A 72,089-nucleotide genomic window follows, 5' to 3' on the forward strand; every position below is an offset into this window, starting at 1 on the left:
CTGGTGCAGGTGAAGGGGAGATTTGAAGGAGATGGCTCAAAAAGAGAAGCTAGAAACACCAAAGAGAAATTTGGCTAACTCTACAGTCATCTAAAGCTCTGGCCTCAGGAAATACCATTAGGCTAACTGTTTCCTTCCTTGGCTCATCAGTTATGGTCTCTTTGCTTTATATTGATTTCCTACCCTCTGCTCAAGGCACCATGTCATAGCCAAGGACCTATATCCATATGCAGTGTAATTTGCTAAGATTGCTGAGTCCGAGTTTCAGAATCATCTCAAGATTTGGTGCATTTGTTCTGTTGTTTGCCTCCCTTTCAATGCATATTATAAATAAAACCTATCCCAACGCAGCTGACCGTTTTCTATTCCTACTGTCCCCTCCTCCATGCAGGTAATCCTTTTCCAAGTCACAAAGCTCTTCCCTGCCTCATCCATCTCCCTGTCTTGGGCTGGTTCTGTATCTTGCACCCTACATTACCCACCTTCAATGACTTCTCCTTGACCATTAATCCCAGATGTGGAATCTTGTCAAATCTTATTTAAAATCAAAGTACTCTTTATGCAGCCACTAAATCTCCTTCATCTTTCATGACAGGGATATATCAAGGAAACTCCATCCGATTTGTTCAACATGACCTCCTCTGCCTGGTTCCCTGAAGCCTCCCTTTAATAGAGAGTGGGCTTTTCCAGGTGTTCTCCTTCCACATCTTTTAAGAATGCTTCCAAGAACTCATCTACTACATCCCTTCTATTCCTAAACAAACCAGATGTTACCCATGCTGATCTTCTATCTCCCTGCTTGTCTTAAGAGGGATCTTAAAAGAAATATGAAGGATGGATCTGGCTATTTTCAAATCCTTGGGAATTACTTCCAAATAAATGAATTTCAGTTACTGCCTCTTTACCTTGTCTGCTCTTCCCATGATTGTAAATTTCAAAAAAAAAAAAAAAGGAAAGAAAGAAAACCAAAAAGATAAATAGCCATGTGTTTTCTACTGCATTATATGATGTACTTATATTTGGTCATAGGTTTTTGAAGTTTACCTTTAGGTCAGTTATGCTCAAATGTAAATTTGAGATTTGAGGCAGCTCAATACATTCCTCTCAATATATAACATGCCTCAGTTTATCAGAGAGATGAACATAGGTAACCTAGAATAAAATATCACCTTTAACTCTTTGAGTGAGCAGATTGATTTTCTACTGTTTTAATCCTGTATTAGATACACTTTTTAAACTCAAGTCTCTGGAACAGTTGGATAATCACAAGTTTCCTTCCTCAGGGCAAAGCCTACCCCACAGAGTGAAATATATTCTCCAAGCAGCAAGTAGATCCCAAAGAGGAGAGAGATGCAGGGTGTAAGCCAAGTTCACTGCTCAAGAAAGACATTTCTCCCTAAAGAGTAGAATACATAAAGCATGGGGGAGGGGCCAAGGCAAGAATTCCTTGATATGGAGGTTCAAATGGTGGAGAATAAGGTCTCCAGCAATGTCAGGTTGAATAAGAATTAGCTGTTTGTTTTAAATTGCAGATTCCACAAGCCCAATCTTGACTTGAGATCTGTATCCAAATATATAAAAGAATTCCAAATGATCTGATGCAAGAGGTTAGTGAACCCCACTTTGATGAGATATTCTCCATAAAAGGGATTATATAGTTGAATGTTTTAGAAACACTGGATTAAAAAAATTAAATACATTTCTTTCTCGATTTATAATATTGTAAATGTTTGAGAGGAGAGCACGTGGTATTTTCCAGACTTTCTTTGACCATACCTATTAATGACTCGAGGGACGGTACTATCTTGCCTTACATAGTTTGAAAAGCATTGAGTTGAGTGCCACAACAAATGGAATAAGAGTTATAATCTGTACTGGTTAGAACACACCTGAAATTCACTTTTACACTTTAAGAGTGTAAAAAAGAGGAGCTGAAAAAAGAGGAGCAGGTTGAAAGAAGAGCAAATAGGATCTTTAGTTGTTTACTAATCATATCACCTGAACAATGGTTGAAAGAGACTTAAGAGACTCATAGACTAAAATGGAAGCTCAAATATGCATATCTAAAGTCACCCCCCTTGTCAAGACCCCACCAAAGCCACAAGGAGGAGATTCAAAGAACTGGAAAATAAAGAGGAAGACAACAATTGTGTTTGGAAGCTGGAAAGGAAACAGAAAATCATAACTGAGCTAGCAAACCAAACAGCTGAATCCCAAACCAGAGTGGTTACGTATCACAGATTCCTCAGAATGCTCAAGATGGACAGCTTCAGTTACCCTTGTAACAGGACATAGTGGTGGGAACAAAAATAAATAGAATTGGGTAAAAATCACTGGCAAAGCAGTCAGATTTTTTAGGTCTTCTAAAATCTGAGCCACTGGCAAACTGACCCTCCCCAGGCCTACAGAGGACTAGATGTTTATTCTCTGAAGAGGGTAAAACAGAAGAACTTTGGATTGGGGGTTGGCTGGCACAGATGTTGGTATAATTGAAGATGGAGTGTCCTGCTGAAAACAAGGAGATAACCAAGTTCTGTACATATCAATATTGAATGCTGAGTTCCCCAGTCCTTTCCCTTCACAGTCCCAGTGAGTCTCCTAGGATACAAATGCCCTAAGCAGGAAATTCAAAGAATATACTTCAAGCAATATGATTATCCCCAAAGAAAAGACTAAAATCAAGGCTTCCCCAGAAATAGCCAGCCAGATCACCCTACAAGGGAAGCTCAAAGTCAACAAACCCCATTCACGAATGGTTGCTACAAGATTCCCAATTCCTCATGCAGTTCCAGCACCTTACTTCTCCCCATTAAAAGCCAATATCTATTTCTCCTCCTCTTGAGATTGGATGGGATTTCGTGACTACCTCAAAAAATGGAATGTGTCACATGACTTTATATAAGAGGTCATAAATGGTGATGTGGCTTCTGCCTGGCCCTTTGTATCTCTGGATTCTTGACCTTAGACCCTTGCCAACATGCTGTGAGGAAGCCCAAACTAGCCCACATGGAGAGGCCCCCTGAAGAGGAACTGAAGCCCTCAGCCAAAAGCTAGCCTCAGTCACAAGATCCATGAGTGATCGATTCCAGCCCCCACTCTTAGAAACTTTCAGCTGAGGTCTCTGACAGTGTGAAGCAGAAAGCCCATCCTTGTTCTGCTTTGTCCACATTCCTGAACCACAGGATCCATGAACATAATAAATGGTTGTTTTAGACCACAACACTCTGGAATAAGCATTAATTAAATATTTAAAGAGTTACGCTTAACAATAATTATTTTGGAAGTCACATTCCCTAAATGTTTCAAGATCCTTAGGGGAAGCAATTTGCCATCTAGGAATTTAGAAGAATGATGTTTGTGTGTATATGAGGAGCAGGGAGATCAGATTATGATGGAAGGCAAACTGGTACAGTAAGTACTCCGTCTGTTCCAAAATTCTCTTAAGAGCTTTTATGGAATTTTAAACTATTTTCCTTTTTTTTTTTTTGATATTAAAAAAAAACCCATAGAAGATGAGACATGAACTCATTACAAGAATAAGTTTTGGGATTTCATAAAATGAGGAGAAAGTTTTGAATAGGCTGAATAGGAATTCAAAGACTACCTATAATACATTCCAGAGCTCAGCAACTTTTTTCATATTGCCTGCTGTTTAGGATTATATTCATCACTGCTGCATTCAGTTACAGGTGGGGACATTATTTTGGAAACCTCTCTTTGTATTGTCTTTGTAACCTAGATCTATTGCCCATGACGTTTTAGCTATTTAATAACTCTACTGTTCCAACAAAGCGTCCCCAAGGAGTACTTCAAACTCCCAGTGTCCACCAACCTAAGCTCTCCATAGGAGCAATGAAAAACCACAGGTGCGAGAAATCTAAGGATTCTTTCTCTGAGGGGTTCTCTTCAGTCAGTTCTGTTTTTGTCTTAAAATAGATCCTAAGCTCTAAGGAGTAGTTAATCTTAGAAATTCAGAAATGGAAGATTAACCCCCAAAGATTAAGTGATTATCTAAATATGTTAATTCCATGTGATTGTTAATTTATTACCTTCTATCCTCATGGTGAATGACAACCGACCTCGCAAACTTCGTAACAATTATTTTCATCAGATGAGAACAAAAATTTCATTGTGAGTAAGGAAAATAGATATCTTTTCTCCAAAATGAAGAACAGAAAGACAAAACCATGCTCGTGTAGCCTATAAAAGGTGTGAAACATACTCTGAAGTTATATGACTCACTCATGTGGTGTGACATTTTTCATTTGGAAAAATGTTTTCAGCTTGCACTTACTGTAAAAATAGGATTCTGATATTTATAGAAATGAAAAATCCTTATCAGCCTTTCTCCTCCTAAAGAGATTTAGGGTTACTGAATCACTGGCAAGCCCTATTAAGTCAAGAGATACTTGCTGTATGTTGGTTTTTGCTAGACTTTTTGATTGGTTCTGGAGAGACAAAGGTAAGTTATTTAGATGTGCAATGTACCTTTGAAAAGCTTACAGTCTACTGGGGAGGTAAAAACAGTTAAAATATAAGGTAGAAAGTGAGATGGACCATATGGAAGGTAGAGACATATTGAATGGGAGTGAAGAAGAGGGAGAGAAACTTTGTGATTGGTGGTGAGAAAGGATGGTGAGATAAAGGGGAAGAGAGAGAAAGGCAGGTTCATGATGGAGGTGAGCTCGAAGGACCCACAGAGGATTTGTTCAAATGAACAATGAAGATTGAATTTGAGTGGAACATCCAAACTAGATGTACATCAGTAACAGTGGGGTCCTTCTAAAAGAGGAGATTCCTAGATTCTACACCAGATTTAAAGACCCAGTTCCCAGAGGGGAGGATATGGGTTCTATGTTTTTTAAAGGCCCTTCTTGGGACTTGCACTACAGCTAGATGGGAGAATCTCTGGGCTAAAGTGCAGGGTTCGTAATGAAGAATGTTGAAGATGAAGTTGGAGAATTTGGTTAGTGCCAATTCCTAAAGGGCACTGACATCCAGAATGTATATGGGCTTTAGTCTTGTTAATGGGGTGTCAAGAGAGACCTTTGAGGAATGAAATCAGAATGGTGCTTCAAGAACAGGGATCTCCTGGTGTGTCTAGGATGGATCAGGAAGGAAGGAGACCAGAGGTATGGAGAGCAAGTAGGCACTACCTATAATTTCTCAGGACAAAGTAATGAAAGCATGAACTTTAGGAGTAGCAACAGCAGGGCTGGGAAGGAAAGCATGAGTGGGCTTCTAATCTCATTCACTCTTGTCATTTACTTGAGTTCCTGTGTCTCTTGCTTTGATGTTGCCTCCCATTGAAGATGCTCTCAGTAAGCCCTTAGATACTCCAATCCAAGTTCTTGCTTTCAGGTTAAAATACATTGTGCTTAAATGTATGAGATTGCATTTGCTGTCATTATTTTAAGGAAAAAAGTATGTTAAGGCCATTGAGTTCTCTGGACTGCAGGATGCTTAAAAATGTCTCAACTCTGGATACAATGGATTCTTTGCCAAATGAGAAAAGATGAAGGATGGTGAAGCTGTTGAATTTTTGTATGTGTCCAGCACATTGCATAATTATAAGCAGGCATATCATAATCATGTAAAAGATCTTGATTATTGATTTGAGCTCCATTTCTGGTTTCTGAAACTTTTGATTCTGTCCCTTGATTCTCTATGGAAGTCAAGGAATGTTCTGCTATATTTCCTCTCTGATAATCCTTTCTCCCCTCACCCAGCCAATTCTCATAGACTTAATGAGCCCTGATTACTCAGATCTCAGATCTCACAAAGTAGTTCCTTTAAGGAGTAAGAAGGAGTCTGCAAATTCTCGAAGGAATCACCTTGCTTTAAACACATTGTGTCTATTTGGAAAAAGCTGCAAATGTTTGGCATATTACTGGCCTTTCATATGAATTGTTGCAGTAGGTAGAAACAGGTATTCCTCGTTTCTCTGTATAAAGGGACATAAATAGAAAAGGAAAAGAGAAATGCTATGTCCTTTTATTTACTTATAAATTTTTAAGTTTTTATTTAAATTCCAGTTAGTTTACACACAGTATAATGTTAGTTTCAGGTGTACAATATAGTGATTAAACACTTCTATACAGTACCTGGGACTCATCACAAGTGCACTCCTTACTCCCCATCACCTATTTTTTTCTTTATTTTTTTAAAGATTTTATTTATTGATTCATGACAGAAACACACACACACACACACACACACACACACAGAGAGAGAGAGAGAGAGAGAGAGTGAGAGAGAGAGAGAGAGAGGCAGAGACCAGGCAGAGGGAGAAGCAGGCTCCATGCAGGGAGCCCGATGAGGGACTCGATCCCAGGTCTCCAGGATCACACCCCGGGCCAAAGGCAGCGCTAAACTGCTGGGCCACTGGGGCTGCCCCCATCACTTATTTAAACCATGCCCTCACCTGCCTCCCTTCTTGTAACCATCAGTTTATTCTCTATAAGTGAGAGTCTGTTTCTTGGTTTGCCTCTCTCTGTGTATCTCTCTCTTTTTGCCCGTTTGTTCATTTTTTTGTTTCTTAAATTCCACATGTAAGTGAAATCATGTGGTATTTGTCTTTCTCTGACTTATTTCACTTAGCATAATATTCTCTAGCTCCATCCATGTTGTTGCAAATGACAAGATTCCATTTTTTATGGCTAAGTAATATTCCATTGTATATATAGACCACATCTTCTTTATCCATTCATCTATTGATGGATACTTGGGCTGTTTCCATAATTTGGCTCTTGTGGACAATACTGCTATAGACATAGGGGTGCATGTATCCTGCCAGATTAGTATTTTTGTATTCTTTGAGTAAATACCTAGTAGTATGATTGCTGGGTAGGGTAGTTCTATTTTTAACTTTTTGAGGAAGCTCCATACTATTTTTCACAGTGGCTGCACCAATTTGCATTCCTACCAGTAGGGCAAGAGGGGTCCCCTTTCTCCATATCCTCACCAACATCTGGTGTTTCTTATGTTGTTGATTTTAGCCATTCTGAGAGGTGTGAAGTGATATCTCATTGTGGTTTTGATTTGAGAGATGCTATGTCCTTTTAAAGGGAAACATCAGAGGAGGACAAAAATTATCTGTCTCAAAAATGTATTGGTTTAATAAATTCAGTTTCAGCTTAACCCCCAAAATAAAAGGAAGAATTCAAATTAATCTTGTGAAGAACTTAAAATTATCTACTATGATCTCTGGTGCGTGTAATGGACTGAATTGTGTTTCTCCCTAAATTCACACGTTGAGGCCCTAGCCTCCAGGACCTCAGAATATGACTATATTTAGAGAAGGCACCTTAAAAAAGGCAATTAAGTTAAAATGAGGCTGTTAGAGTGTGTCCTAATCCAATCTGATTGTTGTCCTTTTAAGAAGAAACGTAGACACACAGAGATACTAGGGATGCTCAAAGAGAGGGGAATGACCATTCGAGGACATGCAAGAAGGTGGCTATCTGCAAACCAAGGAGAGAGCACAGGACCTCTATCTTGGCCTTCCAGCCACCACATCTGGGAGAAAATCCATTGGTATTGTGAGGCTGCCCAGTCAATGGTACGCTGCTATGGTAGCCCTAGCAGATAACACAGTGCCCCGTGCCCAAGGGAAACTGAAGGTTCAGGTGGGAGGCCTACCATGTCCAATGCAAGAGTGAACTCGTGGCACTTAGTATGAATGGATCTGTCACCCGAACCACTGAGTATCCAAGATCCAACTGGTGGAAACCAAGAGGAACAGGTATTTTCAGGGTCTATCTCCTTTCTATCAGATATGTTCATGCTGAAACACTAGGGATGGAAAAGACTAAAAGGAGATGTTCAGAGTCTCTATTTGAACACCTGTGTCATAGCTGAGATGAAATGGAGATTGTTGATAATGGTCATTTTTCGGGTTGTAGTAGACTGTGCCCCATGCTTGGCTTTCTTTTGGGGAAAATTCTTTTTTTTTGGTGTCTGAGCTCTTACCTCCCTTCCCACTTGACCTTGGGGAGTCTCTTCACATACATTAGCTTTAATCTCTCTGCCCCCCTTCGGTTACTGTGTGTTTCCAATGCCACTTTGTCTTATCTTTCAGAATGTCCCCTTGACCCCCAAGCCCACTTTTTCCCATGAAAGTTTCCTTCTTACTGGCTCTACAGCTATGAGCCCACCCAAGCTAGCTAATTAATGTGCACCAGTAATAGCAAGTTCCATCAGATCTAGGACACTATCATCGGAATACTCAATAGTATTTTATACACCAATAAAAAAGAATAAATGCTGACAAACTATAACACATTATCAACTGTAAGGTGCTTTAAATTTCAGGATAGTTCAAAAGTAGTAGTAGTAGTAGTAGTAGTAGTAGTAGTAGTAGTAGTAGTAGTGGTAGTAGTAGTAGTAAGCCTCTTAGAATCAATGACATGAGATACATAAGCATAAAAATACCATCACTTAAGAACAATGACCAATTTTTTTTTTAAATATCGCAAATTGTGGTAACCAGCTGAGGTCAGCTGAAATTACGCTGCTTCAAGTTTGTATTATGTTCACTTATTCCCCAAAACATGGGGGAGTGGCAGGGATGTTCAAGGTTTGCCCCCGTTTCTGTGACTTCTGGGCCACTCATGTCCCCATGCTCACTGCCCACCTGCTTTTGGGCTACCCTTTGCTTCTCATGCCCCATGCTGTTCTCTTTTCTATTTCCCAGCTGACCAGAGCTGCTTTTCCTCCATATTTTAAAAGATTTCTTGTATTTTATTTTTATGTGTATTCAATTTTACTGTAGGATCGTGGTAACAGAGGTGGTTAAGATTGCAGTACTTAAAAGTCTTTCGCCCCTTAGCACAAAGAATATCCTTTTGGCTGATACCTCCTCATGATGTCCCCCAACCATAGTTTGGTTTTCTTATCACCTCCTCCTTCCCTCTCCACTGTTCTCATCCACCCTCAAATTTCTCCTCTGTCATCAGAATAGCTTAGCTCTTGCTCTGATTTCCTGTCAGCTTCGGGGATTCCGTATCTTCTTTTTTCAATCTAAAGCAGCTGGTCAATCTATTCACCCCAGAAAGAAATAATGGTGCCCACCCCCCCACCCCCGGAGACAAAAGCAGGTACATTCTCTTGTGTTTGTTGTTTGTTTGTTTGGTATAGTAAACAGACAGTAAAATTCACAGATCTTGTATATTGAGTTTGATGAATTTTGACAACTGTATCCATCACCAAAAAGTCCCCTGTGTCCTTTCCAATGAATTAACAGCCCTCTTTCCCACAGGCAACCACTTCCTGATTCTATCACCACAGATTAATTTTGTCTACTATTGAACTTTGTGTAAATGGAATCAAACAGCATGTGCTTTTTTTGTCTGAATCTTTCGCATAACACACTTTTGCGAAGTATTCTTCTTGTCATTGCGTATTTGGTCGTTCATTCATTTTTATTGCTGAGTGTGATTCTGCTCCATGAATTAGCACTATTTGTTTTCTGCTTCTCTTGTGGATGAACTTTTGGGTGTTTTTGACTTGGAGATATCATGAATAACGCTACTATGAATATTCTCCCTCAAGTCTTTTTGCAGACTTCTGATTTGCTGTTGTGATTTTAAAACTTACAATGTAATTTCTCTACTGCCCAAGAAATACGTAAATTTCCCTAAGCTCTCATTAAAATCTACAACTAATACCACATGCAGTTTCCCAGGACAAGCTAATGAAGGCATGAACTCAGGGTGAATGCTATCCCAGAGATTTTCATGAATATCGAAACTTGTGGCTATTGTGTTTGAGACTGTTTCCAGAAGCTCTGCCCATTTCTGAGTGATACTTCCATTATTGGAGATTGCATGATCACCCTTGCTATCCTTGAGCTCTTGTTATCTAAACTCAGTCTGGATAGATTTATATACTTTTTTAGATGGTCTGACATCTCTCAATATCTCAGTCCTCATTCCTGTGTCTTTGAGGTCCGGAGGCAGTCAGATTTGGATACTGTTTTTCACAATCTGTGATGAGAAATTTCCAGACCTAAATGGAGCTTTCCAGTGACAGAATGGCTAAGCTTCTGTTTAGTACCATGCTCACTTAAGCTTACCCATCACCTTCCTATGGAGAACCTAGCAGTTCTGTTTTTGGAAAGCTCTATAGTCTGAGTTACTTTGCTTTTCCAGCTCTCAGTTTCCCCCTCTGTATTATGGAGCTATAACCGTGTCATTGAGTTGTGGTGAGGAATACATGTGACTAATGATATATAGGAACCCAGGAGTACTCAGGAATTTGGGGAGGCCTCATCTTGTCTCTGGCTAGTCTCTGCCCCTCTCAACCCCTTCTCCACCCTTCTCCCTGCTTCTCCACACTCCAGACTGCAGCATCCACGCCACCTTCCTTGACAGGGACTGACTAGTTGGGGCCAAGGGAGATACTAGTAGGGGATTGGGGGCAGGGAGGACGTAAAAACCTGGGTTCTTATTCCTCTGGAGACTTCCAAGGCTGGGGTTTACAGCGACACCACACTTTCCACTGAGCTCTACAGCTATCGCTCTGGCTGGATCCCTTCTGGCCTAGAAGTTGTAACAGCTTCTTAGTACATATAGTCCCCCAGAGCTCCCATTCTCGGTTGATTCCTTTAATTCTCATACCTTTGAGCATAGTCTTTTTGTTAAAATCTCTTGAACTACTCCTTTAAGCGTGCCATCTGTTTTCTGCCTTTTTTCAGGGCCTGCGAGGGATGGCGGTAGCCCCGATGTAGTTTGCTACTTAAGAGACTGTCTCTCAGCGCAACCTCGGAATGTCTTAGCCAGAAGAATCCACCATTTGGAACCTGGCTCTGTGCAGGCGTAAAACATTTTGTTTATGTGGTGAAAATAAGGAGAATGTCATTCTTGAAAAGAGATTTCTTTTTTTACTTTTAGCCAAACTCTTTCCTTCCCTCCCCTCTGACACACACACCTTAAAAAAAAAAAAAAAAAAAAAAAAAAGGATGCTCTGGCTCGTATTTATGAGGGAGTTAGGCATGCAGTTCTCCTTTCAAAGCTCTTCACATGGAAAGGAAACTGGCCCTGACATTTACACAGTCCAGGAGAATTCCAAATAGAATTTGGACAGATTGGGAAGTTACCATCTTGAAGTGTGCGGGGAAAACAATCCTGGTGGGAAGATGTGGTGACATATATGAGACAACCCATGGATGTCAGGAATGTGCTGCTCTGTATGTGCCTCTGCACTTCACAATCCAATGGGATCGCCAAAAATATGCATATGTTCTTTATGATATCACATGAGAAGTCCGTCCAATTAAAGCACTCCACAGTAAACGCAAGGAGTATCATTTCTGAGTCTATTTACGATTGCTTAATGTCAACAAAAGGGTCTTTTAAACGCAGCACATTCCTTAGCCTGCACTCGCAGATCATGCTAAACACATCCAAATGCACAAACTATAAAAGGAGGAAGAGGCAGTACCGGCACACCAAGCTCTTTGGTTTCTGCATCTGGCCAGCGTCCACTGGGAGAAATGTAAGTCAGAGTTTACCACATGGATTACAAATGTGCTGAATTGCAAGAATGATTATTAAATGAAAATATCCATAGCACCTGCAGCTTGTCCCAGAAAATTCCCCCAGGGTATTGTGGGTGCTTTTAAAAAAATTTTTTTTTCTGAGGAGGAAAAAAGTAAGACAGGGCGAGATGCAAATGGGAACCCCAGCTGCTTCTAGTAGCAGCTCTGTAAATGTTCCTGAAGGGCTTGCAGGGGCAGTTGGGGCGGTCCAAGCTGCTTCCATTCCCATCACGAGCCTGGTGACCGAGGGGCCACGGGAATATCATTAGTCTGTTTCCTTTGAGGTTCGGGTGATCAAGAAAATGAAAATAATAATAATGTAAATGGCAAGGACTTTAAAAAACAAAGCACATCAGTGTGGAGGGAAGCATGAGCTGGCTTCATAGTTCTGGCCCCCAGTACTGTTTATTCTGTCATAGGTCAGGGCGTCTTTTAGAAAGAGAAAATGGTGGTTATGTGGATTTTTGTTGATTTAATACATGGTCATGTGTGTGTGTGTGTGTGTGTGTGTGTGTGTGTGTGTGTGTATCACACTCTGCCCATATGTAATATTTGGCCATGTTTCAGTTAGCTTCTATGTGTGTCTGTGTGTGTGCACATGCATGTGAAAACAAAGAATAAAATTAGGAGAAATTCAGTGAAGTGGTTAATTTCTGGAATGTGAAATCAGAATACCTAAAGTCAGTTACTACTTACCCTTGTAAGTACCTGGACAAGTCACTTTACCTTTCTCAGCCTCTTCTTCCCCGTGCATAAAATAGGAATGATTATCGAACCTATACCCCTTTCACGGGTAGATATAAAGATAAAATAAGGTAATTGGTGTGAAAATCCTTTGCATATGTTACGTTGCTAACTAAATATTGGTTGTTTTTACTAGAAAGAATTCCTTGCTGCTAAAACTCGCACACCTAAGTGTAACTCTATCAAAAGTATCAGCATAAACATGGTTTACACATACCTGAACATTGGAATCTGACCAGAACACTTCACCATATATGTGACCCTTTTGGGGGTTATCTATTACTAAAGAGAATGCATGCAGTTAAGTTTCTTTATAGGACTGGAAAATCAAAGGTAAATTGATGTAATACATGTTTTTTACCTTTTTTAAAAAGTGAGCTTTCATAACACAAATGTGACAGAGATTTTTTAAAGAGGTTTAAAATGGGGGCACCTGGGTGGCTCAGTCCATTAAACATCTGCCTTCAGCTTAGGTCGTGATATCAGGGTCCTGGAATCAAGCCCCATATCAGGCTCCCTGCTTAGTTCTCTGTCCCTCCTCGCTGCTCATTCTCTCTCTCTCTCTCTCTCTCTCTCTCTCTCTCAGATAAATACATTAAAATATTTTTTTTTTAAATGAGTTTTAAAATAATAGTGTTTGTACTCTCGTCCTGCCTCCTGCCCCTCCCACTCTCTGTCAGCAAGTTCTGATTCCTGAAGGAGATATCTGGTGATCCTGAGCTGGGGTATTAGTGGAGCTGATCTGGATAATTGGTGGAAAAGAGCTGACATGAGCCTAAAAAAAGCCAAATGGACTTAGCTTATAGAAAAGCAAGAGGAGGGGCACCTGGGTGGCTCAGCGGTTTCATCTGCCTTTGCCTTTGGCTCAGGTAGTGATCCCAGGGTCCTGGGATAAAGTCCCGCATCAGGCTCACTGAAGGGAGTCTGCTTCTCTCTCTGTCTCTCACTGTGTGTCTCTCATGAATATATAAATAAAATATTTTTTAAAAAAGAAAAGAAAAGCCAGAGGAAAGGCAGAGACATGGGGAAAAGGTAAGAGCCACTGATTTTTGAGTTTGGAGCATTTTGAGTCATTTTGAGATACTGAGAAAGATATTTGGTTAAGACAGTCATGCCACAATGAGTGGAATTTTGGAAAAATAATGGCTGAAAGCAAATTTTGAAGATTATTTTCCTGTACATTTTGCACTGCCAATGCCCTTTGCCATTTTCTCAGACTTTGGGAAACAATTTAAGTTGTTTGCAATTTCTCTTGAATGCCAGTCTTAGGTCTCTTCTGAATTTAATTGTGTGTTGAGCCAGAACACTAGCCGCTTAGCTTTATGTGGGTTATGTAAAGATAATGAAAAAAGTGACCATCATAGGATCTTCAACATAGATTTTGATACTGAAGAGATAACAAGTTATATTTTCAGCTATCAAAAGATTATGGCATATTTTGCTGAGGAATATGTGGCAAAATGAGAAAAAAAAAGAAATTCACAAAACATATATGAATTTATCTGAATCTCCATAGCAAAATGTGTAATGACAGAAGCCTGAGGGAAAAGCCTCAAACTCAGGCCTATGGAGAAGTTCCTCATCCAGTACAGGCCCTCTGCATGAGGTATCAGACACCTTCTCTGCTGCTCTGCATCTTTACCTGGCTAACGGGAGTCCTGGACGCATGGTATGTTCTAACTGAGTGAAATTGTTGTGATTATCTACTCATATCCCCTAATTTAATATAGTGAACACCCAGGCACAACTTTGAAGCACTAACCCTAGGTTGAATAATTAAGGGCATCCAACCCCTCAGTTTCATGCTCTTGGGACCACCCCCAAGCTTCCCTGCAAAGTATCCTAAAAGGGAGGTACCAGAGAGGTAGGTGATGGAGTGTAGACTCCTGCTCACACTGGAACCACCTCAACAAACCTTCCTTTTTTTCTCTGCTGACCTCCAACCACTAAAGAGCATCAGGAAGCAAGCTGCTGTGGGATGCAGTGTGGGCTTTCTACTGGGAAGGCTTCCTTCACTTGAGGAATCCACTTCTAGGAAATGGCCATCCCTGTCTATCCTGCATAGGGCATACAAAATTATGTTAATAATATCCCTGCCATTAAACTGAGCTTTCATGCCTGTAATGTTCACCTCTACTTAACATGCACACATGATATTAGACAGGAGGTAAGCTTACGGCTCTTACAATGACTGCATATGATAACACATAGCATTTCCTTTCTCTTCCTTCTTACAACAGATTGGCAAAGATCTGATGTGACAGGAGTGTAATGTACCTGGAAAACCATAGCTTGAAATACCTAGATGATATGAAATCCCTTTCAAACCTTCTTCCTATTCCTAAAAACGTATTTTCTAGAAGAGCTTTGCTCATGGAATTTGGAAAGAGTACAAACATACTATATTTCCTGACTGTAATCAAACTGGAAACATCATATAAACATGTAGCTCTTATATTTTAGTTTTTCTGCTATGAATTGCAATCCTCCATCTCTGAATTATGTGCTGCTAACCAAAATGAGAACCGTGGGAAGAAAATGCATGGCTCTGTTCAATTCTGAGTGTTTAAGTATTGGCAGGAGTTAGGATCGACAGGGTCACAGGAAATCATGAAAAATCATTCTGTCTAGCTGCCTCGCCTTCTGCATCCACTCCCTATTATGCATGCATCTTTAATTATCAAAGTTCCCTGGAAATTTCCTCTGGCTTTTAAAGGAATCAGGAGACTACTCCTGCATTTGATGATCCAGTCTAGCATCCAACATTACTCACTGAAAAATACATGTTTTTCTTATATCCAACCTAATTTCTAAATATAGAATCCTGCTTCTGGCTACAATGTAGTAGCTTGTGGCAGACTTTTCTTCCTGCCAAGAACAGCTAGGGGCTTGATTTTTAAGTGTCCAAAGGCATGAGGGAGCTTGCCTTGAGGGGCCAGATACTGCAGAGAAGAGAGGTTCAGTGAGGTGAGCATACTGGTTTCCTACCCAGGGCACTGGGAAAGTTTTGGTGTGGAGTAAGAGATTGAGAAGCCAGTCAGAGAACCACTTTTAATGGGCAGGGAAGTGGTAGAGCTTTAGGAAATATTAATAGCTAGAGAGCAAAAGAACGTTGGATTTTTGAGGCTACTAAAACTTGAGGGTCAAGATCCCGAAGAGAAGAAAGGTGCAGAGAATGACACCAGGCAATTGGCAATTAAGCAGCATAGGACAAGAGGCTAAAAGGCTAAGCAGAAAGCAGCTGAAAAACAGAGTGGAGCTTTTGGTGGTTGTGTGATGCCAAGAAATAGAAAAAGGGAATCTCAAACTTTGAAATGAAGAGATGACCATTGCAGGCACTTCAGACTCTCAGACGGCACTGCTGGAGGATTATACTCTCTATAGATGGAGGCTAACCAGAAGTAGATTAAGACTTCCAATAATTCAGTGTAGTCTGAATTCAATACAATATTTGATTGGATTGAGATAATCTGTCCCCACCTGTCTTCCAGAAGAGAGGTTGAATCCTCTCTGAAAGAAAATGACATTATCCAATGCATCTACAGAATTTTAAGCACAATATCTGACATTCAATTAAAATGATCACATATGCTGAAGACAGAATTGAGAAGTAAATAGACCAGAGAAACAGGTGACCCAGATATTGGAATTGTTAGATATGAGTTTAAAAATAATTGTGATTAATATGTTCAAGAAGATAGATGGGAATATGGAGAATTTCATCATAGAATTGGAATCTATATAAAATAATATGGAAATTCTAGAACTGAAAATTCTAATATCTGATATTAAGAAATTAATAGATGGATTAATAGAAAATTAGCACTGAAAGGAGATCAGTAAGCTTAAAGACAGGTGATAAAAATATTTAGTGTGAAGCATGGAGACAAAAAAAGACAAGAATTGTAGAAAAGAATGTAAGAGACAAATCTGGTGAAAAGTCAATTGCAGTGTTTCTTTTTAAAAATTTTTTTTAATTTTTAAAAATTTTTAAAAGACTTTATTTATTTATTCATGAGAGACACATAGAGAGAGGCAGAGACATAGGCAGAGAAGCAGACTTTCTGCAGGGACCCTGATGTGGGACTCAATCCCAGGACCCCAGAATCACACCCTGAGCTGAAAGCAGATGCTTAAGCACTAAGCCACTCAGGCATCCCAACTTCTGTGTTTCTAAACTTCTGCACTATTGCCATTTATTGAATCAAGTAATTATTTTTTTGTAGGGGTATATTTGCCATGGAGCAAATAAATATCATCCCCATCATCCCCAGTTGAGAGCTATAAGTCTAATATAAGTATGATGTCACAGGGAGAATGGGGCAGAGGCAATATTTGAAGAGAAATGGACAAGAATTGACTCAAAAAATGTTATAAATCTAACATCTATGCATATCATAGTAAAACTACCAGAAACCAAAAATAAAGCAGAAATCATTCAAATAGAGTTAAAAAGATCCATTACTCTTGAAACAGTTCCTTTAAGATAATTCATTTCTCACTAGACGGAAACTACGCAACAACAGAATGATATGTCTGAAGTGCTGGGTAAAAAAAAAAATGCCAACTCAGAATTCTATAGCCGGCAAAAATATTCCAAAATGAAGAAGGAATAAAGACACTCTTGACAAGAGGCAACAGATCTCATTCTCAGCAGGAAATGACCTACAGAAAACCCTAAAGGGAAATCAAGGAAGAAACGAAGGAGAATGGAAAAGTTGACTATGTGGGTAAATCTAAAGAAATGTTGATTCTAAAAAACAATAACAGCTTTATGGGATTTAAAAGATATGGAGAAATAAAATATATAGTAACAGTAACACAAAATGAGGGGAAAAATCAGAGAGGGTGACAGAACATGAGAGACTCCTAACTCTGGGAAACGAACAGAGGTGGAAGGGGAGGTAGGCAGGGGGATGGGTGACTGGGTGATGGGCACTGAGGGGGGGACTTGATGGGATGAGCAGTGGGTGATATGCTATATATTGGAAAATCAAACTCCAATGAAAAAATATAAAAAAAGGGGAGTTTGTATAAAAAAAAGACATAACACAGCAATTACAAGACTGCTCTCATTAGAAAGACCTGCTTGCAAGGTTGACTCCATAGGCTTCTGGGAACTTAAATTTTGGGAAGGTCACCACCATTCTCTGGACTGAGAAGAGTGGTTCACTATACCTAAACTCTTTGTACAAAATGGTTCATGCTGAATATTTCCTTTCTTCCTAAAAGTCTGGAATGTTGTTAATTGTCTATATGACCAGTACCCAATCTGTACCTTGGGTTCTGAGTCTCTGATGAGCTTACCCGGTGGATAAGCATTTGACATGAGTTGCCACAACTTGTTGCTTGGGAATTAAACATGTATTGTGTGATTGCCCTAGAAGGGGACTCTTGGAATTTTGTGCCTGTTTTCCTCAAACTACCACATGCCCCTTTTCCCTTTACTGATTTTATCTTTGCATTCAACTCAATCAAATCTGTGAGTATAACTATATACTTAGTCCTGTGAGTCCTTCTAGTGAAACACTGACACCAAGGATGATCTTGGGAACCCCAGTTACAGGTTCTATTAATCTTCAAGTTTCAGGATTTCCAGGGCTCTTTCAATGTCAGAGAAATGGTGAAAGTACAAAATCATATTAGTTTCTAACAAATCAAGAATGTATGTTACTGAAGATAACTACTAAAACAAGAATAAATGTTTACTTAATGAGATAATAGGGTAGGACTTGGAATAATAACAAACATTTGATTAAGCTAAAGGAAGGTAAAAAAGAAAAAAGGAACATAATTAATGGGGAAGATGGAAAACAAATATTAATATGGCAAATATAAACTTTAAAATGTTAGCAATTATATTCAATGTAAGTATATATATATCGTATATGAAAGATGTATCTGTCTAAATTTTATAAAAAGTCCAACTCTAGTCTGCTTAAAAGAGAAGCACCTGAAATATAAGGAAACAAATGACTGGAAATAAAAGCATGGAAAAACCAGTAGTATCCTGGCACCATCTCATAAGAACTTAGGAGAACTGATTGTTAACTATTCAGGATTTTTACAAGTCAGTTTTTAAAACTTTAATTGCTTGAGATTGTTCATTGTGGGGCATTCACTCCCTGTAAATCTGCAAATGTCACAAATTGGGGCTTTTTGATTTTCATAGAGCCCACTCACTGGTGCCTCAATGATACAAACCTCAATTAAAGCAAAGCTAATGTGGTTATGCTAATAGTCCTCTCTAAGGCAGGAGACATTATAAAGAAATTCACTTATTAATTATAAAATAATTAAGCCACTAGGAAGGTATAGCAATTTCAAATTTGTAGACACCTAATAACAGATCTTCAAAAAATAAAAGGCAAAAATTAACAATTTAAAGGAGTCATATGCAGATTCACAATCATGATGGAAGACATCAAAACATCATTCTCAGTAAACTCTAAATGTATTGGATCTTTGATAGGATTTCCTATCTCTGTGACCCTTATGGCATGGAATGGAAGTATTGGAATTTCTCATTTATGATCTTCACATTTTAAGTCTGAAGAAAAGGTATCCCAAATAGAGGCCATCACCCCACTCATCTTAAACTATTCGGCAAAAGAAATTTTGAATATTTGATATGAATAATGACTATTCGTGCATGTCTTCATCATTAGTCAACATTTATTGAAAACCACTTTGTGCATTCCCTGATTCAGTTGTTGATTGTACCAAGAGGAACAAGGTACTGTTCTTATTCTCAAGAATTTAACCTAACTTGAAATGTAGACATATAAACAAGTAATTGCAGAATAAAGCAATAAATACTTGGTTATCAGTTGGGCTACTTCTCATTGCAATAATAAAATAATAAAAATGATAAAAACCCTGACACATACTGTTTAATGTTATTCTTGAACTTGTGAATTCCTATAATCATAGAAAGTTAGATGGACAGAACCTTTGAAATCAACTAACTACAGTGCTTTAATTTTAACATTAAAATATAACACAACACAAATACATTAAAGTTCAGAGTGGTGAAGTGATTTATTTACGTTTATGTAGCAAATTAATTGTCATACCTGAGATTAAAACACCCTATTTTTTTTTATCCAGGACTATTCTTCTTATACTACGTTGCACACTTTAGTTCCCTTTAGAGCCCATTCTGTCTTGAGGTGAAGCATGCAGTTTCTTCTGGCAAACAAATAATCAAGCTGATGATTATGGAAACTTTATATGGATTTTTATTCATTCTGAAATCTTTACATTCACAATCAAATGCAATTAAGACTCCTCAAGACAAATAATAATGTTGATTCACTTATTTATTCCACTATCAAATGTTTATTAATATGCTTATGGGTAAGATACTGTACTAAGAACTGAGGATGCTGATTTTTGGCTTGCTGATAAATTCATTTTAAGAATTACTTCACAGAGGGAGATCCCTGGGTGGCTCAGTGGTTTAGCACCTGCCTTTGGCCCAGGGTGTGATCCTGGAGTCCCGATCGAGTTTCGCATCAGGCTCCCTGCATGGAGCCTGCTTCTCCCTCTGCTGTGTCTGTGCCTCTCTCTCTCTCTCTCTCATAAATAAATAAAATCTTTTTTTTTTTTAAAGAATTACTTCACAGAGTGTATTATCAGGGAGGGGAGCGATGAATGAACACATATCTAAATATTTATAATAGTGATAAATGATGCTATAAATGTATGTACAAAGTAAGTGTATATAAGAGGAAACAAGACTTATTTTGAATAATCTTTTATGGTCAGAAGGCTTATAAAATATGGTAAATACATTACAAACTTTATGGGAATAAATGTATAAGAGAAATGTATATGAGTCTGGATGTATGTATGAGAAGGTGACTGTAGCAGTGACACAAGAACTAGACTCAATAGTATTAACATAAAAGTAGTCACCAGGTCACTAGAAGATGGTAGAAATACAAAAGTAGTCACTAACCCTTTGGTAAGACCAGAGTGAGAGTACCAGCATAGATTAGGTAGAAGCTAATGATAATAGAATGATAATAGAGATCTACCAACACAATCTTAGGACTAGCTCAGAAGAATGGACTATGGGACTGTGAGCATACTTCTTGTCTAGTACCTTTTGGAAGTAAATAGTGACCGGTGGTCTTTTAAAATATTATATCATGCAACCCTGTTATTCTGACCAATAGTGGTGACAATTAAAGATCAGTCCTCTAGTCAGAAGTAACCATCTATTAATATACTATTCAATACGGTAGCCACCAGCCACATGTGGCTAATGAGCACTAGAAATGTGACGAATCTGAGATATCTTCCAAGTATAAAATACACATAGGGCTTCAAAGACTTAATATGGGAAAAATAGCTGAATAAATTTTTATTTAGTATGTGTTAAAATGTTATAATTTGGATATATTGATTGGATAAAATGTTATTACAATTATTTTACTTTTTGTGTTACATTCTTTTTTTTTAATGTGTTACATTCTTATTTGTTATTATTTTAGAGCATTCGCTTTATTTTTTATTAAATTTTAAATTTTAATTCCATTATAGTTAACATAGTGTTATATTAGTTTCAGGTGTACAATATAGTAATTCAGCAATCTATACATGACTCAGTGCTCATCATGTTAACTGTACTCTTAATCCCCATCATCTATTTCATGCATCCCCCTGCCTACCTTCCCTCTGGTAACTCTCAATTTATTCTCTATAGTTAAGAGCCTATTTCTTCATTTTTCTTTCTCTCTCTCTTTCCTTTGCTCATTTGGTTGATTTCTTAAATTCCATATATGAATGAAATTGAATGGTATTTGTCTTTCTCTGACTGACTTATACTTTCTAGTTCTACCCATGTTGTTGCAAATGGCAAGATTTCAATCTTTGTTATGGCTGAGTAAGATCTCGTGTGTGTGTGTGTGTGTGTGTGTGTGTGTGTGTGTGTATACCCCATTTATTTGTTGATGGACACTTGGGCTACTTCCATAATTTGACTATTGTAAATAATGCTGCAATAAATATAGGTGTGCACGAATCCCTTTGAATTAGTGTCATTATATTTTTTTGGGTAAATACCCAGTAGTGTGATTATGGAGTCCTAGGGTAGTTCTATTTTTAACTTTTTGAGGAACCTCTATCCTGTTTTCAACAATGGCCACACCAGTTTGCATTCCCATGTTACATTCTTGATGTAGCTAATAGAAAATTTAAAATTTCATACACTTCTTATATTTGATGCTGGCATTATATTTCTGTTGGACAACACTACTTCTCTATCAAGTGGACCGTATCCTGTGCAATGACTTTGCCCGATAGAGGATCCCCATGTTGACTGATGATCAGTAGCCAACTCTTTCTCTTGGGGAGTTTTGAAACATACACACACAGAGAAACACAAAAGAACAGTAGGGAAGAGAAGCATGCAGAGAAAAGGAAGTTGGGTCAGAAGAACTGTGGGGCCTCAGCGTAGAGAACAGTGGATGGCCATCCCAGAGGACAGGTTGAGAGAATCATCGGAATTGTTCTTAAACTGTGAGTACCATTGTGTTTTCAAGAGTCCATTGTGTGGATTCTATATTTTATTTCTTTCCTACAGTCTTATTATAAGTCCTGTCATTTGAGGTCCCTTAGTGTTTTTCTGTCCTTGTACTTCAGAATAAATTAACCCTTAAGCTGAGGAATAGAAACAACCAGAGAAGTTGGTATTTGCCTAGAAAGGAGGAGGAGAGAAGACTTTTAAGAGCAGCGGAACCTCATTCATCTCACAGAGCATGCCACCTGTGCCTGCAAGGGTACAAGCAGAGGCATGTTTGTGCTTGGTGTAAGTGCAGAGTGCATTGTTATCATTATTGTTTTGATGATTTTTTGCATTTTTAAAATAAGCTAACACAGGTGCAGCACCACATACAGCACTCACTAGAGAATTCTTTTTCCTTTGAGAAAGACAGTGAGTAGGACTCAAGGTGGCTAGAAAGGGGGTTAAATTGGAAATGAGTAAATTTTTAGCATAAAAGTAATCTAGTTAACACCATCACAAAACAAGCATCTTTCTAAGGAACTGTATTCTCTACCCTTGTATACAAATCCTCTTATAGCTGAACCCCTAACAGCTATGTGCAATCTTTCCTCCACATTGGTTGTTCTCAAGGTGTGGTCCATGGTACAGCAACAGTTGCATCAGCCAGAAACCTGTTAAAAATGAAAATTCTTGTGACCTCATTTCAGACCCACTGAATTAGAAAGTCTGGAAGCCCAGGAGTCAGTTTTAACCAACCCTGCAGGTGACCGGTGTACACTCAACCTGCAGAGCGACTGCCCTGTACCTTTACTGATACAGTTTCTCCAGCTTGAGATGCTCTGTTTGCTTGTCCCTCCATATTCAATCTCGGAAGCTAGCTGCTCACTCTGCTTTCTCTGGGAAATTATCCTAAACTTCCTGAGGCCAGAGGAAGTTTGTGTTGTCTTGCTGAAATGTCAGCACACCTGAGCTAATTCATATCCAATTTTAACTTGTTCTCTAAGTGGTTTCATGTGTGTGAAACAGTGAGCTTGAACACCCTTTGGGGGTAGGATTTTTGCAACTTCTCTTCCACTGCTCTGTAAGTACCCAGTAGGTATGTTTTCTGCACTGAATTGAAATCATGTAAAACTCTTTTGTCTGCATGGAAAATAGTGTTAATCCCCTTGAAGGTCAGAAGTAACATCCAAAGACTGCTGTTTTTATCTTCTTCCTGCCTGAGATGAGGATGTCTAGGACCTAGGTGAATGGATTTTCAAAGCCTCTCTCCCTTCACTTAAAAACTTCCTCCTCCATTGAAAAACATGCCCAGGAAGCCAGCTTTTTTCCTCCTCTTAAAACACCAGGGTGTTATTGCAGCTTCAGAAGTGTTCCTGAATTTTTAAGAGCGCCTCTGAGAATAGGAGATAAGGCTTAAAAGTCCTCAATAATTTGCCTGCTCCCTTTAAGACCTTCAGAAACTCTTTGGGTCCATTAAAATGTTTTCCTTTAATTTTTAATTTTTGTTTTACGATAAGGCTAATGAAAGCAACACCTGTTTGGAATGATATAGTTGGTGTTGGATCAACATTTCCATTGGTTTATAATCCAGCTGTGAAAACTCAATTTGAACTAAAACTGGGGTGTATAATATCCAAACCCAGGGGGATTCAAAAGAAACACTAATATACCAGTGTGCATATTAGGGGGCAAAACAAATAGAGGCAAAGTGGTTTCAGGTGCTCTTTAGCACTTGCGTAGTGTGCAAACAGTTTTTACGACCAAGGTTTGTAGGCCTTCAGCTCCTCATGTAGGTAGGATGCCTTTGGGTATTTAAAAGGAATGAAAACAGGCCAGTTAGTCTATGTAAAATACTAGCTACTGTGCACGCGTGCTAATGAGGCTTCTCTCATCAGAGGGGTCTTAAGAAGTAAAATGGCTACTCTCATATTTCTCTGGATTTAAGACCCCCTGGAGGCAACCTGATGTGACAGATGACAGTATGTCTTGAAGACCAGTGGGCTGCTTCTGTCCTCCCTCTTCTATTGGGAGGCCAAAGCAGAGATTTATTAGCATGTCATGTAAAGAAACTAGAACTTGGGTTCAGGGTGGAAATAACACTGCAGACTAGAACTTGCCCTACAGTGGTTCTCAAACACTTTTTAATTCCTAGAGAGAGACCAATATATAAAGCAGATAAAAGTGGAGCTGTTCAGATTGAATTAGGGGGAGAGCCTGGAGCCCCCAGCAGCTCAGCTCCGAGACATTCAGAAGCCTGGAAGAGGCTTGGTGGGACCTCTAAGGTGTGAGCATAGTGAGAAAGTTTACTGTCCTGTCAATGACAGAGCAGGTAACTCAACTCTTAAGCTTTGTTGTGATACACTGTTTTGGAGCAAAAATTTGGCCAGTTGATAAAGGAAGTAGACTAAGTGTTTAGCAGGCTTTGTTCACAGATACCTTCAAGAAACTCTAAAGCTCCAAAGAACTGGTGTAGAAGGGATTCTGGCTTCAGCGGACCCTGAGAAGCTTCTTATGTGGTGCCTATTTTTAGTTCCCAGGATGTTTCCTTAGGGAGTGGAGGTGGGAATTCCTGCCAAGTACATTGTTTGTTTGTTTTGAGGGGGCTGGGGAATCAAAAAAAATGATGGATTTTAGATGATTTTGCTATTAACACCATTGAGAGAGTCTAGGGCAAAATAGAATGTGAGGACAAAGGAGAGAGAGTCACTTTTCCTGGAACCATTCAGAGAAGTTGTATGGATTGCATATGGGTAAACCTTTATGTCTTCAATGCCCTTCCTCTCTTCATCTTTCTCACAACCAGATGTTCATGTTACCCATGTCTCTCCTATATTTCCTGTCATTCTGGAGAAATACCTGCTTAATCTAAAGGAAACCATAGGTGCTTCAAGCTGGGCAAGATGTTAAAGATTATGCTATCAGCCTTCTTTCTTTTCTTTTTTTTTTTTTTAAAGATTTTATTTATTTATTTATGAGAGACACAGAGAGAAAGGCAGAGACATAGGCAGAGAAAGAAGCAGGCTCCCTTGCAAGGAGCCCAATGCAGGACTCAATCCCAGACCCTGGGATCAGATCCTGAGCCAAAGGCAGATGCTCAACCACTGAGCCACCCATGCATCCCAGCCTTCTGATGGAGGAGTGGAAAAGTCCAATTTTGGAATGTTCTGGGGTCCCAGGCTAGGCTCTTCTGAATAATGGTGGACATGCTTAGTTATTCCCCCTGCAGTGGATGAGGATGTTGTCACCCTGAGATTGGTCATTTCCCCCTGGTGTCTCTTGTTTTCTCTCTGGGATTATGGAGAGCCAGAGGATCTCCCACTCTGAGACTCCACTGGGGGGCAAGTGGCTGGCCATTTCCTAAAGAACTTGCAGCAGGCAGTAAGCAAGGGTCCCATGCGAACTTTCATCTCAGATACATGAGACTTTTCCACTTTCTAGTAATCTCCCACCTGACATTAAACCCTTCTCTTGAAGGTGGTAATAATTGAAAAAAAAATAACTATAAGTCCAGTTACTCTTGGACATTTTGTTTAATTATAAATAAAAATTGGTGTCAAAGTTACATATTTGCGATGGTTGGATTTTAAGTATCAGCAGATTGAACACTGGAGCCAGTGACACTGTGTCACACTCCTCTAATCCTTCTATGCCACAGTCTCCACTGCCTGCAGGTGACTTTGGCCAGGTGTTTTCCTCACTCCTCTTCCCACTTTTCACCTTGACAGTATGCTAGCCCGCTGCAGTAGTGACTGTCATGGTAGAACGAAAATTTGCATCCAAACCTAAGGGAGTTGTAATTGGAACCCTGGTAAGTCCCAAAAAAGATGTAAGAAAGCATTGCAAAAATGTGGAAATAATATCTTGGTACCCAAAGTACATTGCCTAGACTGTTTTTGTAGTCAGGGGTAGCAAAAACACTCTCTGTCAGGTGATGTGTACTGATTTTTTGAGTTTCAGAAAAATATGGTTCATATAGGTAAGCAAGGAGTGGAAGACCCTCAGATGATTATGGCATAGTTTGAGGTTATGTGTGTTTGAGGTTATGAAACTAGGAAGAATTAGGAAAGACGATGAGGGCAATGAATGGCTTTTGTTTGCAATTTGACAACCCGGTGATGGCTGGAGAACACTCTGGAGGCCCAAAGAGCCATCTGTCATGTGAGCTCAACAGCAAGCTAACCCCACCTGATGGGATAGGGCTAGAGGCAACAGAGGGCTGCCAAGCCTCCTGCCCCCACCCCCGCCCCCGTGGAGGAAGCATGCATTGTCTCTCAAGGGGTTAGGAGCCCCTTCTTTCCACTGGGCTTCCCCACATTTATCTCACACAACTCACCAACCTGGAATTTGACCTGTGCAGCCCTAATCCGTTTTCCATGTGATTCTTCTGAGATATGGCTTCCACACAGCATTCCCAAAGCCAATCATGCTATCCTGTGACTCTAACAAAGAAACCCCAGTGATGAAATCAAATAGTAGGTGCTTAAGAAAGCAGCTGGTGGAATGAACTGAATTCATGATAATCAGCCCAAATCCTTCATTTTATTAATTCTGAAATCAAGATATCCAAGTCGGAATGGTGAACCCTGGTTTCCAGAGTAGCTTAGTGGCAGAACAATCCTGGAACCGAGATCTCCTGCTTGTTCTTTGCTGAGACTGAACTCATCCTACAAGCATCCCACAAGCAGATGATTCTTGTTCAAAGACATATTCCTGGGGAGTTTCTGTGAAAAATGTCAGGAAGGGACTTCTTCTGAGCCATTTCCTCAGGATGAGCTCTAAGCTATTAAGCCAAAGCTCTAAGCTATTTAGCCATCTGATATCCATACTGACCACACTAGAGTTTGGTGATGATACAGAGGAAATTTTGTCTCCTTGGCTGTCCTTTTGTATTTACCAAGAGTTGGGGCTGAGGGTGGGGTTCCACCTGGAGGAAACAGTAAGCAATTTAGGAGTCCGTTGATTTGACAGAGTTTTATCAGTTATCACCTGTGACTAAATGTGAAATGTTCAACGGGTAAAAATGAAAGGACACGGTAACCAAATGGATCAAGGAAAGAGAGAAGTATAGTATGGGTCCCAGACTAGGCATTGAGTTGTTTTGCCTGGACCTTGAGTAACACACGTAAAATTGATGAATGAACAAAATAAGATCTCAGGATTACGTACTCTACTCTGTGCTTGAGACTCCCATTGTTATAGTTATATCTGAAATAAAGGAGAAAATTATGAGGATTACAGACTGAGTTAGGAGAATCTTCCTCATCCTAAAAACACAAGAGGTGGAGCTTAATCCTACCTCCACCCCCATCTCACACCAAAGTGTGAGCTGATTTAGTGGTGAGTCACTTCCAAAGAATAGAGTTGGATAACAGAAAGCAGAAACTTCACAGTGGCCAAGCCACTACATTAACCAAGTGATCAAAATTAATATCGTCAGCGTTGACATGTGGATCTCATGTAGCCCCTGATATGCAGTGGTGAAGACAGTACCTCGGTGGTATAATTTCCCAAAACTCATAAACCCAGTCTAACCATGTGAAAAACTCAGATTGTGAGGCATTCTATGGGCTACTGACCAGTACTCCTCAAGATAGTGAAAGTCATGAAAAACAAAGAAAGAGCAGAGGATACTGGGGAGATATGAGATCTAAATGCAACGTGGTACCCTGAATTGGGTCTTGAGACTTAAAAAGGACATTAGTGGAGAAGCTGATAAAATCCAAACAAATTCTGAAAGTTAGTTGATAGTAATGTGTCAATGTGGGTTTCTGAGTTTTGGTAAATGTACCATGGTAATATAAGGGGTTAATATGGGGAACTGGACTATTCGTGCAACTTTTCTGTAATCTAAAATTATTCCAAAACACAATGTTATTAAAAATAAAACAATGGGTGTGCCCAGGTGGCTCGATCGGTTGGGTTCCAACTCTTGATTTCACCCCAGGTCATGATCTCAGGGTCGTGAGATCAAGCCTCCCATTGGACTCTGTGCTGGGCGTGGAGACCATTTGGGGTTCTCTCTCTCTCTCTCTCCCTCTGCCCCTCTCCCCACCTTCTTAAAAAAGATTAAAAAATAAAAATTATAATAAAAATAAAACAACAAGGCTCTAACCAACCAATAATTTCCTTTGGCCCTCTCTCCTTTCACAGTTGAGTGTACCAAAATACCACATTCACTGCTCACATTTACTATCTCTCCCAATTCATTCTCAAGCCCACTTCTTTCTGGTTTCTGTTCTCTAGGACTTCACTTGTGGTATGGTTGACACAAGTGATTACTCTCTCCTTGAAACTCTATCTTCCTTTGGTTAGTGATTTCCTAGGGTCTCATGGGAGACCCTGTTTGCTCCTATTCTACTTGCTCCCTGGATGATCGTACCTTTCCTGTGTCTTCACTTTTCACCTACTGTATATAGAAACACTTTTTTGAGTGTTCCACAGGCACTTGTTCAAAATGTCTCCAAACTAAATTTCTTTATCTCATTCCCCTTTCTTAAAAAAACTCCCCTTTTCCCTACCTTAAAACAAACAAACAAACAAACAAACAAACAACTCCCTCTACTCCCTACCTCCCTACCAATAGTGCCTGAAGGGCACTATCTAGTTGTCCATGCCAGAAACTTGAGCGTTTACTCAAGTCATTTCGTCCCTCATTCCCCTTAACCTTAACCCCTTTAAAGTTATCTTAGCTCTGTCCTATCCTCTCAGTCTCCACTTTGCCACCTTACTCCAGGCTCCCATCCATCCATCCATCCATCCATCCTCATTACCCCTATGGTCCCGTGACTGGATTCTCTTCCTTGACTTCTGCATCTTTTCAATCCAGCCTCCATCCTTTCTGACAAATTTTTATATATATATATAAAAAAAACAAAGTCTAAACACATGATACCCCTTCTTAAAACCTCAGTGACTTCCCATCACTTTGAAAACCTATGCATACTTCTTTACATGGTGTTTAAGGGCTTTCATCATCTCACTCCCCATGCCTCTTCAGCTTTGTCTTCTGCTCCACTGCCTGTTTCCTACATTCCAGCACAGCAAACTCCTTGTACTTCTCCAATTCTTGGACACATCATACCTCTCCCTCTCTTTTGACTTCTGCTCACCTAGAGGGTCCTTCCTTTGCTCACAGACCAGTATGCGTTTTTTGACTAAACTTCTTCCTGCCTTCTCCTCTGGTAAACTGAGGCACAGAGAGAGTCAGTGATATGCTCAGGCTTCACTGATGAGCAGTGGTCTTCTCATTGAAAACCTTGAGGAAGTGGGAGGTTTTCATTGTTGGTTGGTTGGTTTGGTAATGAATTCCCAGAGAAGTAAAAGAAGTTGGAGCATATGGTCTGCTGGTGACCAGAAATCTTTATAAAGGGAGGAAGGGAAAATGGGATAAATAAGTGGACCCTTTATAAGTTTGAGACATGTGAGATTAAGAGAAAAAAGGCATAGTGCTTTCCAAAATGGCAGGCTAGTCCCCAAATTTAAAACATTAATTTATAATGATAATCCCCAGAGAAAAGCATCTACTTTGGCAAGGGATTCCCAAGTTGGAATGGCTGATGGATGGCCAGAGGGCGACTGCTGAGATGAGGTATGATGCTGTCCACGGAGAAGAGGGCGGACATCGGTGAATTATGGGCTCTAATTCCACCTGGGACTGCAAGTAAATAACAAAGTGCCAGAGCGAGGCTCCAGATGGTTTGTGTAGTGAGTGTGACCAGAACTCCAGCGAGGAATTGGAGCCTGGTAATTCAAACCGGGCCTGCCTTTTTATGTTGTAGCAATTCACAAACTTGCCAGAGAGTGTCTATTGGGTGTGCTGGTGGCCCCTTTACAAAAACAGGCTTCCTCAGAAAGGGCTGATACCAAAATTTGTAGGCCATGTCAGATGCTGGCTAAAGCCCACTGCTTCCTGGAAGGTGATTATCGACACATTTCTGGAAACCTCGGGTTCCAATCTATAAGCTTGTATACATGTCAGCCCATGCCATCTACTGAGCAGTGAACGTTCTAGGCTGGAGGGGGCAACCACTGGGAAAAGGAAGTGAAGTAACAATCCTTTTTAACCCCCTTGTTTTATCATGTCACATCTTATAACCTCCCTGTCATGTCTGCCTTGATTAGATAGTAATGAGGACTTTTTTTTACCCCCCACAGAACTGTGTGAAAAATATGGAGGGCCTCCAGAAGCCATACCATCCGTGGACCACAGGTGCAGTTACCCAGATGAAAAGGTAAGCAAACTTCTTCACTTCCTCCCCGCCCCCCCCCCCCCAATCTGTAACTCCCAAGAGGCTCCAACACCTGTGGCAAGGGGGCAGGATTCCTGCTCCACCATCGCCTGGAGGAGAGGAAGTCTGCAGGGCAATGGTTAACTGCCTGGAGGAGGAGATGGAGCAGGAGGCCGCAGAGCCTTCTGCCTGCAGGGAGGGAACCCAAGTAGCAGACTGCCTCCTGGGGACTGCAGGCATGATGAACCACTTAGAGACAAAGTCCCAGGTTGACATCATTGAGACTCAGACATACAGTTGTCTGAGGACAAAGCGCAAGTTCTTCAAGTTGGAGAAACATAGTTTTTTAGTTTATTCTGTCGTTCACAAGCCACTTGAAGCATCTATTGCCTAGAGGATCCAAAAAAGGAATATAACATATTCCCTGCCCTTAAGAATTATTGAATCAACACACAGTCAGAGAATATTCTATTCACTGCGTGCTGATGTAGGCACTCAAAGAAGAAAGTTCTGTCTCTCATAAAGAGCTCACAAACTAACCTGAGAGACAGATTTTTAAAAATTATCTCGATAGAGGTCATTTTAGGAACACAGTCAATATTCCATGGAGGAATATTCCATACTCAGAGAACTGGAGGAACCAAGGAGGGTTTTCTAGAGGAGGTAGTGTTTCTATCGGGGCTTAGGCTATTTGAGAGGTGGAGGAGGTTGTCTAAGAACAGGGAAATGCATGTTCAACAATTGAGAGGTGAGACAGGACCTGGGCTATGCATGGCTTTGCAACACTGAAGCAGAGGACGTGGTAAAGAGCTAGTAGAAGAAGCTGGTGGGGTCATCTGAGGTCCATGCGCCGCATGGGGCTCTATGCTGCAGATTCCCAGGAGCCCTGGGTAATTCCATGTGAGGGTATGATATATTCAGAGATGTGTTTTGAGTCACTGTCAGTTAAGTGGAGGATGAATGAGGGATGCAAGACCCAAAACCCAGAGGGGCACCAGAGAATGAAGGTAATATGCCTGGTGTTTCCTTAGCTTGTGTTCTAGACTTCTGATCTCTGGCAATTACACAGAAACACAGAATACATAATTTTCAACAACTGCCATGAGTGGTTTAAAAGTAAAATGGCTTGTCCATCCTTGTAGATTTCCCAGGCTGCTTTCAGCAGGATGGGAGACCCATCTGCTTCCTTGGCTTGAAGGGAAGGCAGCAACGCAGGATAAACCTTCCTGTCTTATCCTACAGGCTGTTGGTGGCCTGCTCCTTGGGTCCTGGGATAGGAGATGGCCCAGTCACCAAGGGTCTTTCCGTGGCAGGGAGGCAGAGGACTTGGGGCGGGCTGCTCCTGTGCTGGCATGGGCTCTTATTTTTCTCGTGCAGAATTGCTGGGGAAGTGGTTGAAATCAGAAGCAAAATGCCACATTGCACGCCCACTGAAGTCTGGGCTCAAGGGAAAGGAAAATGATTGCCAGAGTGTTAGCTGTTCCTAATCCACTCCTGGACCTTAAGCTGTCTTGAACAGAGTTGCCAAACAGCTTGGTAAAGACTGGCCTTTGGGTGGGTGTGGGCAGGGAAGGGGAGGGGAGGAAGGGGAGCGTTGGCTCTCCATCTCAGTTACTTGTTCAGAAGCAGCTCCCTTCCTGAGAGGCTGGTGTTGCTGGTCTGCAGCAGGGTGAGTTTATGACTTTGTGTGAGAACTTGCTTTCGGATATGCTGGTTTGACTGTATATGCAAGTATAGGGTTGTTTAAATTGACTTGGAGCTTTTAATCTTCCATTTGTTATTTTCATTGGGGATTTCTTGGTAAGATCAAAACTAACGCTTAAGCCTTGGAAGGGAATTATATCATGAAAGAATGATACTATCTTTCTGTGAATTTCTGGATAGGGTTCGGGTTTTCCCATGGAAGAGTCTGTGAGGGGATGATGATAATTCAGACATCGGGTGGTGATGAAGAACCATGGAAGAGCAATGCCCTGGGCTCAGTAGACTGGGGTTTGGGTCCCAGTTCTAATTCATGAGTGCTACCTTGTGTAAGTCCCTTCACTGCCTCAGGCCTTGTTCATCCCAGGTGAAATGAGTGTTGATTCTTGGACTCAGACTTCACAGCAAAGCAGAATGAGGTCTGGAGAACTGACCAACGTTTATGCAAGGTCTCAGAGTGGGTAGATGTCAGAGCTATGAGCAAACTCATGTACATGCATGCATTCCATTATACTTTGTGTAATGAAAGCGTTTAGTCCCACTGAGGCATGCATGCACACTCTGCCATGGAGCAGGTCACCCTGGTTTCTCCTCTCATGTGGGTGCTGACCAGAGCCCAGGTTGTAGCTGAATAAGACAGCAGAGGCCTTCTAGGTTTTCCACTGGGTACTGATTTCATGGGATGATGTCAGGAGAAGGCACAGGGCAGAGAAGAGGGGACGGTAAGGGAGGATCTTCTTCTGCCTTTGAGGAACGAGTGAAGAGCTGATTCCTAGAATGTGTCTGCATGCTTCTTTCGTTCACTTTTGAAACACAAAGAGCTCTGTCTGAGACCCTGGCAGGACAGCAAGTCTTTTCATGATGACCACAGTGATCTAAGATGATCTACGACTTGTTGTCTCATAAAACCCAAGCGCAAAGTCAACTCAGTACATTCTCACTGACACTGTGGTCTCCAGCCAAGGAAGGTCTGGAAGGATGGCATCGACCACTCTGGAGACACCTCCTGGGGGTGGGGGGTGTGAGGAGGGCCGAAGCCCCACCCCTCTCAGTGGTTGCTGTGTTCACGAACATTTTCTGTGGGAAAGGAAAGGAACAGAAATTGGTGCATTTAGGGCAAAAACTGAACATAAGAACATTCTGGCTGTTACTTCATGTGAAAAAGAATCAAGTCTTCAGAAGTAAAATCTGCATACTGCTTGACTCTACTATTTTTAGTTTTTAAGTAATATATGTAGGGAGCTTATTAACAATAACAACAAACAGTTATACAGTAATCTGTTTTAATTTATTAATTGAGTCAAGCATTATCACTCCTGTTTAAAAGGGGACATTGAGGCAGTTAGAGGTTAAATTTGCTGACCAGGTTCACACAGTCAATAAGTGTCAGAGCTGACATCCAAACCAAGGTCTGGACTTTGAAGCCCCGTACCAGACTGCTTCTCTGAAAAGCAGAAGTCAAATAACATTCTAAATCTTATAATACAAAACAGCAGTTCCTTGTTACCACCCTTCCCCACTCCTGACTTCTATCCTTCAGAAACAGCCACTTGTATTCCTTGCTGTTGTTTTCTCTGGAATTTTCTCCCATATCTCTCAGTATCAGGTTTATGCTGACTTTTTCCTCAAGGTTCCAATTTTAGATATTATTTATCTATTGCCTTAGTTCTTTGAAAGATGAGGATTTCACCCTCTCCGTACCAGCCTCCTGCCCCTGCCCTGAACACGTGTACATCTCATCTCCCCATTCCACCTTTGTATTTAAGCCACCATTTTTATTCAAACCAATATTCAGTATTTAATGGTATAGAAGTATGTAAATGTTAATAAAAGATGAGCTATACAGTATATGATTATTCATTATGTTTCTCTACAACTTTCTGTAGTCAATAATTCCTTCTTTTGTTTCGTTCTGGTATCTGCATAACCTCCACAGCTCTTCCGACAGGGCTACCAAGCACTTCTCAATATGAACAAATACTTCAGCCTTTGTTTTTTCTTAGAGTTATTCCTTCTAGCACCATCTGTCCTGTCCTTCTCTGCCAGTCAGGATTGTTTATGCTCCAGGGCCGATGCATCACTGGTATCCTAGGATTTGTCTTGATCATCATCCTGGGAATTTCCTTCATCTGTCTCCTAAGCTGGATCCCTGGTTTCCTGGACCTCATGTCTTCCTCTTTCTTAGCTTATGGCTTTATGTTGGGAGGAAATACATCTTCCAGTAGCATCCTAAGAAAAAATACGAGGCAGAAAAATGTTATAAGACCTGGCATGTCTGAAAATATTTTTATTCTGCTCTCGTATTTTATCGTAGTATTGAGAAAATAGATTTTCTAGATTGGATATAGTTTCCTGTTAGAATTTTAAGGCATTTCTCTACTTTCAACTGGCTCCCATTGCTACTTTTTGAAAAGTATGAGGCAATACTTTATTCCTAATTCTTTGTGTGGGAAAAATTCTTTGTATGATTTTTCTCTTCGAGAACTTTGAGGGCTTCTCTTTATCCGGAATTTTATGACGATATGCCTTGATGCATCTTCTTTTTAATTCAACATGCTGGGCAGGCAATAGTCCCTTTTGATCTGGAAAGCCATATCTCTTGGCTCAAGAATATCATATATATGTGGTTTCTGTTTTAGACAGTATGTTTTTTTACAGTTTGTTTCTCTGATCCTTCCTTCCGGTTAGCTCATCAGTCAAACGTCAGTCTTCATGAGTTTATCTTTAATTTTCTAGCTTATTGCTTTCCTTTTCCATCCATTTTTGTGTTATACTTTCCAGATTTCTTTAAATTTAATCATCCATATATTCTATTGAATTTTAAATACTAATTTTCAGTGCTGTAAGATTTTGAGTTTCTGAGAGAGTTCTTCACTATTTAACTAGTACTTACTCTTTTCTTCATAGATTTAATATCTCTTCTTATATCTGAGAGTATTCAGCCTTTTAAAAAAATGTTTCCTGATTCCTCAGTTGTGTCTGCTTCCTCTGAGTAGCTCCCTCTCCCCCCTTTTTGGTTTAGACTCCTATTAGAAACTTATTGCAAATGTCATAGTGTGAGTGAATGGCACAGAGATTTTTTTTTTTTAATTCCAGTATAGTTAACCTACAGTCAGAGATTGGTTTTCAAGTTAGAGTCCCTAAAAACCTGGTCTGAACCTGTGTATATATGTTTGGTAGCTATGATTAAGGTGAGGACAAGAGTGTTTGTTAAACCTCAGACTTTGCTTTGGGATAAATGGGTGAGGACCTGGCTGTTTCATTGGGTCCACAGGATCAGTAGGTTTCTTTTCACTTGGGGCTTATCAACTTCCCCTGAGAGAATTCTCTGTCCCCCTGTGTGGGGAGGATAAGTCTGGCTCCTGGTGTTCTGACCACCTGGCAGGGAAAGATGGTGGGTTTTACTATTTCACCTGCAGATGTTTACTTACACTCTTATATTTCTCCTTTGGTGCCTCACTCCTGCCTTTATTTTTTTTTTTTAACTTGGACATCTATAATTTTGTATATTTACATCTTATTTTATTTTTTATTTTTATTACTTTTTTAGTCATTTGGCATAGGGTTTTCTTTTTTATTTTATTTATTTATTTAAATTTCACTTTGCCAACATATAATATAAAACCCAGTGCTCATGTCAACACGTGCCCTCCTTAATGCTGTCACCCCGTTACCCCACCCTCCTGCCCACCTCCCCTTCTGCAACCCTGTTTGTTTCCCAGAGTTAGGAGTCTCTCATGGTTTATCATCCTCTCTAATTTTTCCCCACTCAGTTTCCCCCCTTCCATTATGATCCCTTTCACTATTTATTATATTCCACATATGAGTGAAACCATATGATAATTGTCTTTCTCTGATTAACTTATGTCACTCAGCATAATACTCTCCAGTTTCATCCATATTGATGTAAATGGTAGACACTCATCCTTTCTGATGGCTGAGTAATATTCCATTGTGTATATATACCATGTATTCTTTATCCATTCATCTGTTGAAGTACATCATGGTTCCTTCCACAGTTTGGCTATTGTGGACATTGCAGGTGTCCCATTATTTCACTATGTGTGTATCTTTGGGGTAACTGAGTATAATTCCTGGGTTGTAGGGTAGCTCTATTTTTAACTTCTTGAGAAACCTTCACACTGTTTTCCAGAGTGGCTATACCAGCTTCCATTCCCAAAAGTGCAAGAGGGTTCCCCTTTCTCTGCATCCTTGCCAATATTTGTTGTTTCCTGTCTTGTTAATTTTAGCCATTCTCACTGGTGTAAAGTGGTATCTCATTATGGTTTTGATTTGTATTTCCCTGATGACAAATGATGTGGAGCATTTTTTCATATGCTTGTTGGCCATGTGGTAGGTTTTCTTTGGCAAAATGTCTGTTTATGTCTTCTGCCCATTTCTTGACTGGATTGTTTGTTTTTTTGGATGTTGAGTTTGATAAGTTCTTTATATATCTTAGGTACTAGCCCTCTATCTGATATATCATTTGCAAATATCTTGTGCCATTCTGTAGGTTGCCTTTTAGTTTTGTGACAGTTTCCTTTGCTGTGCAGAAGCTTTTCATCTTAATGAAGTCCTAATAGTTCCATCTTTGCTTTTGTTTCCCTTGCCTTTGTAGGCGTGTCCTGCAAGAAGTTGCTATAGCCAAGGTCAAAATGGTTGCTCCTGTGTTCTCCTCTAGGATTTTGGTGGATTCCTCTCTCACATTTAGATCTTTCAACTATTTTTAGTTTATCTTTGTGTCTTGTGTGAGGGAATGATCCAGTTTCATTCTTCTGCATGTGGCTGTCCAATTTTCCCAGCACCATTTATTGAAGAGACTGTCTTTTTTCCATTAGATATTCTTTCCTGCTTTGTCAAAGATGAGTTGACCATAGAGTTGAGGGTCCATTTCTGGGTTCTCTATTCTATTCCATTGTGTCTTTTGTTTTGTTTTGTTTGTTTTGTTTTGTTTGGTTTTGTGCCAATACCACACTGTCTTGTTGTAATGCAGCTTAAAATCAGGCATTGTGATGCCCTCCTGCTTTGGTTTTCTTTTTCAACATTCCTCTGGCTATTCAGGGTCTTTTCTGGTTACATGTAAATCTTAGGATTATTTGTTCCAACTCTGAAGAAAGTCCATGGTATTTTGATAGGGATTGTACTGAATGTGTACATTGCTCTTCACCTTTGCCTTTAACTGGACCTGGGGACCTCAAGACCAAAGTATCTCCAGAGTGGAAACCTGTTTTATACCTGGTGAGAAGAAAGGTTATTGTTTGGTTGTGTGGGCTGGGGAGGATTCTGGGGTCTACCAACCAATCCTCCTGTTTTCAGGCTCAACCCACCCTGCAGCCTTTGGGGATACTTGACACCCTCCCATCTCTGTATCTTTCCAGAGTTGCACTAACTGAATCAGTCAGCATCCTTTGGCTCCATAGACCCTTGACTTGCCATCAAACTTTAGTTACCACTTGCTTATCTGTTTCCTATTTCCTAAATTCTGTTGACTATCTCTTGTTTGCTATAATCCCCTTTCACTTGCTTTGTCATTTGGGGTTCACATCTTTTGTGATGTTGGAGGAAGGAGCAAAGATAAGTACCTATTTGGTTTTTAGCAAACCTCTTCATCCACATGCTACTGATTTTCTACATCTGAAAGACTGGAAATATCAGCTCTGAATCCCTTGCAGGATCATTTCTATGGTTCACCAAAGGGTCTCCTGCACATATACATTAGAAAACAATTCCTGATGTTCAGGGCTTTGGGGATATAAAAGATGCATTGGACCCACTTTCTGCCTTCAGCAGAGGAATAACAGACCACTCCTGCAGATCAGAAGATATACCACATTGGCAGGAAAGGTGAAATTTCTGGTGCTGGGAGGTGATATGGAGCCACAGAGTATGTAAATTTGGAGTTGTGCCCTGAAGTTAGGGCTGGGGTCTGTAGGTGAAGAGGTGGATAGAACATTCTAAGTGGTAGGAGGATTCAGTAAATGTAAAGAGAGAGAATTCACAAAGCCGTAGGGAAGAAGTAGGGCAGAGCTCTTGTGAGCCTGCTTGGGAAGATGAGACAAGAAAAAACATTAGAAACAGATGGTAAAGAAGCTCTCTTGCCAGAAGAGGAAGTGTACCCGGAAGTCTAGAGGCATGATCTCCTTCAGTTTTGTAAGGAGGTAAAAGGGTACTTACATTTTCTCCTGGCTTCAACTCTCGAGGTTGAAAAATGCCAGTAATGTTCATCCAAAGGCTGGAGTCAAGAGGAAGCAGCTGCTTCAGCTGCTGTAGTTTCCTGCTGGGCTTTGTGGATAGACGAGGGTGGATTCATTGTCATGGGGACATCCCAGGAGAGATGACATGTGTCAGCAAAATCTGATGTGTGATTGTGAACATTTGCTGAAGGTGAACTGAAGGGCCCCCATTGAGGGCCCTTGACAGATGGAGGAAGGGGAGCCTAGCAAAGTGAAGGAAGATCAATGGGCAGTATAAAGTTGGTCAGAAAGGTTCAGGTGTTCTGTGCTCTCACCGACATGTGGGTATGGTGGTGGTTTGGCAATATATATCTTAAAAGGTTTATTATTTTTCATCCTCTTACACTATGACTATGAACAAGTTGCTTTCTTTACAGAGGTTTGGTGAAAAATCAAGGAGCAAACTTCTGGTTGCACATGGTAAATTGGATAACTGATCCCTCCCCAAACTCAGCCTGAAACCCTAGGACTCAGCTGCTCAACCTCTCAGATTTCACCACATCAGTGTCAGGAGTCTGCTTAGAATCATAAAAGTAAATATTCTGCATACTTTGGCAGAGGGTGTAATTAATGCTTGTATTAGTGGCAAAAGGAGAGAGAAATGTGTTCTTTTTTTGTTAAAGGCAACCCAAGAATGTTTGTGAGGTAAAGCAAGCTTGGTGAAGAGTCATATGTTGAATGTCTAATTTTCTAGGATGTTCAGATTCTCCTGGATTTCCAAATAACTGCTTGTAATGGCAGACATTAATGCTCTTCCTTCCTTCCCGAATTAGTTTTTGAAGAATGGAAGTGAGGTCAGCTCTGTTCTTTGCGATCACAAACATCCCTATACCATAGTTCACATAGAAAGAGCTCAGTTTAAAAATGATAACAGTCTGAATACTTTTTTATATAACCGTGTTTTAGAATTTAATTTAATTTAAAAGAATGGAAAATTGCCCAGACAAGTAAAAAAAAAAAAAGTCATAGTAAATAATGCAGTATTAGATTCTAATACAAAGTATAAAATAAATTTCTAGGTTTATACTGATATAAATTAATGATTGAACAAAACAAATGGGGGAGAGTAGACAAATATCCCATGTAGAATTCCAAATAATTTATGTAGACAGTCTGCCCTCAAGGAGGTGTAAATAGTGACTTCCTTTCAAAGATTACAGTATGAAAAAGGGAGAAGATAACTTTACAGTGGAGAAACCTGACTAACAGTACTTCAGCCAGGCGATCTGGGCTAATGTTCTGCATGGATCCAGTAGCCTACTTTTACCATAAATACACGATTAAAAAAAAATAAGGATTAGCAGCAGCAACAGAAATTGGCTAGTTAGCCCGCAAAATTCTGTTTTGTATACTAGCTTTATAAGAGAGTGTAGGGTTCAAGAATCTATTATAAATAGTTGCCTTGGGCATTTTTAAATTCCTCATATACTGTAGTGTGGGAATTTGCAGCAAAGTCAATTAAATGGTCAATGGGTGTTTCTTTAATTGGTTAAGCATAGTTCCCAACAATTTCATTGGTAGAAATAGTAGTTATCTTCTAAATGATATATCTTTCTAAAATAGTAGTTATCTTCTAAATGATATATCTTTCTAAAACACATAGTGTTGCTTTTCATTGAGAATAAGACTCAAATTGTTGCCATGGCAATCACAAATCCTTTAAAATCTGGCCTGAAAAAAAAAATTAAGTCTGGTCTGAGTGACCTTGACAATCTCATTCTCTATATGTGACTCTACAATATTTACTGATCCCTCCAAAATTCTTGAACTTTCTTGCCTTCACACTTCTGTTTATTTGCATTTTCTCAGCCCAAATGTTTTTTTTTTTTCTCCCTTGTCTGATAAAAATCCTCCAAAACTAGATTCAAAGCCAGTCTCCTCTATGGAGCTAACCATTTGTTTCCACCTAGCATTAACTCTACCCTGTATTTGGCACAGGTAACTGTGTAGTTCTAATGTAGGACTTTAGAACGCTATGGGTTCTAGTTTAGGTGGGTATATTCTCTTCCCCATTTCTTGAGGACACACCTTTTTCCCTTATGCCTTTTTGAATCTTCTGTTGGCCTTATTAGGGACTCATAGTAAGGAAGTACTCAAGAAATATTCATTTAATTCAGTAAGTACTCAAGAAATAGTCATATAATTTAGTGGTTCTAGAATTGGGGTGCACAGCAGAAGAATATGGAATACTTTTTCAAAAATGGCAATGCATAGACCCTACCCAGAATAATTCAATTAGAACTTCTAGGAGTAGAGCCCAGGCATCAATATGCTAACAAGCTTCCTCAGGGATTCTAATGTGCATCCATGTAATTGACGTGGGCAGGAGGATCTCAGAAGTGAGAGTGGCACTAAGGGAGGTTAGCTCTCACAGCCCTCCCTGAATTCACAGTTCTGCCCTTGATCACCAACATCTCTGAAGACTCATCACTGCACCTGGAAAAGCTTTTGGCTTCACTATGACTTTGAAGTGAACTTTAACTTCTAAAGAAATCTGTGATGACACAAAAGGCAGGTAAGATATATAGTTGAAAGATCAGCCCCCACATGTGGAAATGGTTTGTTACACTCTGGAATGTACCTGTGAAAAAATGGAGCTTTGAAAATGTTAGTAGCAGATGCTTCTGTTCATCCCCATGCAATTTACTGATTATGATGTGCAATCACTTCCTCTCACATTCCAAGTCACTTGTCTCCTGGAGGTGTTTCCCTTAATCAGGACTGCAGTGCTAACATGTGGATTGGCCAGACTACCCTCTCTATGCAGGGATGCTTTGTGGACGTGTGCCGCAGGCTCTCATGAGTTGCTCCCTGTCCTATGGTTACAAGTGTGATGGCTAAAGTGAGAGCTAGTCTCTCTGAGATGCCGGGATGCTTAGTTCCTACAAAGCAAAGCTGCTGGCTCTCGGGTCAGTGTTTCTCCAACTTGAGCATGCATCTGAATCACATGGAGGGCTTGTTAAAACACACGTTACTGGACCCCACTCCCAGAGTTTCTGATTCAGTAGGTTGGGGATAAAACCTGGAGAATTTGCATTCCTAAGTTCCTAGGTGATTTTAAGGCTGGCCATGCGTTGAGAACCAGTGTTCTAGGTAGAAGAGCAGAAAGGTAATGATAAAGGAAGTAGAAAAAAACAGAACTGATTTGGTTTTTAAAGGGGTGTGCATTCAGGTTATGAATGCATATAAAGGCTGAGAAGAGAGAGGAATGGCTGTGATTCTTACTGTTTTAAGGATTATTCTGTGGCTAACCTATGTTACCTTCTAGCAACGAGGACTAAGGAGTAAATGTGTACAAGATTTTCAACCACAGGCTGCTCTGAGTTATGAGTTTGTGGATGAAGTTACGCCATGAGATGAGAATTTAGAGGGAGGTTATGTCTCCGCCACAGATTTTTTTTTTTTTTAAATCACAAGTGTGAAGCTTCATCACTGTATAAAACAGACTTTTCTAATAAGAAAACCAACTTTGCTGACCACAGCCCTTCCCAGACACACAAAGCTCACAGCCTTTGCCTGAACCCCTAGTAGGGCAAGCCCTTGGCTGCATCCAGAAGGTGCACACTGCAATAGGAAGAGAGGACAGAGGAAAAATAAAGGGGGGTAGGTGGTTCTCTTACTTACAGCTTACATTTGTCTGTACTGTTTCTATCAAGTAATAACTCTCTTCTGGGGTATTGAATGGGTGCTGAAAAAGCCCACAGACAAAAGATGAATCAGCCCTATGTTTTCTCAGTGTCCCAGCATAACTCACCGCCTGCTGCGAAAGCAGGAAGTCCTGTGTTAGGCTGTGACTGGGAAGAAAAAAAATAAGTCCAAAGAGATGACCCCATCCGTCAAGAAGCTACAGAGTACTTTGTGAATTCGGGAAAGACAGAGCTGACAAACCAAATGCAGAGTAGGGGGGAGAGAGAAGCAGGGTGTTGGGGAACCAGATTCATGTACAGTGTAAACAGCTAAGCTGATGCCAACCAGATAAGGAGGCAAATCTTTAGATTTCTGATAACAAAAGAGCAGAACTTTAGGCTTGATCAAGGTTGTGTTGGGTCTTCAAATAGCCTTTTCAGCTTTTCTTCCAAAGCTAGTCTCCATAAATACCTATGCTACCCTTTCTTACCCAGTAGCATGTAGAGTGTTCCCTGATATATAAGATGGGTTGGAAGGGGCTGCAAGCTCTAACACCAGTCAAGGGATTTGGGAGAATAGTTTCTACACTTTGGCCACTGGGGGGAAACATGTTTATTGGGCAGGGAGGAGAAAAGTAGAGCCTCTAAGGGGTGCGGGAGCCCTTAGGAATTTCAGCTAAATCTCTCAATTGTATGGGAGCCTCTCACTCTCCTGGAGTTTAGTGCATGTCCTCAGAGTCAGGATCAGTGCAGAGGTCCCCATCAGCTACTTCTCTTTCCCCTCTCTGCAGGTGAAAACATCCCTGTGCAACATCCCCTCCTTATTTAGGAGATCCTCCACATCTGTCTGTTTTTTGCCCAGCAAAGGGTATAGGATCTTTTTAAATGATATTTTTTAAATACTAGGGTGCTCTTTTGAGGACCCATTAGGGGAGATATTTAGATATTCTTTCCATTGGCACCTTATGATCTAAATTCTTGCCTGTTAAATGCAAAAAACCAAAAAATTCCTAAAGAATTATTTCTTTAAAAGGACCCAACTTAAATACATCTGTGGAAACTAAGCATAATTTATTTTTAAATTAGGTTAAAAATGTTTGCAGTGTATGCCCAAACTTTTCCAGATGTTAAAACAAGTAAACACTATTAGATCAAATTTAATTTGGTTTGGTGTTTTAATCAACTTTTACCTTGATTTTCTTTTTTTTATTTTTTTCTTATAACAAGATTTACTCATGTGTCGGAGGTGGTCTTAAAAGTGTTAATTTTAGCTTTTCTTTACAACACAAATACATGCACCAAGGCATTTTCTTATTATAAACTGAGTTAGATAAACTTTCAGCGTAGCTTTGCTTCATTAAACCAGGAAGTTTATACACCCTAACAAAAAAAATATGTATTTCCATTTGATGTTGGCATCAATGGTGGTACTGTGTATAATGTTGTTAGTACTGGTAGCTGGAATTCTCCATGGGGGACTGATGAAAGACAGATGACAATAAAAAGGGCATCAGAAACCCAAAATAAAATGTGAGATGTGGCTTTAGAAGCAAGGGCACTGTTTCCTAAGGCAGAAATTATTTCTTGGGATGTGGCCTTGAGGACTCAGGGGGAACTGAGATTGGGGTTTCCTGTGCAACATGGCAGTCAGTGGACAACACTGGACAGCTAGGGAGAGGAAAGGGCGTTCCCATCTTCTGGATTTGCAAAGAGGAGAGATGATGTATGGAATGTGTGGTACTCTATGTTATTTTTCAAGAGCAGTCTTCTGAATTGCTTTGAATGTCATGAAATGTGCTGATGAAGCTCCCGTTTGGGGGGATTGAATGACACAAATTATAGTTTAGCCGAGTAAAATTAGAGGGGTGGGCCAAGGTGGGAGTTGACATTTGATCCTTATGAAAGCAAGCCTAATTTGAGGAAGATTCTTCAGGATTATCTGTGTTCATAAAGGCACATGAATGTATGTGTCTAAGAATGTATTTTAATCATGCATATCTATGTGTGATAAAATAATAAAAGGTAACATAAAGGACTCTCACCTTTCTTTTCATGCTAAAGATAATTTCCTCTGCAAGTTCTATTCCTGGTGTTGTTGCACAGATGTGGATAATAGATGAGAAGAAGTAAAAGCAACCAAACCAATTTAAAGAAGTTGCTTTGGAAAGTAACAAAGAGGACTTTCAAGAGAAGATAGATTATAAAGGTGTGAGGAGGTGGGCAAGAGTGACAAGGTGCAACTCAGGACAAATTCTGGAAAACTTTTGGGGGTGTATTTTGAAAGAGGGAGAAAGACTAGGACATGTCATCATTTTTGGATGAAAAGGACTTTGGGGTATAGACAGCAAGGGGAGGAATAAATAATTCTGTAGTGTGCTATGAACAGGTTTTGGAAAGCCTTACTCAGTGTTCCAGGGAACCCCCAATAATCAAGCACTATTCTTTGGTATTCTCATAAACCCCTTTCTTTCCATGTTTTCTTTATGGCACAGTTGAGTGGTCTTCATTTTTAAAATCTCTTTCCTTGGATTCTCAGAACCTCTACTAGATTGCACATTCCTAAAATTCTGTAAAAAACTCCTCATCCCCATTAACTAGGATTGCATTTGGCTACATGTGCTAGATTATCACCTTCCATAGGTTTATTTTTTTCTCACATAGCAAGTAGTCTGGAGATTGTTAGTTTGGGGACAGTGCAACTTCCCAAGGAAATATCCCTGTCTTTCCCACCCTGTGGTATTTTTTCAAAATGGCTGTTTCATTTCCAGGCATCAGAAGTGTGTTCTAGGTGGAAGCAAGGTAAAGGAGTAAGGACAGAAGGCATATACCAGTTGCATTTATCTCTCTAATAGGAAAAACAAACTTTCCATATCTGATAGACTGCCCCTTAAATTCCAACCACAATTGTGTCTCCTTGGACAATCCCTAGTTGCAAGTGAGCCTGAGAGACAAAGCATTTTGTCCCCACTTCCCCAAACAAAATTGGGATTCTGCAAAAAGGGGGAGGAGGATAATAAATATTCAGTGGGCTATTAGTAATGTCTCCTGTATATCCAGATTGTTAGGTAAGGCTGGATATACAGACAGAGGTTGGTGGAAACATTGACCAAGTTCTTCCCACATCCACTTAAAAAAATAAATATCTAGTCTGTGATTCTCACTGTTAGACTTTTCATGTCTTTCAAAGTGTACTAGATGATATTGCTAATTTTATATGCCCTGTGTTAATTAGATCAGGGTGGAGAAGGCTGCTTTCCTCACCAAATGAGACCTTTGTGCCAAACCAAGAAAGTAAGGCCTCCTGTTTTGTCAGAGCAAATAAACTTTCTTATTGCTCATAACCTAGAGTACGTACCCTTATGGATACGGTATCTGTTTGTAGTAGAAGAGATCACTCTCATGGCAGAGAAGTGGGGAAGGGGATTAGGGTTGGAAACTCCTTCAGCTTTTCTAGTCATACTAAGTAACTACTTTGCTAACATGGAGGCGCATACAATTTTCCTCTCAGTTTCCTTTGATATGGTGGGCCTTTGCAAACCTACTTATACTTTTTTTAAACAAAGATTTTATTTATTTATTTGGGGGGGGTGGAGAGAAAGTACACAGTGGGGCGTGGTGAGCAGAGAGAGAGGGAGAAGAAGACTCCTTGCCGGACAGGGAGCCCAATGCTGGGCTTGATCCCAGGACCGTGGGACCATGATTGGAGCTGAAGGCAGACGCCTAACTGACTGAACCACCCAGGAACCCGTATACTTTTTAACCTGAGTAAAAAAATGTCATATTTTTTCTTTGTGAGAAGTGGATCCTAGTCTAATTGTCAGGCCTCTGCTGTGATCAACAACAATCACTTAGAAAAGCCAGATAAAATACACGCATCATATTTTAAAGACATTGGAAAGCTATGGAAACAATGAGAACTAGATGGACTGAATTTTCAGGCAGTAGATGACCATTCGGATAGAGCTGAAGATCAGCAGTTGATTCATTCCCCCCAGGGAGGATGTATCAATCTTGGTACCGGCTATAAATTAAGGATCACAGCACTGTTGCTGGGGCAAAGGAAAACCGGAAAAGCTGTTCATGGTCTCATGAGGCTAAAGTGAACAGCGTTGATGTCTTGAGAGGCTTCAGGTATATGGTTATTTCCCCCCATAACACACTTGATGAATTTAAGGCCATCTGTGAAGTTAAAAAGAGAGAGAGCACAGGGGAGGGGGTAGTGAGAGAGAGAGAGAATCCTCAAGCAGACTCTCTGCTGAGCACAAAGCCTTACACAGGGCTCAATCTCAGGACCCTGAGATCATGGCCTGAGCTTAAATCAAGAGTTAGATGCTTAACCCACTGAGCCACATAGGCACCGCCCCTGCAAACCAAAAAAATTCTTAAAACATTTGGGTGTTAGAAACTAATGCAGTCCCTAGTTCTTAAAAGCCAAGAGCTACCACAGGGAGTTAGCTAGAAAAAGAAACCAGCAAGAGGAGTGGTAAATTAACACTGGCACTAACAGGCACTTTCTCCTTGGGGACTTTCATCAAATCCCAAGAAAAAGATTTGAAATCCAGGCCTAGAGAAAGACTTGAAATCCAGGCTTGGTTCCTGACAGAAGGCTGTCACAGAGGTCAGAAAAGCAACAAAGGTTTTCGTGATCATCTGCTATGGGAGTATCAAAACTGAGAGCCTTTTCCACAAGATTCATCACCCCTCGGTATATTTATGAAATTTTGAAGCACAGATTGGGGAAGGAAGCTACAGATTAACCTTTTATCTTCCAGACTGGAGGACAAAAAGGATTAGAAGGCCATTATAATTAAGATTGTGGTATCAATATAAGCAAAGACACATTCAATAATGGAACAGAATAGAGAACAGACTGGTGTGTGTGTGGCCATCTGATGTATGACCCATTTTATTGCTCTACCCAAGATTCTTTTTTTTTTTTTTTAAGATTTATTTATGATAGAGAGAGAGAGAGAGAGAGAGAGAGAGAGAGAGAGGCAGAGACACAGGAGGAGGGAGAAGCAGGCTCCGTGCCAGGAGCCTGACATGGGACTCGATCCCGGGACTCCAGGATCGCGCCCTGGGCCAAAGGCAGGCGCTAAACTGCTGAGCTACCTAGGGATCCCTCTACCCAAGATTCTAAACATTATCTGTTAGATCAAGCTTGAAAATCATGTTGTTCAAGAATCCTACATACTTGCTTTTTTTGATTAGTTTCTGAGAGAAGTATGTTAAAATCACCCTTTCTAGTAGATTTTAATAAGATTTACTTTATAATTAAGTCATAGTGAGTTTTATGTATTGCGGACATGTTGGGAGAGGAATGCTGTAGATGTCCATTCCTTTATCTCTCTTTGTTATATCCCAGTAGATTTTCTCCACTCTAACTTCCAAGGAATTACTCTTTCTTCAGAATATTATGTCTAGCTTTTTCTAATTTTTTATTTCAGTTCTAATTTTCTCATGGTTTTTAATGCCTACCTTTAATCTTCCGTAGCTTTTAATTCTTCCATCATGTTGGCTTCTCCTTCAGCTCTTTGAGAATTTTAAACATCCAGTATTTATTTTAAAGTCTTTTCCAAATACCTCAATCATCTCTATATTGTCAGGAGTAAATAGTCCCATCTGTTCCTGCTCTTGACTTCCTTTCTTGGCACTGGAATCCTCTTTCCTTCATTTTTCCTCCCTTCCCATCTACTGTTGGAATGACCAAGTTTTCTTTATTTTACCTTGTCTCGTGCTCCCTTGGGTTGGAAGTTTTATTTTACATTTTTATTTTTGAGATGGTTACACTTAAAATTTTAACATACCGCGATTAATGCGAAATGTCATTCAGAGCAGATCTGCATCACTTCAAAACTACGTGGGAACACTTAAGCCATGTTGGAAGCTTAAGTGGTAGCGAAATTTCCCTCATGTCGTAAACAACTAGAAACCTGGATAACATATATGAAAATAACTGTTTTCAGAACTGTATTACATTCCCGGAGAGAAAGAAGAAAAGCAAAATGAAAGTAATGAGCATCCTGACTTTCTCCCTGGAGACATTTTATGTCCTGAAGAACAGGAGGGAGAACCCAAGCAGAACACGGTGATGTTGCTGAACTGTGAAGACACAGCTTGGAGTAGTGGAAGCTGGTGGAGCTGGAATTTGATGCACAGAATACAGCAAAGGACAAAAACCACAGATGGAAAAGAGTTGCAGAAATATGCACAGAGGTTCTCTCTTGAATATTTTCTTGAGTACCAAGCTGCATAGAGTAACAAGCCATGAGGACAAAGAGCAACTATTGGAGAGTTGTCAGTTGAATTAATGCCAGAGATCAACAGATAGATTGGAGAGAATTCAAATTCCAGCCAGTCAGAGTGGAGAGGCCGGGTGGATAACCCAATTCCTCAGTATATTTTTTGTTTCACGAATGATGACTTTTAATAAAGCATCCTACACTTGCAGCTCTCAAAATCATAGTGGTTCTCTCCTTTGTTCTTGTAAACTGTTAATAAAATGGTAGTCATTGCTGAAAGGGCCAACTTCAAATACAACTCCTGTGATTTCTATTGCCATCTATATGTGATGGATCCCGAGTCTTCTATTCCTTCCACCTAGATTCAAAGATCTATTGGACATCTCTGCTCAGAAACTTCTCAAAGGAATGGAGCTTATCAAATTATGCAAGAATGAGTTAAATGAACTATTGTACTATAGTATATAATTTACTAATTCTTTCACGTGTTTATGTTTTATCTCTCTAACTACACTGAAAATCATTGAGGTCAAGTATCTGAGTTGTATCCTGGCTATATTGCTTCCTGTATTACCTCGAGCAATGCTTGTTTTCTCACGTATAAACTAAGGATAAACACTTCTCAGACTTGTTTAAGGACCAAAATTGATCAATGAGCTAGAGTACGTTCAGTGCTTTGTAAACTGTAAAGGATTATGAAACTGTAGGATGTTATTACATTCCAGCATTCTCCAACAGCACAACCACCCCTCTACTTTCCCTACACCCATGAGAGCACTAGGCATAAAGAAGGTGCTCAATAAATGTGTGGATACATGATAATGAGTCATTTAGAAGTTGTATGAGGGGCGCTTGGGTGGCTCAGTCAGTTAAGTGTCTGCCTTGGGCTCAGGTTGTGATCCTTGGGTCCTGAGATGGAGCCCTGCATCAGGATCCCTGCCCATCTGGAAGCCTGATTCTCCCTCTGCCTCTGCCTCTGCCTGCTGTCTTCCCTGATTCTGTGCTCTCTCTCTCTGACAATAAATAAATAAAATCTTAAAAAAGAGAAATTGCATGATAAGATGGGGGATACTCTCTCAGAGTTGGTGGATCCAATTCTAACTCGGGGGAGGGGGTTCCCCTACACATAACACCAAGCAATTATCAGGCACCAGAAAGCTATCTGAGACTTCAACTCAATTCTGACACTACCTGGAGAGAGCATCAGATTCCACAGGTTAAGGGTTCAATCCTATGAGAATGCCATCCATCCCCAATTCAGATGCCAACACAAGCCCCAGATCATTACCTATGATTCTGACCCACTAGCTACAGACTGAAACTTCCAATGACCTCCTCCTTAGGTTTGATTAACTTGCTAGAGAGAATCACAGAACTCAGGGAAACACTTATGTTTACCAGTTTATTAAGGATATGAATCAATAGCCAAATGGAAGAGATGCATAGAGTAAGGTATGGGAAAAGAGTGCTCCATATCCTCTCAGGGTGCACCACTCTCCCTAACCTTCACCTGTTCACCAATCAGGAAGCTCCTGAACCCAGTCCTTTGGGGTTTTATGGCAGCTTCATTACATAGTCACGACTGGCCTTCAACCCCCACTCTTCTCCCCTCCCCAGAGGCCAGGAGGTGAGTCTAAAAATTCCAACCCTCTAAGTACATGGTTGGGCCTCCTGGCAAACAGCCCCTTTTCCTCCACCCTTGACTGGGGTACAAAAGTCACCTTAAATAACATAATAAAAAACACCTTCAAAGTTCTTATCACTGGAAATTCCAAGGATTGTAGGAACTGCAAGCCAGGCAAAGACCAAATACATGTGAGAAATATACTCTGATCATCTGAATGGCCCAATATATATTTCTTATAAGTCACAATATCGCAGACACTAAACCAAGACTAAGAGAGACTAGCTCCACTGTCATCTGTACCACTAACTTCCTGTGTGAGCTCAGGCCATCGCCTCACTTTTTGGCACGTATTTTTTAACCCAGATAATCTCTAAGAATTCTTTCTGTTCTGCTAGCTTTGAAATAGAGTTAATGTACCAGAATTAGTCAAAGGACTATAGATCTCTACGGTTCCACATACTGCCTGTATTGCCAGATCAATATTCTCTTTCTGTGTGTTCTACTTTCTCTACACTCTGAGGTGAGAAACTGGAGTGTGATAGTGGATACTCCATTGAAATCTCCACAACAGAAGGAAAACAAATGTGCAATGCCCTTTGGCCCCTCGTGACTGGCAGTGCTAAGTCCTGGTCTCTCCATCTCTATTCCTTACAGTGGACAACTGAGGAAGCACAGCCAGTTGGCCGCTCTGTAAGCTGGTCAACACATTTCTTGACTTTGGAAGATGCTTTCCTCTTTCTTCTCCCAACAGGGAGGGGTTGGGACCTGTTTCTGCCCCAGGTGTGGGACGCTCACCATGTCCACTCTTGTGCAGTCTCTCCTCAAGACTCATATTTAGCTCCATCCAGTCTTGGCTTTGCCCACCTAGATGGCCATTGACCAACTTTCTGTTTGACTTCTGTTTGTACTCAAGGTGGAAATGAGGGTGCCACAGGCAAAGGGTCTTCCGGTTCTGGGGCTGTTTCCAAAAATAAAGTTACTGTGATACTTTATTCAGCAGGCACAGGACAGAGCAGTCACAGTATTCAGTGGCCTTCCACCTCCTGGCAGCCTCTAGCCAGTAGACTGCAGGGCCCCTGAAGGCCATGTGATGAAATGTAGTTCTCAGGGTCTTCTCCAACATTTATACACTCACCATAAAATAAACTGCCTCAGGATGCCACTTTCCTCCAGCACCTCCCAGGGCTTTCAGAGGCACTGGTGACATACAGATGGCTCTTGAACTTTCCTCTCTCAACTGCTGTTGCCTAGCAGCTCTGGTTTGGAACTTTTCCCATGTGCTTCAAAAGTGTCCTTCTCTGCTCTGCTTTTAAATTCAAAAGCCATATAAATTTGCAAAACACTTTCTTTTTTTTCATTTAGAGGCAAAAAAATTTCATGTGTATAACCCCTCCCTTTTTTATGTCCACCATTTATTTCCCTCCTCCCTCTCAAATATTACCTGTGATCAGGGATCCAGAAGCCTTCAAAGAAGGAATGGAAAGAGAGGAAACAAAGTTGATAGGAAAACAAAAAAAAAGATCACTGCATTTAGATATTGGCCTTAAGATACCAGCCTCCCAAGAAACTTGGGTTCTGGGCTACTAGGTGCCCTGTACTGACATTGACCCAATGGGTCTGCACCCAAACTTAGGGTCCCACAATAATCTAAACCTGGCAGCAGCTTTCGTGCCATTTGTCATGAGAAAAACCAGAATTCTCTTTGGAAATTTAGACCTAGAAATTTGAAACACATATATTTCTAATGTTGATGGCAGGCTGGGGGTGGTTTAGGCAGAGGGTGTGTGTGTGGAGGGGGGAGCGGTAGTGACAGGTGTGCAGAGAGATAGAAATTAACTGGAGCCTCCTGAAATAGAGTTCATGTACCAGAATTAGTCAAAGGACTGGGTGGTCTGATGTGGCTGACATCCTGCAATAGTGGAAAGAGATGATGAAGAATTAGTTTTTGCAGGGGCACACTACTCAGTTGTTGGTTACTTTTATGCATTGTGTTCTTCATTGGAAAGGAAAATTATAACCAGAAGGTGAGCCCTTTAGGAGAATGAGATAGATCTATTGTTTCTCTGTATCCTCTTAAGCTAGACAGAGGAAGTATACTTAGACTTTAGCATATGACACTCCTAATTCACTTGATGAAAAAATATTCTGATCAAAGCTAAAAGAGATTTCCTATTATAATCTTGCTGTTTTCCCAAACTAGAGATTAAGGTCCCAAACTCAGAGACTAATGACTTAATAGGCAGCTGTTTCTTCCCTGCCTGAATTTGATATATAGAGTTATTTTGTTGTTGTTTTTGTTGTTGTGTTAACCTACAACTTCTTGTAAAAAAAATCTTGAAAATATTTCTAAATTATGTTATCAAACTAACTCCATATGAAGTAGAAAACTTAAGTAGGAGTAGCATTGTAATCAACATAAAATGTTTTTAGCAAACTACACACCACATAAAAGGAAAGTGGCTGTAGGCCCCAGGTTTTTTCTAGTGAATTATTTCAAACTGTCAAGGATCGACTTTTAATATCCTATCTAAACCGTTCCAAAGGATAAAAATGAAGTTCTTTATAACTTTTAAAGCCAGAAAACCTCAATACTAAAATAAAAAAAAGAAGAAGCTAGAGATCAACCTTACTTGTGAATATTGACTCACAAATACCAAATATAATATTAGCTAATTAAATTTAGGTACATGTGAAAAGAACTACATGTTACCACCAAGTTGAGTTTATTCCTGAAATAAAAGGATATTTCCATTTAAGAAATCAATTGATATAATACAATTTGTTATTAGGTGAAAGAAGTAAAGCCATGTGGTCATTTCTTGGGATGTTGAAAAGGCATTGTTACAGTAGCTATTTCTATAGCAATAAAAAAGTCTTCTAGAAAACTGAATAGTAGACAATCCTTAACACAATTTTTTAAAATCTGAAAACAACAAGAATTATTATATTTTACAGTGAAAGCTCAAATAATACTTTGTAAATGCATAGTGACTACTCTGCCTTAATTACTAAGGCTTTTAAATTATAGCCAGCAAGGGAATCAAGTGCTTTCGTCTATGTACTTTATCAGTGTTTTTGTTGTTATTTTAATTTCTTTCCTTGTTCATGAAAACTCTATTTGTTTTTCTTGAAAACTCTATTTGAGTTGAATTTGATGTTACTGTACTAAATGTAATAGATTAATTTGGGAAAGAATGGAAATTTTCATGATACTGTCTTCCTAAGGGTGAACTTGCTCTATCTTTCCATTTATTCAGGAAGATTCATAATTTTTCCTATAAATACCTTAAACATGTACTGTTGTTAGATTTATTCCTAATTAAGTACTTTTTAATTTCATTGCTATTTTATTTTTTAAGATTTTATTTATTTATTCATGAGAGACACAGAGAAAGAGAGAGGCAGAGACACAGGCAGAGGGAGAAGCAGGCTCCATGCAGGGAGCCTGATGTGGGGCTCGATCCCTGGACTCCAGGATCATGCTCTGGGCTGAAGGTGGCGCTAAACTGCTGAGCCACCTGGGCTGCCCTTTCATTGCTATTTTAAATGAGATATTTTAAATGAAATATTCCTATTACATTTTAATTAGACATTGTTAATTCATAAGATTGTATTAGTCTTCTAGGGCTGCCATAACAAAATACCACATCTGAGGTGGCTTAAACAACAGAAATTTATTTTCTCATAGTTTTGGAGGTAGAAGTCCAATATTAAATGCGTTGTCATGACTGGTTTCCTCTGAGGCCTCTCTCCTTGGTTGTAGATGGCCATCCTGCACTGTGTCCTCAAGTGGTCTTTGCTCTGTGCATGCGTACCCTGGTATTCTCTTTGTTGTGTGTTCTAATCTCCTCTTCCTATTAGGACACCAGTCATATTGGAGAAGGACCCATTGTAACAGCATCATTTTAACTTAATCATATCTTTAAAGGCTTTATCTCCAAATACAGTCACATCCTGGGTCCCTGGAGGTTAGGGCTTTCAGTGTAGGAATATTGAGGGAATGCAATTTAGTTACAACAGTACTTTCTAGAAGCAGAGGAAAAGCTTTACACCTAACAACCGTCATACAAACATGGGATCCCACTGCAGCAAAGACCATTATTTATTTCTGAATGTTCATCTTTCTTATTAAAACTAATAGTTTACATATATTGGCATTTCAAAATGGACCACCACATCGTCTGAAAATAACATTTCCTCTCGTCCTTTCCACTTATTATTCCTTACACAAAAGCTTTTCTAGCTTTATTGCATTGGCTATACTCTCCAGGGCAATGATGAATAGAACCAGTGGATGTGACCATCCTCATCTCTTCTTTGACTTTACAAGGGCACTGCCAAAAAGTATCACATTTAGTGTGTTCCCTGTAGTTTGGAATAGATACTATTTACCAAACTAATATAGTTACCTTTTTAAACCCTGGTTTAACTAGCCTAACTGACTAGGCTATTGAACAGGCTGGACTCAGGATGTCACTGGCAGAAATAGATTTCCCTCTTTCTCCCCTCATCACTTTTGATTAACTTAGCCCTGTTGAATAGGTCTTTCTTACCTGGGATGAAAGCATGTTTAGATTCCCAAGTTTTGCCAGTTGTCTCAGGTCATAAAATGTTCTCCAGCTACTTTAAGTTTATAAATAGTCAAGTCCAGTTAATAATAAAACTTCAGACTTTAATCCAACTTAAAATCCCCTTGCTGCACATGGGGTGCATCTCAGGCTGTAAGCTCCACAGTGAGAGAAAGAGGCACCATGGCTGCTTCCTCACTGTTTCTCCACTGTTCCTTTTCTCAGGCTCACCACTTGGTGTTTTCGTATTTCCAGGATTCGTCTAGGGTGGGAGGAAGGTAGGAAGTCTTCCTTGACTGTCATTGCTCATCTCTGGATATGATGAATGTTGAAAAGCTGACTTTCCTTTCCTGGAGTGCTTCTGTGACTCTTTGAAGTGATGCTTTCAGTGGGTTTCTTGCATTTAGCTCCTTTCACTCAGGCAAAGCCTTCACCACCCAATCTTTTATGATTCCATGCTCAGGCTGTGGGTTTCCACTAGTCCACTACTCACTAGGGATATGCTCATCTCTTCCATCAGCCCTTTGAGACAGCATTCATTTTAGGATGGCCCATGCTTGGCTCCCTTCTGTGGGACTTTAAGCTGACCCATGAGATATACACACTTCTGTTCTCACCAAACTGGGGGCGCAGGAGCTCAGCCCATGAAGCACTGTCTCTGTTACCCCGAAGCACCTCAAGAAACAGCTCCTTGCTTTTAGACTTCTGAAGGCAAGTGCCCATGATAGGTACTAATCCTAAGTCCTCAAATCAAAGGACACATTCAGATTTTCCAGGTGCTCTTTTGAAGGTCCTCTCATTTGGTTTGTGGTGGAAATGAATACCTTCCTCTCCCCAATGCATGCACATCAGATTACCTAGTACGAGGGTCTGACTTTTCATCCTTCCCAATAGGACAGAAAAGGAATTTGATCATCCCTTCTCCCAAGTCCATCAGTGGTGAACTGAGCAACTTGCTTTAGAATATAAAGATACTTAAAACTTTTTGCCTTGTTCTAAGTTTCTGGAGCCTCAAACCGGAGACAACAGGAATGATTTGATGTCACGTTCTGTTATGCCAACATTTTTTGTTTAACAAGAATGAATATTAAACTTTAAATGATTATCTTTATTTAGTGAGATGAATATGTAATTTTTCGCTTTAACTATTTAATGAGATCATTTATAACAGTGGATTTTCTAATACTAGACCATCCTTGTAATCCTGGGAAAGACTCCACATGTTCATATGTTGTTTATGCATATTGCTGCATTTAACTTGTTAATATTTAATCAAGAACAGTTATGATTGTATTTATCAGTTAGATCGGTCTATAATTGCATTTTCTTATACTTTTCTTATCAGATTTTTGTGCCATGGTTGTGCTAGTCTCAAAAAAGATCTTGGAAAATATCTTTCTATATTCTAAAACAATTTTTTAACAGTTATTCTTTTCTTGAATATTTCACAGTCTTACAAAATAGCCTCAGCTTGATGTCTCTATTTCTGACTACTGACTCAATTTCTTATCAGTTTCTTTGGTAGTTATCAGTCTGTTGAAATATTTATTGTGCCTTTGGTAAATTATTTTCATTCATATTTTTTCCAGAAAGTTGTCCATTTCGTCTAAATTCTCAAATTAATGTCACAAAGTTATTCCCAGAAATTTCTGAGATTACTGATATCTCCCCTGAATCTGTACAAATGTTCTATTTTTTGTTCTTAATATTGTTTACTTTTCCCTTCTTTTTATTATTCCATTTTGTTAGAAATGTGCCATTTTCTAAAAATAAATGCATTTTGTTTTCATTATTTCTATTATAGTGAATTTACTATTTGTTAAATCTTCTCTTAAATTTTTAAGTTCTAGTTTCTTTGAGTTTTCTGCCCTTTTATAGCTTCTTTTATTTGAGTACCTACAATTTTTACTTTAAAAAAAATCATTTGAATGTATAAATTTCCTTCTAAGTACACCTTCACTGCAAACCACAAACTTTGATATGATGTGCTTTTTAGTTAGTTAGTTCAAAATATTTCATTATTTACACCATTACTTTCCCCTCAAATCCAAGAGTTATTTAGGAGTGTATTTTCAATTTTAGCATATATAAATTTAAAATTATTTTTAAAATGTCAGTTTCACATTTAACAAAATTTTGCTTAGGGAGTGGATCCATTATGATTCAAGTTTTTATTGTATGATGAGGTTTTGGCTCAATATGTGGTTGATCTTTATAAATATTTCAAGTGTACATAAACATAATATCTACTCTTTATTTGTTGCTGAAGAGGATACTGCACATACCTATCAGATCACGTTTTTAATTTTTTTGTTCCCATTTTCTATGTTCTCACTAATTTTATATCTAATTGATTTGTCTGGATCAGAAAAGAGGTATAGTAAAACAACCAGTTTGAATGGGTGATGGCTATTAAGGAGGGCACTTGTGATGAGCACTGGGTATTACATGTAAGTGATGAATCACTAAATTCTACTCCTGAAACCAATACAACAGTATATATAGCATATGTTATCTAACTAGAATTTTTTTTATTTTTATTTTTTAAGATTTTATTTATTTGTGAGAGAGAGAGAAACAGAGGCACAGGCAGAAGGAGAGAAGCAGGCTCCCTGCAAGGAGGTCGATGTGGGACTTGATCCCAGATCCTTGGATCACGCCCTGAGCTAAAGGCAGGCACTCAACTGCTGAGCCACCTAGGCATCTCCTAACTAGAATTTAAATAAAAACTTGAAACAAAATAGAAAATAAAATAGCCATTTTGAACAGTTTGGACAGGTTGGCATTGATGTGCCTTAACACGAGCTTCTTTGGGTTTATGATTCTTGATTTTCATTTAGCATCTTGTTTCTGCAAATTTCTGTCTTTCATCAAGTTTGTATGTTATACTGTTTGATACTATCTAGGAGATCCCCAGGGCCTTGTTCTTTTTAAATGTTTTCCACTCTGTTCTTCATCTTGGATAATTTCTATTGCTCTTTCTTCAAGTTTACCTACAATTTTTTTTTTTTTTGCCATGTCTGTTCAGTCATTAAGGATACCTAGTGATTTTTAAAAAAAAATTATTAAATGGTATTTTTCAGATCTAGAATTTCGTCCTTTTTTGTTCCTATTTATATTCTATGATTTTTTATTTCTCTGCTGAGTTTATTATTCATGAAAAGTCTGCTCTTTTACTTCACTGAGCATACTTATAATGACTTTAAAATCCTTGTTTGTTAGTTCCAACATCTGGTTTATCTCAGTATAGGACTTGATTGATTTTTTTGAGAATGTATTCCTTTTTTTTCTTTGTATGTTAGGTTTTAAACATGATGCTTCTATTTGAGTGGCATGCAACTTTGGGATAATGTGAAAATCACACATATTTATAGCTTCTATCTTGGGCTCCCCTCAGGCTCTGCATTCCTGAGGGAGACGGTACAAGGAAGCTCACAGCCTGTTATTGTTTCTCCTCTAGGTAGACGTAATCAAACTCATGTCAATTAGATATGCTTATGATGTGACTCTACTGTGTGTGTATAGTTGAAACTTTTAAAAACCATTGTGTGTTGCTATTATCATTGAAGATTACACAGCACTTTGTAGCATTTATGTCACAACCACCCTTCAGGTAAAATATGTTTCCCAAATGTCAAAAAGTTGGCTTCAAAAGAGCCCAAGAGACTGTCTTTAAAATTATGGTGTTCATATACAAAGGCAGATTTGCTTTCGATTTTTGGAAATTCAGCTTATGACATTCAACTTCTAAATGTCAGTTATGCATCAGAGAGGTGAAGCCAAAATCATTTTGACTTGCAGAGAATACTGCCAAACACTCACTGTCTTCTCTCACTGAATAGGAGAAAATAATATACTCATATGAATTTGCTGCTTTTGTGACTTATCTACAGGATTTATTTGGAAAACTTCAATATTGTATGTTGAGGTGACAATTTTTGGCAGAAGACACTATCTCTACATGAAAAAATTCTGTTGTCTTTCCTAGTAATTTCTCCTTTATGCTGAAGTTGGTATATTAGAGTCACTTATTTCCTTAGAAAAATAGTGATATTTGTTTGAGCTGGATGATGATTACAGAGAATCCATTGTATTAATTATCTATATTTTTGTTTATGTTTGAAAATTTCCATAATATGAAGGTAAAAAAGATTACTACTCTGTGGTTAAGAAATGAAAGCCCCTGTTAAAAATTCCAATGAATTTTTATAGGGAGATTATTCTTAGTATAATGGTTCAGAACATAGCATTTTAGGCATAAATATGCGCTTTGGAGACTGACTGCCAAATATGGATTCTGACTTTGTGGAAATTAATTAACCTTTATGTGCCTTGGTTTCCCCTTTCTCTTCCTCTTCACCTTCCCTTCCCTTTAATTTTCTTTTCCTCTCCTCTCCTTCTAATAAAAGTGCTAAATAAAGAGCCCTCGAGAGGCAGTGGGTAAAACACTGGATATGACATAATGCCTGAGTTCAACCATGATTCTAGTTTTGTCAGTCTTAACGTGTGAACTTTGCAGCCATGGGCCAGTTTCCCATCTGTATAATGAAAGGCTTAGATTGAATGATGTTTGAATCCATTCTCTGGAATACAGATGTTGAGTCTGCATGTGGTCAACTAATAGACAACCTTCTTCCATATCTGGATTCAAAATGAAGCAAAAGAATGAAGAAAACAAATGAAACAAAAGAATCAGTGGCTATAGAAACAAAACATTGCCTGTAAACCTAATAGAGACTAAGTGGAAAGATACGGTTTGGTGTGAGATGTGAGAATCCTTTGGGTTTGCTAATGATTTACCCATCCAGTCACAGGCCATGCTAGATTGGGGCATCCTCTCTCTTTCTTTGAAGAGCAGCAGAGAACAAGTGCCATTTGATTGCATTTGAGCCAAAAAAGGATGAGCAGCAGTATATGTGGGTCAGTCAGAAAGTCTTTAGGACACAGAGGAACACACCCTCTTCCCTTCCTGTTTCTGCTATTGAAGTTTGGGGGTTTTGAAGCTATTTTCTACTCTGAGGTTTTTCACAATAATATCTTCTGATTATCCTTTTAATAACTTCGAATCTGTGGTAATATCTCTTCTTTCACTTCTGATAGTGAGTGCATTTCTCTCTTTTAGATCAATCTTCGAGTTTTTTTCAATTTTATCAATCTTTTCAGAAGACTCCATTTCTTGATTTGTTGATTTTTCCCCTTGCTACTTTCTGTTTCATTGATTTCTGCTCTTATTTCATTTTTTTTTATACTTTTTGGGCAGATTGAGTTTATGTTTTTCTAGCTTCCTGAGGTGAAATTTTAGATTGCTAATTGTTAAGATTTTCTTCTTCTCTAATCTATGCATTAAAGTTATACATCTTCCTCAGCACTACCATTGGTACCTCCCATCAATTTGAATATATTATATTTTCAACATTTTGTGTCAAAATATTTCCTAATATTTTGAGGGGATTTCTTACTCAACACATGGACTATTTAGAATTGTGTTAATTATTTCCCAAACATTTGTGTGTTTTCTACATTTTTTAATGGTTATTCATTTCTAATTTAATTTCAGTGTTAGAGAGCATACTGTGTATTTCCTGGTGAGGCTCACATAGTTTGGAGAATGTCCATTATATAGCCCTTAAGTTCAGGGTTCTATTAATGTAATTTAGGTATATTGAATAATTATGGGGAAAATTCAAATCTTCCATATTCTCAGTTATTTTTGTGGACATATTCTGTTATTTACTCAGAGAAGTATGTTTACATCTGAAATTGATGGCGAATTTTCTTTAATTCTGGCAATTTTTCTTATATTTTTTAAAGCCATATATTAAATATATATTTGAAATAGACTCTCTTAAATTTACTCTTTTTATCATTATGACAAAAACATTTATAGCTTTGTTAATGCTTCTTGGTTTTAAATCATTTTAGTCATTCCAGCTTTCTCTTGGCTAGTGTCTGCAAAGAACAACTTTTTCCATTCTTTTGTGTTCAACCTATGTATATTCTTATATATAAAGTATATCTCCTATAAATAGTATATGGCTGGGTCTTTGAGATTTTTTTAAAGATTTTATTTATTTATTTATTTACTTACTTACTTACTTATGAGAGACACAGAAAGAGAGAGAGAGAGAGAGAGAGAGAGAGAGAGAAAGGCAGAGACAGGCAGAGGGAGAAGCAGGCTCCATGCAGGTAGCCTGATGTGGGACTCTATCCCGGGTCTCCAGGACCAGGCCCTGGACTGAAGGTGGCGCTAAACTGCTGAGCCACCTAGGCTGCCCATCTGAGATTTTTATTTAGTATGACAATATTGCCATTAAATTGAACTATTTCATAGATTTTCTTTTAATGTGATTACCAATATATTTGGGCTTATGTCTATCACCTTGCTATTTTCTTTTTCCATCTCTTCTTTGTTCCTGTTTTGCTGCCTTATATTCTACTTTATTTATTTATACTTTATTTAGTTAACATTTTCTTTATTTTATTGTATTATTTTAATATCAACTTTTGAGTTTATAACTTGCATCCTTAACTTAATATGTTATAATTTAAATTAGCTCTTTATTGCTTCATCATCAACAGAAAAACTTTGCAACAGTGTAACTCCATTTACCTTTTTCTTTGCTTTTGTCCTATGATGGTTATATATTGTACTTATACGTATAATTTTAAAACCACAAGATGTTGTTAATAATGTGGCAGTATTAAGGGTTGAGAGTCCTTTATACCCACAGATGTACCCCTTCAGGAGTTTCTCATAGCTTCTTTACATTCTTTGTTGCCTTGTGGGATCATTTTCCCTCTGCTGTAAAAACTTTCTTTAATGTCTTATATTTTAGGTCTGCTGGAAGAAAATTTTGTCAACTTCAATTTGTCTGAAAATATCTGATTTCTCATTTATTTTTGAAGGATTGTTCCTGCTAACCTGAATCCTAGGTTGGCAGCCTTTTAGCCCTTTAAATATGTTATTTCACTATCTGCTAATTTCCATAGTTTTTGCCTAAAGTCTACGGTAATTTGCATCATTGCTCCTTGAAGGTAATTGGTTTTTTTATCCTCCCTTCTGGTGGTTTTATATTTTTTTCTAGATCTTTGGCTTGCAACAGTTGCTTCTCTGGATTAATATCCTGCAGGAGTTATATAAAATAATTGGCCTTTTCCTTTTTGCTCTATCCACATCTACTTTCACACATTCCAGTTACATGCATGCTAGAACATTTGGTTATGTTTTACACATCTCTCAAGCTCAATTTTGTTTCTCTTTTTAATTAATTTTTCTCTATATTTTAAATAATTTTATTAAGTTATTGTAGAAAATTATATTTCATATAAAATATTAAATGTGATATTAAATTAAAATCAAAATTTTAATAATTTCTATTGACCTGTATTTGAGTTTATTAATTCTATCTTCTCAGTTGGGTATGCTTTGAAGCTCAGCCAATGAGATCCCATGTTCCAAGTTTACAATGTCTATTTTTGTTCTTTTTATAGATTTTAATTCATGATCTATTGAAATTCTATGATTTTCTTTTGTCAGTCTTCTAATTTATTTAGCACATCTATAGCAATTATTTTTCAAATCTATCCCTGTTAATTCCAACAAGTGAGTCAGCTGTGGGTCAGCTTCTATTGTCTATTTTTTCCCTTGATAATCAGTCTCATTTTTACCTATCACATTGTTATCCTCCTTATATCTCAAGTTTTAATTACATTTTGGACATGTATATGAAAGAAATATCAAGACTGAGTTAATGCTATTTAGTCTTAGAGAAGACTTACCCATTCTTTGTTAAGAAGACAGAGTGAGGAACTGATCATCTTTATTCAATTAATAATTGAACTGAGTCATGGCTGGGTTGGAGTTTTAATTAGAATCAATTCATTTCTCATTTCAAATTTCATGAGTGTTAGACCTGTCAGAGTTTATTTTAGATGTTTCCCAGGATTTGGGAGTCTAAATTTCAAGAGACAATAGGAAATCTTATTCTGCTTTTTCAGCTCAGTGCTTCAGGCTACCTCATTAGCCTAGCACCTAGTCTCATGGGAGAAAGTGGCCCTATGTTTGAAACTTCTCCAGATTCAAATTCACCTTTCCAGCCCATGCAGACATGAGGAGTTCTGCTGGTTTCTCTCTTTATTTAGTAGAGTTCTTCTGCCTATTAAGCATGATTTTCACCCTGTGATAAGACTCAGTAAGTTCCCCTCAGGTGGAAAACATCTTCCAATCTCTTCTTACCTAGGAAGCCCTCACTGGAATTTAATTTTTGTAAACCTCTTTGCTTTCATAGCTGTCTTGTGTCTTTTAAGAATATCGTCTTTGTCATTCGTCCAATTTTTCTTGCTTTTATGAGGTAAGCAATGATCTATCACTACTTTCTACATCCTAACCTTAAAGTGCAGACCCCCTATGTTGCATTTTAAGCACCTCCAAGAATGGAAATCATACAACGATCTTGGAAAATTTGCAGGTGTGGTAGGCAAAATAATGTTACTCCAAATCCCAAACACTACCCATATCCTTGCAACCTATGTATAAATTACCTTACATAGCAAAGGGGGTTTTGCAGATGTAATTTAGTACCTTGAGATAGGAACAATATATTCCTAAACATGGAAGAGGAGGTTAGAGTAATGGGACATGAGAAATAATCAACCCACTATTGCTGGCTTTGAAAATGAGGGAAAACGGCCATGAGTTGAGAAATGCAGGTGGCCTCTGAAAGCTGAGAAAAACAAAGCAATGAAATCTTCCCTAGATCCTTCAGGAAGGAACACAGCCCTCCTAACACCTTGATTGTATCCCAGTGAGACCTTGTTGGACTTCTAACCTATAGAATTATAAGATAATAATTTTATTGTTCTATGCCACTAAGTTTTTATAATTTGCTAAGGCAGCCATAGGATTCTATTACAGTAAGGTAGGAACCCAGACCCCAGTGTCAGTTTCCCTGGTCTGCCTAACCCTGAACTTCTTTTATAAGAGTGAGAAGTCATCTTTCAAATTTTTTGAACCACTGGCATTTTAGGGTTCTTTACGATGAGCAACCAAAGACAATCCTAACTAAACAGTGATCTCCTTTTTAACCCAACCCCCTTGTATTACTGATTCCATAGTCATACTTTGAGACTTACCATCACCATTAAAATTCTTTCAAAAATTTTTATTCTCCATATGCTATCTTGTATTATTTCAATGTTATCTCCTCAACTTATAGCACTTCACCTGTTATTAAATTGTAATGTGACCTCCAAACTACTGATTAATTTACTTCCTCCCATCCATAGATGTCTCTTTTCTTTACTTCCCTTTTTATAATTAACGGTTAACTTCCACATACAAATTCCTTAATCATTTTCACAATATCCTATTTTGGGGGGCATTTTTGTCATTCCTTCTGGTAAAACCTCTACTACTGCTGAGTCCAAACTTTTGTCTTTGATCTGGGACTCCAGAACACAGCTGGAGAAAAAAAATCACAACTTAACAGAGTGTTGGATGTGTGTGTGTATGTGTGTGTGTGTGTGTGTGTGTGTGTGTGTGTGTGTGTGTCTGTTTGTTCATTACTGTGGTCAAGATCTGCATGTATATCTACCACCTTGGCATCTCCATGTTGGTATCTCCAAATCCTCATATTCACCATGCCCTAAATTGAATTTGAAATCTTTAGCCCACACACCTGCTCCTCTGCTACTCTTTCCTATATCAGTAAATGGTACAACCATCCACTTAGTTGTTTATCTAGAAACCTAGGAGTTACCTTGACACCTCCCTTTTCCTGTATAACTAATCAATGTACCAAATGCTGTTGATTCTACTTTCTAATTATCTTCTATATGCATCCATGTATCTCCCTCTGTGGTACAAACCCTTTAGCTAAGCTTCTTTCATCTTTTACCCATGCTTCTGTATAGTCTAATTCAAGTCTACTCTTATCTCTCTCAACCACAACCACTGCTTACCCAGAACCGTGGCTGTTTTCTCTGACTTCATATTACTACTACTACTACCACTAAAAGATGCAGAAAATCAGACATAATAATAAAATAAAAGCCATATATATGTACTCAGATGTACACATGTGTATTACTTTGGAATGGTTCAGAAAAAAAAAAAAAAACACAGGCATCATGACATTTTGTCTCTAAATACTTAAGCACACATGTCCAGAAAAGTAAGAATATGCTTCTACATAACCATAACACTATTTCTATACCTAGGAAAATTAAAAATAATGCCCTACTATAATTTAGTAACAAAACTATAGTAAAATTTCCCATATCATCTCTAAAAATTTCTTGTATTACCATTCCTTATAAAGTCAGGAACAAATCAAGGGATCATTCTTTGCATGTGATTGTTGAGTCTTTTAACATTTTTTTAAAATATCCTCTCCCATCCCCACCCCCAATTATGCCTTTTTGGTAATATTGAATTTCTAAGGAAAATAGGCTGGTTGTGTAGTGTAATGTTCCATGTTCTAGACTTGCCCATTTCCTCATGTTGATTAGGGGATTTCTGTAATGCAAATCTGACCTGCAACTCTCCCGCTTCAGTGGTTCCCAGTTGCTCTTAAGACAAAGTTCACAATACTTGGTGAAGTCTGCAGAACCCACAGTGACCTGGCTAGGCCTCCCTGCCCCCACACCCCTCCTCTTTCCCCACTCTCTTCCTGTTTATTATTGTTTAAGCTCTCTGGCCTCCTCTCTTTTTTGCAAATACTCTTATCTCCTTCCACTCTCAGGATAGTGGGCATAATTTCTGTCTGGGAAGCTCTTTTACCCCCATTTTGCCTTCTTGGATTCTATTCATACTTCACATCCCAAAATGAGCATACTTCATAAGACAAATCCATTTTGACCTAACAAACTGGGATATACCACCCTTTGTAAATGTTCTCAGAGTTCTCAAAAGTTTCCCTCCATGACACTTAGCATAGTTTCATCTAATTAGTTTTTACTAATGATTTCACATCTACCTCCTCACCGGACTGTAAATTTTGAGGGGCCATTCTACAAGGATAGGGACCATTCCTATCTTGTTACCTTTGTATCCCCAACACTCATTACAGAGTTTAGCTCCTAGTAGCTGATCAAAAATTTCAGCAGGTTTCTTACTTTATGCCTAAATGACTGTCTATAAAATGTGAATAATAATAATGCCTGCCCTACAGGCTTTTAAGCAATAAATAAATAAGCAATAAATAAGATAAATCCAATAATGCCTTTAACATAAAACCTGGAAAATAGAAAGAGGTCAGGAAATAGAAATTCACAGTAATGAATTTAGTAATTTTGAAAAAATTCCATTTTTTGGAGTTACTAATGGTTGACTATGTGGAGACCATGTGCCATTTGTACATGAACAATTTGTAATTTAATAGAATGTTCACAATCTCTTAAAGTGGTTGTTCAACTAAAGTGTATATTTCAATTTCTCTTGTTTGATGGGCTCAGCTGTCACACAATGGTTCTTTAGTCAGTATTTCAGAAGAAATACCTGTAATTTGTGTTAGGAGAATAAGAGACAAGAAAGTAGGAGATATTTTGCATTGCATAGTTTAATTAACTTATGTATTTATTTGATAGCCAGGAGTATTATATGCATGGCAATTCATCAATGATTACAGTCATTGATAATTTTGACATGCAAATGATTTATCTTGTGGAGAAAAAGAACACATTTCAAACTTAATTTTGGACTGTGTCAAAATCTATTAAACTTGAGTGCACAGGGACAAAGTAGTGACTTTTGAAGATAGATGTGCTCGACTGCATACAGTTGCTTCTCTCTTCTCTCAATTTCTCTCTCCTCAGATGGGAGAATTTTGTAGGTAGCCGGATGCTGTTGCTTGGTACTTGGGTGAAGAATCCCAAACACATGGAATAGTTAAAAACCAGCTCCCATTAATGATTTCATTGCTTCCACTCTATTTGTAATGTAAATCCTTCAGAGGTGCTTTCTATTCTTAGAAGAAAAGTCACACGCTGGAGGGAGCGTCACCTTCGCAATCAGCACCCCTTTTAGCTCCTAATGTGGAACATATGGTGGTTGAAGAGGTTACAGAGTTACAGAAATGTCATTACAGAATTTCTCTATGTTCACATGTATCATCTGTCACGTAATTGTTTGTTTTACAGCCCATACCTATAATGGGCTAAGTGGGGACTATTTATATCAGTTAACAATGAGTGCCTTTAATTAGTATTTCATGCAACTGGAACATGTTAAGAAAGCTGACACAAATCTGGCTGGGTTGGGAGATTCCATGTGAATTTCATTATGGAATTGCTACAATACTACAGTTGCACAGGTACCAAGGTTTCTACCCTGGAAGTTCAACATGTGTGAAAATGACAAACCATCACATTGGGACTCACTCAGCTGACCGGCGTGTGGAACTTGTCCACTCTGTACCCAAACCCCAAATTCCTCATGCTAGCCCATGCAGGGGCTGGTGCGGGCATGCAGAGAACGTGTTACAGACCCTGTGCAAACCTTGGGAAAGAACGCCGGAAAAAGAAAGAATGAGCAAAGCCTCTGTGGTACAAGTGCTTAGTGCTAAGTGAGAGGTTAGCAGTTGGATAAAGTATTTTTGTTAACCATTTGCAAATGGCTTCATTTTCCCCATTCTCATTTTGAGACACTTTTATTGAGTCAAAGACACCTCATCAACATCCTAGATGCATTAAAGCAAAGCTGGTTTTGGTAGACAATGAAGACATAGTTACATGTCTAGACCTATAAGAAAGCATCTCCAGTTAAAATATTGAAGAAGATAGCCATGTCAGCAAGCCATCCTTTAATTCCTTTGAAAAAGAATCCCCACCTTACAACTACAATAGAGACTGCCGGGCCATTCTAAACAAACTCTGAACAACTCCACGTGACGTGCCCTCTCTCCCTTTCAGGATTTTGTGAGGTATGCACAGTATATTCAATCTGTCATCTTGGTTTACAGAATCAGACAACATTTTCACATGTTGATCTCAACTTCAGAAAGAATGCTAATTGTTTTGTCAAACGAAAATGAATTTTTAAACAGTGAAGTTTATATATATATATATATATATATATATATATATATATATATATATGACTTACACCTCGGTGGAAAAATGATCCTGTTTTTTTGACAACGTGGTCAGTGTTACAGAACTTAGTCATAGACTTTACAATGTTTCCTGTGAAATCTTTAAAATATTGTTCAGTGATAATTTATGAAAGTTTTCTGGTGGGTTTATCTTGCCATCTGAGACTGCTCATGCAGGCCAGAGTGTCTGCTTGGTAAATATACCAGACTACCAAACATCTCCATCACAGAAAAACCTGGAATCTGAACCCCTGGAAAATTAGTAGCAGGTCTCTGCTTCAGGTTACCTATGTTAACCCAAAATGCACAGATTAGGACAGTGGTTGCTAGTGAACTTGCATCGCCCTGCCAGACAACAAACTCCAGGGAGGGCTTATTCATCACTGTCCTCCTCAATGTCATTCCCTGGGACAGTGAGGGGGCAAACAACTGGTGCACATATTCTCACCATGTCTTTGGCCATGACTGTCTTCTTGAAAGTATTTTGCTATGAATTTTATTCATTCCCAGAGAAAGCCATTGGCTTTTCTATCTAAGTCAATAGCTGGATTTCTATATGAAACTATACCTCCTCCTCCATCTACTACATTGACATCATTACATGCACGTAGTGATAACTGACCTTTGACTTTATGCATCCACTTTGAGTCTCTTGAGGTCACTGGATCTTAATTGTCTCATATAAGTAACAAACAGTTGATTATGAATTTTTAATACAATCAACAACTTTTTCTTTCTAGAAGGCTTGTCCTAATTATGTTTTCCGTTGCATTTATGTATTTTTAAAATTTATTTTTAATTTAATTTTATTTAAATTAAATTAATTAACATATAGTGTATTATTAGTTTCAGAGGTGGAGTTTAGTGATTCATCAGTTGCATAAACACACAGTGCTCATTACGTCAAGTGCCCTCTTCAGTGCCCATCACCCAATTATCCCATCCCCCCACACACCTCCCATCCAGCAACATTCAGTTTGTTCCTATAGTTAAGAGTCTCTTGTTTATCTTTCTCTCTGATTTCATGTTGTTTTATTTTTCCCTCCCTTCCTCTATCATCTGTTTCAAACTCTTCTGTTTCTTAAATTCCGCATATGAATGAAATCATATGATAACTGCCTTTCTCTTATTCACTTATTCACTTATTCACTTATTTTGCTTAGGATAATACCCTCTAAATCCCTCCATGTCATTGCAAATGGGCAGAAGATATAATTTTTTGATTGCTGAGTAATATTCCAGTGTGTGTGTATGTGTGTGTATGTGTGTATCACATCTTCTTTATCCCTTCATCTCTTGATGGACATCTGGGTTTTTTCCATATTTTGGCTATTGTGGACATTGTTGCTACAAATATTGGGGTGCAGGCAGGTGCTCCTTCAAATCATTGCTTGTGTCACTTAAATGATGGTTATCATCTTTCAGTGTTCTGCATTTATATATGATGTGATTCTTAGATTTTGCTTTCTATATAAGTGATAACCATAGTAACTTTTATACTTTTCATTTCAACCAAAATCAGATATGAAGATAACTTTCCTTTTTTGTATTTTTTCTAATATCTTTAACATTTAATACAAATGCTTTATTTTCTCTAGACATATTAAAAGGTTAAGTTGATTTTGAAGTTTTATTAAGGGAATGTATCTTGCTGCCTTTAAGTCAAGATAGAGAAAAATAGAACAAAACAAAATAAAAATTAAGTATTTCACATGCAGAATATATCCAAGGCCTGTATTGAGCTTTTGGGAGTCTGAGGTCATTTTACGTCCTCTACTTCCTGTAAGAGCTCCTCCAGGATTCATGTATTCTCATTGAAAACAAAGCCTGAGGTTGTATCCTGTGCAGGATGTTATCTGAGTTTTACTGGGTTTCTGGGGACATCAAAATAAATGCCACTGGATGCATGCGAAAACAATCCAGTGAGGGAAAAGGAGCAGGTAATACCATCTCTGAACTGGGAGTTCCTGTTCCCGTGGAGTTCCAGTAAGTCCCTTACTGGGTAAGTGGACACTGGGTTAACATTGGAGAGGACTTTGGAAATGGGGGGTTTACACAAGAAGTGGACCCCAGCCACTTAACTGAATGGCTTTTGGGAAATGAAAAGGGGAATGAGATATACAGGGAGGGCAGTGGTTCAGGATGTCATGTGATGGAGGCAACCCAAGGATTAGCTCTATCGCTATGGCGATATGATCTTCCAACCAACTGGGTCCATTTACATCAAGCTAGAATCTTTGGTATCTGCTGACCCAGCTCAATGAGAAAAATTGTCAAGATATTTGGTTGGGAAACCCTAGGGACACTAGAGGATAATGGTGCCACAGAAAGGCTCTCGTGAGTTTTCTCATGAGTTTCATTGAGTTTTATTCCATTTCTTAGTTCTCACCAAGGAAAATATTCTAGGCAAATACTGACCAAGATAAAAATATATACCTACAAGGAATTTAAAGTAACTCTGATAGCACACAGAATAGCAGAGCTCTATCACCCATCTTAATAAAATTCAAAGACTTTTAATTCTGAAATCATGGAGAGCTGGATATTGGGCAAGTCTGTTTTCCTTGTAAGGCAAGAAGGGATTAGATTATGGCCAATCTCTTCATACTATCTTATTGAATAAAGAAAAATTGAACAAGGAATAACTTAAGCACCATAAAGACAGAATCATACTAACTCATTTCTTTTGTGTGTGTTTATAAGTGTCCATACACTTCAACTAGATCCAACTGGAAGGAAGAGAGTCTAGCAGATACTAATAAAATCCTTTGCCAAAAATAGTCATTAGAAAAACAGTAGCTTATAAATTAAATATGCTTAAAGCAATAGAAAACTATGACAACCAATGTATTATATGAGGTTGTATGATTAAATCTAAATGTGTGGATTCAATTATAATTGCAGATACTAAGAACAGGGACACTGGCAGACAGACTTACCAAGTCCAGCTTGCAAAATAAAGTAACAAAAGCTGGGACCACACTGTGAAAAGGATTTCTCTCTGATAGCCTGCTGCCCCAGACAAATAGTTACTGGGAGGTGGGCAGGGACTAGAACAAACCAGAATATGATTAGATATGATGATTAGATGATTCTTTGTATAATTACAGGAGTGCATAACAAATATTTGAAATACCAAGTATAGCAATGTCAATAAGGAATGCCCTTCAGCTTAGTTATTCATGTGCTGACTTAAGACAGCAGATCTTGCACTGTCTTTGCCACTCTGCTAGAATAATATATGATACTCCTGGGAGTGGAGACATAGAGGGATATGTGTGTGCCTACATTGATAAATGGCTTCCTTGATGGTATGCCCTGTTTGGGCTGGGAAAGTCAGGGACCAACTTGGGTTATGGAAAGATTAGTTTACTTATTCAAAATCTAAGAATGCCCAAATAAATCCAGTAGTGTATTAATACAGCACCATTGAAAAGTCATTTAGTGGGCAGCCAGGGTGGCTCAGCGGTTTAGTGCCACCTTTAGCTCAGGGTGTGATTCTGGAAACCCAGAATCAAGTGCCATGTCAGGCTCCCAGCATGGTGCCTGCTTCTCCCTCTGCCTGTATCTCTGCCTCTCTCTCTCTGTCTCTCTCTCATGAATAAATAAATAAAATATTTTAAAAAGTCATTTATTTTTTAAATTATTTATTTGATTAATTAATTGCAATTTGAGAGAGAGAGAGAGAGAGAGAGAGAGAAAGCATGAACAAGGAGAGGGGCAGAAGGAGAGGGAGAAGCAAACTCCCCGCTGAGCAGGGAACCTGAAGCAGGTTTTGATCCCAGGACTCCAGGATCATTACCTGAGCCAAAGGCAGATGCCTAACTAACTAAGCCACCTAAGTGCCCCAGGAAAGTGATTTCATTTTTTGAATTGAAGTGCCAGTAGACCCCAACTAACAGAAATTGAGTGCTAATTGTGTGCCGGACACAGTTAAATGTTTTACATTGTCAAGTCATTTATTTCTTGCAGCAACCTTAAGAAGTAGACATTATTATTATCTACTCAATTTTATAGATGAAGAAAATGAGGCCTAAAAAAATTACTTCCATAAGGTCACCCAGCGAGTCAGGCAAAGCATCAGGGCTCAAATCCAGGTTGATCAGACTCTGGAGTCTAGGTTCTTTCCTACACTCTGTTGCTTCCCAGAAGGCATCTATTCCCAGATATTCCATCAACCATTAAATTATAGAAAAAATGTAAATGAGAAATGTAGTAGACGAAATAATAGCCCCCAAAGATACCCACATTCTAATTCCCTAGAACCTGTGAATATATTCCCTTACATCACAAAAGGGACCTTGCGGATAGGATTAAATCAAGCATCTTGATCTGGGGGGATTTTGCTGGATTATCTGGGTGGGCCCAATGTAATCACAGGGTCCTTATAACAGGGAGGCGAAAGCTTCAGTCAGAAAATAAAGATGTGAAGTCCAAACCAAAGATTGGAGTGGTGACTTTGAAGAAAGAAGGGGCCATGAAGTGAGGAATATAGCTGGCCTTGAGAATCCGAAATAGGAGGAAACATTTCTGTCCTAGAACCTGCAGAAGGAATGCAGCCCTCCTTGCATCTTGAGCTTAGCTTGATGAGTTGCATGCTGAACTTCTAACCTCTTTATAGAATACAAGAATAAATGTGTATAGCTTTAAGCCATTAAACTTGTGGTGGTTACACTAGCAGTATGAAGCTCATCCAGGAAGCCTCATAGAAATTTTTTTCAAGATTTTATTTATTCATGAGAGATACAGAGAGAGAGATGCAGAGACATAGGCAGAGGGAGAAGCAGGCTTCCTGCAGGGAGTCTGATAAGGGACTCGATCCCAGGACCCTGGGATCATGACCTGAGCCAAAGGCAGATGCTCAACCACTGAGCCACCCAGGTGCCCCCCCATAGAAATTCAAATGTAAAAGAGCTCCATAGAAAAATGTCCAGTCTAAATTTATGCAAATGAAATTCTAATGGTGATGCATTGAG

Source organism: Vulpes lagopus, chromosome 5 (assembly GCF_018345385.1).
Source record: "Vulpes lagopus strain Blue_001 chromosome 5, ASM1834538v1, whole genome shotgun sequence".
NCBI lineage: Eukaryota > Metazoa > Chordata > Mammalia > Carnivora > Canidae > Vulpes > Vulpes lagopus.